At 40.7% G+C, this 72,089-nt stretch overlaps 2 protein-coding genes, 2 long non-coding RNA genes and 2 pseudogenes across 6 annotated transcripts; 5 read left to right on the top strand and 1 right to left on the bottom strand.

Annotated features, from left to right (window-relative positions):
• The first annotated feature begins 5,403 nt into the window (after positions 1 to 5,403).
• On the top strand, positions 5,404 to 7,205 carry LOC104607464 (uncharacterized). 2 transcript variants are annotated; one of them, XR_736965.3, is made up of 3 exons: positions 5,404 to 6,547; positions 6,629 to 6,670; positions 6,941 to 7,205. It is a non-coding gene; the product is annotated as an uncharacterized LOC104607464 (long non-coding RNA). The 2 variants fall into 2 exon arrangements; XR_016075862.1 differs by having other exon boundaries at positions 5,404 to 6,670.
• Positions 7,206 to 10,767: 3,562 nt separating this feature from the next.
• LOC148791325 (uncharacterized) lies at positions 10,768 to 27,344 on the top strand. 2 transcript variants are annotated; one of them, XR_016075864.1, is made up of 3 exons: positions 10,768 to 11,060; positions 14,359 to 14,412; positions 27,084 to 27,344. It is a non-coding gene; the product is annotated as an uncharacterized LOC148791325 (long non-coding RNA). The 2 variants fall into 2 exon arrangements; XR_016075863.1 differs by having other exon boundaries at positions 27,129 to 27,344.
• Positions 27,345 to 40,728: 13,384 nt separating this feature from the next.
• LOC104607604 (auxin-induced protein 15A-like) lies at positions 40,729 to 41,206 on the top strand. The gene has a single exon (XM_010273270.2). The coding sequence runs from the start codon at positions 40,775 to 40,777 to the stop codon at positions 41,060 to 41,062; it is 288 nt and encodes a 95-aa protein (XP_010271572.1). The 5' UTR covers positions 40,729 to 40,774; the 3' UTR covers positions 41,063 to 41,206.
• Positions 41,207 to 45,384: 4,178 nt separating this feature from the next.
• On the top strand, positions 45,385 to 46,549 carry LOC104607605 (small ribosomal subunit protein uS7 pseudogene; annotated as a pseudogene).
• Positions 46,550 to 48,519: 1,970 nt separating this feature from the next.
• LOC148791326 (auxin-responsive protein SAUR21 pseudogene) lies at positions 48,520 to 48,801 on the bottom strand (annotated as a pseudogene).
• A 9,758-nt stretch (positions 48,802 to 58,559) lies between these two features.
• On the top strand, positions 58,560 to 58,871 carry LOC104607466 (auxin-responsive protein SAUR21-like). Its single transcript, XM_010273103.2, has one exon. It carries the CDS (start codon positions 58,560 to 58,562, stop codon positions 58,869 to 58,871), a length of 312 nt encoding a protein of 103 aa, XP_010271405.2.
• Positions 58,872 to 72,089: the final 13,218 nt, after the last annotated feature.

Here is a 72,089-nt window from a genome sequence, read left to right on the forward strand (position 1 = left end):
TTAGTAGAGCAATTATCAACCACCGTTGTCGATAACTTCCTACCAATATTCCAATCCATCATGCAATCCACTAAAATATTAGAAAGTGCTTCCGAAGTGTGTGGACAAAGCACATAAACAAACCTAAAAATGCAGCATTAATTTACTAATAAGAACAAGTCTCAAATATTTGTTTTAAAATCAAATTACTAATAATACAAAAAGAACTTTGACAATGAATTAAGAAAATTAAATTTTAAAGTAACACGTTGAAAACTAAATGCCTCATAATCCGACTTTGCATCTCCCAACTGTCATCAATGAAATGCGCCATGATATCCATAAAGCCTTTCTTTTGGTTACTACTCGCTCACATATCAGTAGTTATTGCAACCCTACTAGGATTTTTCTCCAAAAAGTGCAATGTCTTTTATTTTTCATAGTCATATATCTTCAACATGTCACTTTTGATGGTATTCCGAGAAGGAACCTTAAAAAGAGGTTGAAGGCTAATTGTGCATTTTCTAAATCCACAATGTTCAACCATTGAAAGTGGGTATTCATGTAAAATTATCACGATGGTTAAGTCTTTCCTTAAAGCATCTTGATCAAAATGATAATTACAAACACAATCTTTCCATTAGCCTTTTTATGTTCTTTTATTAGAGCATGTTGCTTTATATCTTCATAACACCTTCTTGGCCAAGTCTTATAGTGGTCATGCAAATGAGTTGTCCCATTTTTACTATTCCCTCTAAGCTTTTTATGACAATAATTACACTCTGCCTTATCCTCTCCATTTACTTTTATCTTTTTGAAATGATTCCAAACAATAGATGTTAATTTCCTTTTTACACCAACATTAGCATCGGGGGCTTGATTAGGTGAGTCTGAATCATCAACCAAAATTTCATTAGAATTTTAAGCGGGAGATTCAACGGGTGACTCACTTGGAGAACCAATTGAAATTGATAAAGCTGGAGTTTGAGAGTGTTCAAGTTCAACCCCAATTGGAGATTGATTGTTACCAATAGGTGTCCCTGATTTAGAACTTTCATCTTGAGTTTCCATATTTTAAAACTAGAGAAAAAATTAATAAGCAAAAAATCTCATCAATTATAAATCTAAAAATAAAAAATAACACCAAACATGAATTAAATAATAAGTATATCTGAATATGATAACCTTCAATTGATGAATATCACTACCAACTAAAAATTAGAATGACATGAGTCTCTATTCCTAGTTGGTAGTTGCTTTTCAATTCAATGATTATTCAAATTATAGAAATAATAAACAATAAAACTAATATTTTGATAAAATAACATATGGTAAGTTGGTAACAACTTAACAGGGATAGGGAGATCTGAAGGGTGATTTGAGTTTGATCCATACTACATTCCAAGCATTCTGCATTGGTTTCATTTGGGTTTCATTTCATTTGGGTTCATCTCATATTGCATTTTAGGTGACAGGCGCTCATCTTCATTCCAGGCATTCTGCATTTTTTTTCTTTTAGCCCTAATTCAAACTACATGCTAATATCTGAACTATATTAGAATTTGTTTTCTACAATATAATGGAAATCAATCAAAGTTGAGAGAAAGAGAGACTGAGAGTCTGAGAGATTAAGACTGAGAGAGTGAGAAAGAGAGAGAGAGAAAGAGAGAGAGAGAGAGAGGACCGTTGCGAGTTGAGGTTGGCGACGAGAAAGAGAGTCTGAGGGCGATGGTGACGGTGGCCGGTGCCGATAGACGAAGGTCGAAGGAAGATTGAAGAACTGAGTTTAAGTTCTATCTTCTTTGAATATCTCTATCCTCTGTCGAGACTCGAGTGGTGGACTGGTAGTCGGCAACAATAGACATCCGACGACGTCCGATGTCCGATGGTGAGTGGGGACAGCGACAGCAGTCGATGAATCAGCGACGAAGACGAAGGAAGAAGAAGACTAGGGTTCACGATTCAAAGTTCTTTGTCTGCCGAAGACTCTAAGTGTTGAGTGTTTGTGTTTTTTAAGTTTTAATCTTTAAAAAAATGAATAACAATATAATATATAATATTATAATATTATAATATAAATATTATATAAATAATATTATATTATATAATTATATATTTATTAATCGAGGTCGGGTCGGGGTGGGGATTGCATTCCCCATCCCCGTCCCCAAACCCAACCAGGGATTCAAGAATAGCCCCATCCCTGACCCCGACCCCGCCAAAGTACCCCCATACCTGACCCGTCGAATAAGGGAGCCCGAATACCCATCGGGGAAGGAGAAAATTGCCACCCCTAGACTATGTATAGAAAGAATCACCCAACCCAACACGGTCAATGTGTGTGAATGGTGAGAACAAACTTATCAGCAATGTTGGATATCATGCATGTTTAGGAAGGATATCAAATGATTTCTTTAATTCCAACTCATGAAGATTTATTGTAAAGCAAAGTAGATGTGTGGTATAAATGGCAAGACATGATGCCCCACTGCTTTAGAGTTAATGCAGGAGTGAACATTCATCTGGTCTTGGTTTGTTCACCTCCCACGATCACAGAAGATACAAAGATTCATATTTACAGAAGCACTGAACATAGACCCTGCTGGTCATGTACATAGTACGTACTGTGCAGCCAACCTTATAAAGATTCTTCCTTGAGCCTGTAAAGTACCGACCAACCAACAGGTTTACGTGATTGTATTAATTATTGAATTCAATAATTTGTGTCAGATAAACTCAAATTTATTTAAAATTATTGAATTTTTTTAATATATAATACCATAATAGTATACTAACAATAAAATCATGCATATATTTCCTATATGATGCCGATATTCATTGTCTTGGCTTCACGTCTAAACCACCACCATGCAAATAAAATCTAATTTATTAATATTTGATTTGTTCTATCTCTCTCTTCCTAGGATGAATACAGGTAGATAGATATAGATTTACTCTCCTGTATCCATTTGTGTCCAGGTTGCAACATTCATGTTTCTCATCTTCCACTTGTCTGAATTAACCTCACCAGGAACGATAAGATTCTCGTCTTTTCATGGTGAACTCTTCCTTTGGGTCAAGGTGCAAAATTGTAAACAAAAGTTAGCTGATCACTGCAGTGGATCTCTATATTCCACTCAATTAAGAGGAAACAATCAGAAGCTAGCTATATTGCCATTACCCTTTAATTTGGTCAGGACACTCATATCTAATTTAAATTTTCAATTATTATAAACTAATTAAGGGGATGTTTGTCAACAAGTGTTGTTTTAATATCTTCCTTTGCATAGGTTGGAATCATTCACAACTATTGTGAAAAAACCTAAAAACACAGATTCAAATGGTACAAGAAAATTAAATAAAATAAAAGATACAGAAAATTAAGAAACAGAACATATATAGATTTACATGTTTTAGCTTATGGTTTATGTCCACGAACAAATGAGGAGCTGAAATCCGCTACGGGAACAATAATGGAGAATACAGAATTATGCACAATTTCTCTCATAGAAAACCCTAATTAAATCTAAAAATACAAATCTCTCAACACATTTCTCAGCCAAAAGATGAATACACCACAAATTATATCTCTTTATATTCGGGTTGAACCCTCAAACTGAATATGGATCAGGTCAGTACCGCCATGGGAGCTTAGAGAAAAGGAACCTCAGGGCAAGGTTTTTAAAACCGAATCGTAGAATGAACTGGTGAGAGGTCAAGTTCCCAGGTCGAACGATCGGCCTGTTCTAACAAAAAAAATAATAAATAATAAAAAGCGGTCAAAATCGTTCGAACGATTCAAACGGTTAACCACTCGAGTCAGCGGTTTGCTGACCAAAATCAATAGTTTTTGGGAAAAATCCAGTTTTGGAGAAAAATGGAACCAGTCATCTAACTGATTCCCGGTTTTCAAGTCCAACCGTCCGGTCTGGTCCGATTTTGAAAACCATGCCTTAGGGTAATTGTAATTCCCCTTCAAAAGAGGCTTCTTTTTTAATTTCTAGAGAAATTGTGATTTCAGCCCTTTAGACCCTGTTTGGCATCGTTCCAGAGAATCAGTTTTAGCGATTCTCGCAACTCCCCGGGATGTCGGATGAGAATGCCATTTGAGTGTGAATTTTCAAATTATTTTCTAGGTAGAAAATCTCAATTCCCGCAAACGTCCTTTTAAAATAACGAACACGTTTGGTCGTTGTACACGTGAAAGTAGGGGTAAATGAGGAAAATGGCATTTAAGTTATGAGATGTCTTCTCACATCACCGAAGAGTGCAACCAAAGCCTCCCCTGCAATCAATCTTTATGACCGGCGATAACAACTCCGATGATTGTTGAAGCAGATCAACAGATTTCTGGCCACGAGATTGTCATTCTATGTGGACCATGCAGATCAACTCCAACGATCGTTCATGTAGATCATCAACACATTTCTGGCCATGAGATATCGTTGTTTTGTGTAGACTACTCATGTAGAACAACTTCAGCTCTCCGACGATATATAACAACTTGAATGACTATTTCGTGCAGACCAAAGCCCAAACCCCATTTCTTCTTGTCGTTCTCTGTGATCGTTGTTTTGTTTCCTCTGCGATTTCCTTATCACGAGATCAACAGAGAGAAAGGGGGTAGGGGGGAGGAAGAGTGAGTGATGGCGGCCGGATTGGATTGGTTTGGTTCCAAATCAATCTTTCTAGGACTCTGTCATCAAGTATTGCTGGTTTGGTCCACCTGAATTGGGTGGAATAAAATCAAGGGAACTTGAATATATATCCACCGATCGTCGGCATCGATCGTTTTTTTAGATCAAGCTTATGATATGAATTATGATATATATTAATTACATTGGACAGTGTATCTGCAGTTGTAGCTCTTTAGCCATGCACACTTTATACTCCCTATCCCTCCCAAGTCCTTTACAAATTAATAAGAGAAAACGAAATAGAAAGAAAGAATTTACACGTTTGATGATATCTAAAAGAGTCAAAATTCATTCAACCCATCAACAGAAGCTTGAGGATGGATTGGATGCTGCACTGCAGATTCTCTCTGCTTGCTAGTTGTGTATTAAAGTAACTACGTACATATTAATATAACCCGATCCAACACTCACAAACAATTCAACTGGGAAGTAAGACCCAGAAAGTAATTTTCGTCGCAGGGAATTGTAAGAGCACCCACTATTGGATGATCAAACCCAAACTCTTCCTCAGCTTTATTCAGCAAGTCCTGGAACAATGGATGGTTCAAGTAAGATATGGGAACCACGAATCTCTTTCTCTGCTTCTCTCCAATAATGTATACAGCAACATGGCCCTTTGGAACTTCTGCCTTCCAAGCAGCACCCCCAGCCGACTGATTTGCAGCAGCAAGAAGAGACTTTTTGATAATCCTTGGTAATTGGATGCCCATGGCGCTGGCGGCTCGCGCGCTGTTAATCAATCGATATGCAGCAAGAAAAAGAAGAACAACAACAACAACAACAATGACAAGAGATTTCTTGAGAGTTTGATAAAACCAGCTAGGGAAGGCAGGCTTTTAATTAGCTCAATGGAGGATGAGATGAAATTTTCAAGACTTGATCAGAGAATTGCAGGAAACCGTTAGCACGTTGATATGTATATATAGAGAGAATTAAACCATCGTGGGGAGGACTTAAGTGATCACATGCTTCTGTCTTCGATTTCACTCAGTTTTGGAGACAAGAGTAGTCAATTTGTATAACCACTTGAAAAACCAATTTGCATTCATTGGACCCACTTAATAAAATTACAGACGGGTGACCCCTTTCAACTTGATTAACGTGATTTGTTCTCTACACGAAACGAAAATAGTACTTTAATTTGTTGGTCAGTGAAATGACTAGTTAACAAAGATTTATGGGAGAATCGAGATCCACCAGGCACCAGTTAATTGTTGGTTCCAACCAACCGATGAGTGTGATTCATTCTCCGGGGCCAAAAGGGAAAAGAAAATGTCGATCGAGTGTCCACTATGAGTAGAACCAGAATGGAAAAAGAAAAAATAATTAATTTAATCGAGCTAAGAGAAAGTTGTTTAGAAATACATCCAAAAGTTGCAACAAGTTGCCTACTTGCGTCTAAAATTTTTTTGATAAATGGTAATCAGACCCTCTCTAAAATAACAAACCATATTCTTACTTCTTCCTACCATCTTGAGAACAAACGACGATTCAGGTCCAAACTCGAAAAGGACCCATTTCTGCTGTTTGCCGCAGCAAATTGTCCCATGTCATATCCAAGGACTAAGTTACTGAGCTGTCCTGTCTAAGTGTCTATCAAAATAAAATTTCATGTGGTTAGTTCGAGCTTCATATGTACTTGTTATGAAGAGACTGTCAACATGAGTTTAAATCTGCGCCTCACAAACGCCCCCACACAATCGGAAGGCGCCAAGTGTCCTTCCACACGATTTCCCCCTTATCTCGTCCCGTTAGCTCCAAATTTCCGCTACTCTCGACTCTTGACCTGGCCTCGTCTCTGTAACCCTGACCCTTGCACTCCTCCATCCAAATTAATGGCGACAACTCTGGCAACGACAAACACATCGGAGGTACTCCCCGTCCCTCTCATCTCATCCCTCTCTAACATCTTTTCCATGTTTTATTTATTTTATTTTCAATACAAAACACAGAAGGGAAAGGAGATCACCGGCGACCACCCAACCATTATACAGGTTCAGTTTTTCCCTACTCATTCTCATCTTTTTTTTTTTTATTGCATCAAAACTTGGATTTTCTAATAAAAATAGAAGTGAATTCTATGTAATAACACCCACATTCAAAATTAAGAATATCCATATTCAATGAACGCCTGATCAAATTTTGTTCTCTTTCTACTATTAAAATACGGTGAATCCTATTTTGTGCAAAAAAAAAGAACACCCATATTCAAGTACCGCGCCAAAATATTGATTTCCACTGATTCAATACTCCGACTTGCATAGATCAATTGACACTTACCTTCATTCGCGATGGAACCAGAGCCTGGCGAGACAACTCTCATTAGGGAACACAAGATCATTCTCCTCCGAAGCAAGCGCTTCCCCGAGGATTACAGCATGCGAATGCGAGATCTTCCCGACATTGGATGGTAGAACCGCCAAGGATTCAACATACCGGAGATAGTTCAATGTCTTTAGCTTCTTGGCCCCGTCCGGCATGGCCATCAAAAATGAAAAGTTCCTCCCTAGAGCAGAAGAAGAAAAGGAGCGATTGATGAATAGAAGGTTGGAGGAGAGAAGTGGAGACTACTGGCAAACGGGGAATACCTCCAATGTGTCTGCCGGAACGGTCTTCGTCGCCGGAATTCTTGCCGTTAGCTTGGATGGAGTGCAGGGGTCAAAGTTAGATAGAGGAGGTCAGGTCAAGAGTCGAGAGTAGCAGGAATTTGGAGCTAACAGCCGTCCCATTAGCTCCACTGCTGAGGGAGGAATCATGCGAGAGGACACTAGGCGCCTTCAGATCGTGTGGGGCGTTCGTGGGGCGCCCAGTTGTGGGGCGCAGATTTGAACTCTGTCAACATTCACTTGATACACATTGACACCTAAGGTCCTAACATCTTTGGTTTAATTTCTAGCACTACTTTGCTTTTGATGAAGGGGACGTATTTGTGTAATTTTAATTTCTAAGTACTACTTTGTATTTTGATGAAGTGGACGTATTTGTGAAATGGTCAGGCTGGCAGGCTAAGTTAGCAAATCAAGGAGGCGTTCTCCGGTAGGAATGTGTTTGTTTCCATTTTTTTTTTTTTGAATTGTCACATCAAAAATAAAAATATGTTATTTAACCCGTTTTTATTTTCAAAAGGAAAAGAAAGTTGGTTTTGTTTCAAAAACTAATAACTATTGTTGAAACCAACAAAATATTGGTTTTTACTTTTAGAATAAAAACAAATTTTTTAATATAAAAATTAGGATAAATTTTTTAAACTACCCTTAAGTTAATTGACTAAGTGTATCTCTACTATGTTTTTGACAATTGACTAATTCTTCTTAGTCATTAATGTGCATCAACGGAAAGAGACAAAAATCCTAGTTTGATAGATTCTATATATTATAAAGAGACGTTCAGCAAAAATATGATGGGTATATATACTCATAAAGGACCAAAACAGTTAGCCTCAGTATGAAAGAAGTATGTAAAACCTTATATTTTGTATATATCTGCACACTGTACATATTTGTATTTATACTCTTTCCACTGGTGAAATCAACAGATTTATGTTACTAGCTGGCAAGACATTTGGCCCTACAGTTTTAGGATACAATGTATGGAAGCGCAACTTGAGAAGTTGAGCTTATACATCGAATAATTTTATTTTTTTATAATATAAGACTACCATGAATAAAGGTCCACACAAGTACCTGAGAAGAAATTTCAACTAGATTTTCTGAACCAGAGATACATTAAGCATTAGGCGTGGAAACCGAATTTCTGATTAATTATTAATTCCAAACTTGACAAGAGAGATCAGAGATCTTACTTAAAAATTCATGTATCTGAATTTAATCAATAAAATGGGTACTGAGTACTGTGACTGTCCATGAAGAATTAATCAATTGTTTCTGCCTTTACAACTCATTAAGGGTCCATGGGCGTGCGGTTCATTGAATTGGACTATATATTGTTTTATGGTCTTCCTTGGAACACTAAATTCCCATGTTAAGATAAAAATTATTAATTAATTGATGGAACTTTTAGGTATTAAAGAGGAGAGACTCGATGTGAGGCCTTTGGTGAGAGACCTTGGCCTCTGTAGATATCTCTTTCTATATATATATTATTACCTTGAGATTATGGTCCGAAAAATGGCTTATTATGGCTTGACAATCCAGATTCAGCACAAGACATGAAATTTTTTGGACCCTTATTAATTTTAGAAAGATATATAAAACATTATTTATGGAGGGCGTTTGTTAATAGTTAAAAAAAAAAAAAAAAAAACTAAAAGTGCTTTTTCATAAAAAAAAAAAAAAAAACATTTAGAAAATAGCCAAATTTTTTGGCTTATTGCTTATTACGTTTTGGAGAAGCCCCTCTCAAAAAAGAAGCCCATTTTACACAACAAAAAGCCTTTAAAACGAAAGCCCATATTACACGACCAAAATGTCTTTTTAAAAAAGAAACTCATTTATATTTTGGAAAAGCCCTTTTTAGAATGTTACACCAAACACTAATGTGCTTATCTAAATAAGAGCTTGTTCAAAAAGTGCTAACTAAAAAACCCTATTTAAAAACAGAAAATACTCCCAAACACCACCTAAATTTGCTGGAGATATGTCAAGGATCAAATGCGATGAAGGATCACATGATTTCACCTTCCAATTCATGAAAGCCTGTGAAATGAAATTTTGTATTGTTTTATTTATTTGCTAGACATTATGGCCTACTAACTTTAGGGCACACTTTATTGAAATACAACTTGAATGAAATATTACGCATACATAATTGAGCAATTATGTGATTGTTGAGATACAACTTGAGCAATTATACAATGAAACCTGCACACTTTATCAAATTATATACATAACTGGTTGGGGCTTACTTTTGATAAACTGGTTGGTGCTCTGTTTAGGATTCTTATGTACTTGGACCCTTTTACTCTGTTAGGCATGGCATTGTATGGCAACGAAGCAGGGTGGGACTGGGTTTTGCATATCCTGTTTTTTATCCTGAACTCAGATACTACCCCATCCCCATCCCCATCTTGTACCTCAGTGGGATTAGAAATCCCAACCCAATTCCCATATTTCCTTTATTTGCCCTAATATAATATATATATATATATATATAATATATATTAAAAATTATAGATAAATAGATGCATAGATGGATAGATAAATAGATAGATAGATATAATGCAGTGCCTATTGCAATATTTTTAAAACCATTCAAGTTCAGTGATTAAAAATTAAGATGGGTATGCCTAAAATGGTTTTTCTTTATCAAGGAAAATCAGAACACGCTTGGTCTGAAATAAGGCTATGGTTTGCATTAATTAAATTTAATCATCAATTGATTAACATTATACAAATTTTATGAACCCAACAACAATTTTCAGTATTGGAACCAAACAGCTGTTTGGTCATGAAAGTTGCGAAGGGAGCTATCTAACCAGGGACTGGATCTAAATAAGCACAATATGGTAAGCACATCCAATGAATAATTAATAAATATTATGACAACTGCGAAAAATGGTTTTTAATTTAAGGGAAAGGTGTCAAAAAATTTTTTAAGTGCTCATACTTAACAACGTTGTGCCTATCGGGACCATTCGAACCATCATCTATCAAAACTTTTAGTTGTTCAACTTTGACAATAATAATTGGTTCATGATTTACCAGACCAACATGACAACATGTGATTTCGGTATATGTAGCCTTTGGCATCTATCAACAACTCATCTGTCTTCTCCAAAGCTGAACACTGGTTTTTGGTGCCAAAGAATGGTCTTGGAGATTGATACCAGATATTTATCCCTTTTCTACCCTGTATTTAACCTTGTTTTTGTGTTTTGATATATATACACGGGCAAGAGAAAATGAAAAGATGAAAAGTGAAAAAGTGATCATCATCAATATTGGAGCCTTGGATATTGGCAGGGGTGTTAATGGACCAGTTTCAAGTTGGATCCCGTTCAATCCGAAGGTATTATGGACGGACCAGATAGTCTAAATAATTGTATGGACTCGGACCTGTCCAAATTTAAGTGGTCCATATATAATGTGGACCAAATTTGGACAAAGCCGTGGTCCGTTTCATTTCGTTTGAAGTTTGAATTTTCTGCAAAAATTTCTTTAAAGACCTAGCACTCCATGCCTCCACCGCTCCCTCTGGCAATTGAATGAAGCTCCGGAGGTGGTATTCTTCAAACTCCGACAGTACTTTCAGTGACATTCTCCTCTCTCCAGTTGTTTTCTCTCGTCTCTCTCTCTCTAGCGAATAGTGTTATCCAGCGGTTCTATTGTTATCCGTCGACCGACGACACTCTCCAATCTCTCCTGTGGTTATCTATCTCGTCTCTCTTTCTCTTTCTATCCAGCGGTAGACTCCTCACTCGTTTAGGTATTTTCTCTCTCCTCTGTCATTCCAAACAGTTTAATTTTTGTATTGTTTTTGGTTTTGGTTTCAACTTTTGTTCCTAAACTGGGGAAAACTTGAATGCTCTACTTACTAATCTCTCAGATGAAGATACAAGAGAAAAGATGAAGATACAAAATCCATACACTTACTTCATGATAGAAGCTATAGATGTATCCAAATCAAGATCTGTTTACTTTCAGAAAAAAAAAAAATCAAGATCTCCATGATGGAATTGATGGAATGCTTTGCTCATCTCTGAAGAAATTTCCTGGATCAACAATTCTTTTCACATGAACCAATCTCTTGAAGTTACTCTTGAAATACTTCTTACATGAAGAAATTTCGTGAGTACTGCCTGAACCTAGTTACTCTTGAAATACTCTTGAAATTTCCTGTGTCTAGTACTAGAAGCATGACGATCTAGAAGTTCCATGGATTTGGCATATTACCAGTTGACCTTGGGAACTAAAATACATTTCTCAACACTAAAATCACATGCCGACTCATTCTCTTTGTGACACTGAACCTACTAATTTTCCAATAACAGCGACTGTAGTTGGATGAATATTTTCAACATTTCACCACAGTTACATCGGACCTCTTAGGTTATGTTTGGTTTAAGGGAAAAAGTAGGAAAAGGAAGGAAAAGGTAGAGAAACCTATACATGTTTTGTGAAGATTTCCCTATCTTTTCCTTCCATTCTCTACTTTTTCCTTCAAACCAAACATAGCCTTAGAAAAATCATTTCATAGGAATTAAAATGAAGTCCTAATAGTTTTCTCTATCTATAAGCTTTATGTAAAACCTTTGTGGCTGCTTTTGGTTCTTCATGAGAAAAGATCACTGACATTCCTGGTGGATTCTTTATCGTTGCTTCATCTATCTAGCTAAATCAAGTAGTGAAAAGCAAGGGACAATAGCAGAAATCTCAGACCTCATTTATGCATTGTTGATAATTCCTTGAACATTTGAGCTGGCCTATTTGGATGGATGACAATATTAGTAGGGAAATATAGCCATTAAATAACCATAGAGGCATTACTCAATATTGTTTAGAGCCTTTTGCATGGAGTTAGAGAACAGCTTCTAGGTACCACACTGGAGAAAGGTGATGATGGCAGACTTGGCCCTCCACTGACATCATGACACATGGCATCGTAGAACAGTTGGATGACATCTCAACATTACCTAGGCAACGACTTGCCTTAGCCAAAATGATGGAGTCCCAGCTGGTGACCTGCCTCCATCGCCGAACTAGCGACCTGCCTTTATCGCCGACCTGGAGACCTGCCTCTGCCACCAACCTGGCAACCTGCCTCTTCCGCCGACCTGGTGACCTACCTCTGCTGCCAACCTGGCGACCTACCTCCACCGCCAACCTAGTGGAAATCTAGCTCACGACCTCGTACATAACTCAGGGCAGCTAGTAGCACCTTGTCCAGGGCCGACCTATGGTACCTCATCAGTACCGGCCAAAGTGACCTCGACGTGAAGAGCGACCTCCCTCGAAGGCTTGCCGACCTGATTGAGGTCCAAGTGGTGACCTGCGAGACGTGCTCGCCGACCACCTCTACATGCATCCCGTCACTCCCAGGTCTCTCGAAAGTCAGTTCTCACACCGAATGTTCCGGAAGAAACCAAGTAAGTTGCAAAAGTCGGCCTACATGCACAACTACCTCTGAGGACTTCAAACCAGTCACGTCTTCCCAGAGATCTTGGACGTGGTGCGTGATGCCCACGCCAAACAATGCCTATATAAAGGCCTTACCTCCAACCTTAGAAGGTATATGGGCAATGTAGCTCTCTAGCTCTCTTACTTTCAGCTCTCTCACAAAATCTCCGCAGGCACTCTAACACTGTTTCCTTGTAGGTTGCACCAGTAAACTATGTAGCTTGCCACCTTCAGCTAGGCGTCAAAACCACCTTCTAACTCGTCACCATTCATCTAGGTGTCAGAGCCACCTTCCATCTTGTCACTATTCAGCTAGGCGTCCGATCCACCTTCCATCTAGAAATCATTCAGCTAGGCATCCAAGCTACATTCCAGACAAAAATTGTTCAGCTAGGCATCCGAGTCACCTGCCAATCAAAAGCTGCCAAAACGCACACCATCAAAAGGCAAGCATAACACTTAAAAGAAGTAAATGACTTCAGACCAATTTGATGTTGAGTTACTAATAATATTAGCCTTTTCCATTTGGATAATTTATGCTTGTCAAGTATGGAAGTGACATGGACAACTCCTCTAAGTGATTACTATTAGTTAAATGTCATACAATCAATACGAGGATATTTGAATCTATCAAATTAAAAAAAAAAAGAGCATTTGAATTATAGTTTTTCAATCTAAGTTGTTGCTAAGGCCCTAGGAACATCAAATATAGCTATTATCACCCCTATAAATAAAATGACATAAAGCAAAAATGAACTTAAATGTAGAGATGGCAATTTGACCCATCCCTATGGGGCTCCACCCCAATCGGGGTGGGTTTTTTGCACTGGTCAGGGTTCTGGGCTGGTTCGAAGAATACCCAAAACTCTAGGGTCAGGGACAAGGCAGGGATGGTATTTTGTCCATCCCAACCCCGACCCGACCATATTATATAGCATAATATATATATGCTAATATATATTATATTATACTATACTATACTATATTATATAATATAAAATAGTTTTAGGTAGACTTCAAAAAAACTAAAAAAAATAAATTAATAAGTATACAAGTAAGAATGATCGGGGTGGGGTGGGGCAAAGTCAGGGATCCCCGTTCCCCGTGGGGTCGGGGATGGAGTTAGGATTTTTAGCCCCATCAGGGTTCGAGGCGGGCACGGGGTGGGGAATTTGAAGTCAAAATCGGGTAAGGGGTAAGTAAAACCAGGCCCTGCCCACCCTATTGCCATTCCTACTAAAATGATAGCAGGTATTATGGTTTGGAGGTGCTCCATTAACTACAAAAGTCCAAAGCCAAAGAAATCTCTAAATTGAATTTACAATCTTATGCATGCTTTTAGTTCTAACACATTGAAAATGAATCATGAAGCTAGAAAAACCAAATGGGTAAAATGAGGAACTAGAACCAAAGAATAATGAAAAGAAATCAAGCCTTAATTAGACTGATTGAGGAAGTATCTAGAAAGAAGCTAACCAAGATACAAAACATGGTTAGATCTTGAAGCAGTTGTTCTCTCTCCTATATGTTTCGGTTTATTTATATGTTTTGTTTCTAATATGTGTTTTTGGTTGTGCATTATTATGTCTTAAAATTGGATCTTGAAGCCACTGCTGCCTCCCCTATATGTGTGGCTTCTACAACTGACACTAATCGAACATGTAAGTTATGGCAAATGGTCTATAATTACCTTATTTGATTTGCAAAATATTTGTATTTATCTAATTTGACTAAGCAAATGATTTATTTCAAGATATTGGAGCATATGTCATGCATTTAATTTGGACATTTTTTCTTCACAGGTATTTTTTTTCTCTAATAATATTTTTTGAAAAATATTTGCTTATAAAATTTGGAATGGACTAGACCTAGTCCATTTATAATGGTTTATATTGGATTGGGTTGGGTTGAACCAATTAGTCTATTGATAGAAGATAAGATTGGGGTTGTCAATGGACCATGTTTGGGTTGGACACAATCTGAATTGAATTAAAACCAATTTGAACAAGTTGGAAAGTCCAATAAGTCAGTAGATTGGATTGGACAAGTCCAATCAGGTCTAGGTTGAACAGTCCAATAAGATAGTGGATTGGATTGGACCAGTCCAATCCAGTCCAAGTTGAATACTCCAATAAGACAATGGATTGGACCCCAATCCATTCCAAGTTGATCAGTCCAATAAGACAGTGGATTGGATTGGACTGGTGCAATCCGGTGGAAGTTGAACAGACCAATCTGATCCACAGTAGATTGGATTGTATGTAGATTTTTCACTTTCAAGTCAAACTTAATTTTATCATTTTAGGCTTCTTGTATACAAGTTTTAAATTCTATTTTTTAAGTACATATATGGTAGAGATAATTAAAGATAGGGTAAAATCACTTTATAGATTTACTTTTTTTTAGTATTATCTATTTTTTTATCAGCTAGTATTATCTATTTTTCATTTTTTAGTAGTAAAGATAGGATAAGTAATGGTCCCTAATAAGAAAGCCTTGTATCAAAATAATTTTTTTATTTTGATTAAACTTTTTGTTTGGGTCCACATGATGATTTTGACTAATGAATAGCATATTTTCAGATTAACATCTTGTTATGGAAGAACTAGTAAACCATCCAAAAGACACTGAGGAGTTCATAATGTGAACCATGTGCATTAACACTGTTTGTGAATGCCCTTTTGGAGGAAAACCTTGTACAGTAGAACTGAAACAATTTCATAATTAATGGATTACTAGTTAACAAATTCCACAAGAGTTCAAACTGAAACAAGTGTTTGTGAAATTGTACAATATTATGTATTAGAAGCAATTTCTTGCTGAACAATTAAGTATATATTTGGCATCGATGCTGTAGTTGTGGCACCGTTTACTGAATCATTGCTGCCAGGTAGGACATTTTCTAGAGCAACAGTAATTTTTTCTCTTTGGTACCATTGCTCCAGGAAATGTTTTCAGCACTGGTACCCATTATCCAATGCCACATCACTGCCCTGTTGGCAGCAAAGTTGTATCTCCAAGAAATGTCAAATTAGGCATTGCTCCAACCCATGGCTTCCCGATTTTCGAGGCATGACTTAGAACACCATTTTTTATGGAAAAACAGTTCCAAACAAATGCTCGTTTCTTGGAGCACTGTTTTTTCCGATGTGGCGCTGATGTGGCACCATTACTCTAGGAAACGGCAACGATGCCAAAGAGCCCCTAAATTATGCAGAATTGATAGCAGATTTTTGAAAATGTGTTACACTACCAAGTCACTTTGTCATTGGTGAAACAAAGAAGATAGTATTAAAAATGAAAGAGAAAGCATTCATGAGAATTCATGACCTTGTAACAGCCCTACCAGTTTTTAATTGTTAGCTGAGCCTTCGTTGATTTATGAAAAAGAATCAGGTATATGTTTATTGGTTTTTAGGGTCGTATAGTCCTATAGACCCCTACTCCATTACTGTTTACCCAAAATAACATGACAGCCCTACCCTTCAATAGTTGCATCTACACCAATTAGAGAGCATTTCTGCCCTTGTAATTTGAATGATGGCCATGGAATGAGTAATTTGAATCTGCATCCTATCCTGCAAGTGATGGTGTGCAATCTGGCTGGTCCTAGCTGTCAATGACCTTGCCTCTGAACGGAGCTACAGGGGGCCTAAAACAGAAAAGATGAGGAAGCTCCGGGGGGAACCCGGTATGAATGCTCCGGAACTCAAGTTAGAATTCTTAGGCAAGATAAAACCAGATGGCGCAAAATTCACGTACCTTGTTCTTGGGGGTAGGGAGCCTTTTATAACCACCTCGTGCACTCACTCCTAAGCGTCTGTCAGGTCGGGTATGAATACCTCTGGGCTCCTGCCAGTTCGGGTGTCATCCCCTCTGTTGGACAGAACCGCCACTGCTCCCTTTTGTCGGAGCCGTCTCTACGACTGGTGATGACGGTGGTAGGTGGTGGTGGCAGGTGACCGTTGAAGTGCGGCTATCAAGCGTCAGATCCCAAGTCAATCAGGTGCGTCACCCTTGGATACGGACCTCCTCGGTGTCAGGTATGGTACGTTTGTTCAGTTCGGGGAGTGTCCCGAACTGCCATGAGGCGGGCCAGTTCGGGTCATTGCCTTGTGTGGCTCGGGGCCTAGGGGAGAGTTCGGGCTCCTCGTAGGGAGTTTAGGCTCCTAGTAGGGAGTTCGGGCTCCTTGTAGGGAGTTCGGGCTCCTTGTTCGGATTGCTGGTGGGGAGTTCGGACTCCTTGTAGGGAGTTCGGACTGCTGGTTTCCTCCCTTTGGTGCTTGTGCCCTGGGTGCGCTGTTGTGCCGAGTTGTTTGCCTTTGCCACGTGTTGAGTGATTATGAGGTCGGGCCAAATCTTCCTTCATCAATTGCCCCCCACTCCTCGTGCTAAGGGTCTTGCCTTGGCGCGGGGAGTTCGCAAGGTGGCAGGTGGATTTGTCCCGTACTTCGAATCTCGGTTGACTGATAGCGCGAGGTGCGTTGTCAGGGTTGGTTTCTTCGAGCGCCCAAAAGACAGAAAATGCGCCGACCTGCCTACAAATGCTGCCAGACGTGACAGCGCGCGCTTTATTTCAAAATCAAAAAAGCGCACCGCTAGGAGACGTGATAGCAGGCGTCCTTTCAAACATTGAAAACGTGTTGCTGCCGCCTTTAATGTGAGGAGACGTGTGCTGGCGTTCTGTCAGTTTCAGAAAGACGTGCGCCGGCACTCTGTCAATTTCAAAAAGACGTGCGCCAATCACGTCTCGGTCTCAGGGGACGTGTGGTCAGCGCGACTGCGGGCCGTCGGATTGGCTTTGATCTGTGTTGTTGCTTTTTGGTCACTGTGTGTATAAATAGAGGGGGACCCCAGTCGCTTTGTCACTTCTGTGCTTTGCCTCTTGAGCTCGCGTCCAAGTTTCAGCTCGCACCCAGGCTTTCAGTTCGCATTCAAGGTTTTCGCTCGTTCAAGTTCCCGTAGTCTTGTTCAAGCTTTTTTCCGGGTGACTACCTTCCTGGAATCCACCTTCTCTCCTCGATGTCTAGCTCGGAATGCTCAGACGGTTCTTCAAGTGGGTCAGATGTAGGTTCTACGAACCGAGTCGCATCCCCTGATAGTCCTAGAGAGCCGGAGGTAGAGCTCGAGGAAGAGTTCGAACCCGTAGGTCGAGTCGCCTCGGGTAGTTTGGCGTCCACCTCTCGTCGGGGTCCAACATTAGACAAGTTTGGCCTCTTGACCATGACGCCTGAGGGGCTCCAATCCCTTATTACCTATTACAATTTGCCTGGGGAGTACACTTATTACATACCTTCAGGTAGCTTTCCTTGGGAACACGGTCCTGATGAGATCGTGATATTCTGGGAGCAGCTCGCTTCGGGGCTGTGGTTGCCTTTCCATCCCCTCCTTGTCGAGGTCTTGAATCACTTTGGCGTTATGGTCGGCCAACTTCACCCGAACTCCATTCGTAATTTGGTGGGGACAATCTCCCTATTTAGCGAACAGGGCTTTCCTTTAGACTTGGAGATCTTCTCTTCCATCTTAATGCTTAAGAAGCAAGCGGGTCTCCTCCCCGGGCATAGGCAGGCGTACTACCTATCTCCTCGCCTAGGTTTTAAGCTTTTACATGATCTTCCTAACAAGGTCCCGGCATGGAAGCAGGACTACTTTGGGGTGCGAAGTGTGCTGGGGTGGCCGTTTCAGACCGAGTGGGGGGTGGCCGCCCCTGACTCTGGTGTTACGCTTGACAAAGAGATGGTGAAGGGCCTCCGGCAATGGGCGCGGCTTGGGCTAAAGTGCCAACAGTATCTGACGGAGGCCAAGCTCATTGCGGCCGGCCTGAGTTCGGGTAGGTTCCTTTCTTGGAGGTTCTATTTTGCTCTGTCCGGCTTAATTCTGATGTCATACTCTTTTTTGCAGGCGTTATGGACTCAGGAAAGACTCGTGGTGGGCACTTGTTTCAAGGCATGAAGAGGAGGAAGCGAGTCGCCAAGCGAACTCGCGCTGAGCTACCCCGGGATGCGGAGCCCGAGGTACCGAACTACCCATCAGGGGATCTGCCTAGGGAGCCCGAGATGGCTCCTCCAATGCAAGAAGCGGAAGGGGGCCCATATGCTGAGACTACTTACACGGGGGCTCCCACCTACTCTGGTGCTCCTGCTTACTCTGGGTCTGCTCATACACGAGTTGGGCCCTCGGGCTCGGGGGCCCCAGGGGAATTCAGGAGTGTGCTGTCGCCGACCTACGCTCTTCAGAAGAGTAAGGAGGCCATTTTCCCCGAGGAGGTCGCGGCGTGGACTGATCTCCCTCTGCACCAGGTGGCCTGTCGTACTGTTACCCATACCATGGTGGTAAGTTAGACTTTTTATCGAGCTCTTTTACTTTTATCCTTCTTGCTGTCGTTCTTTTGATCACTCGTTCTTTTTGGTAGGTGAACTCTTCTATCCACACCTTGGCGGCCCAGGTGGAAAGGAGCTCGAGGCAGGTGCGAGCTGCTGAAGAGGCTCTTCGTGCTGCTGAGACGACTTTCCGAGCTGTTGAGGCGGCTTCCCGAGCTGCTGAGGCGGATTCTCGTGCTGTAGAGGCCAGGCAGGCGAGGTCTCAGAGAGATGTCGAGGCCATGAGAGTCGTAGTGAAGCACATGGCGGATCGAGGCTGGATTTGCAGGATCAGGTTGAATACCTTCAGGAGGACATTAGGGATAGGACGCAGATCTTTTCTCAATGTATTGAAGATGCCAAGAAAAAGGTTGTCGATGAGTACATCGCCTCGCCGAGCTTTGACGACCTAATGGTGGATTCATACCGAAGGGGTTTCAAGCTAAGCTGATGGATGATCCGGAATACGTTCCCCGAGCTCGATATTAGTGTCATATCCACTTCGCGCATAACTCAGGAGATGGCTAATGCTGCTAATGGTGAGCCAGATTCAGAGGGTGAGGCAGGGCCTTCGGGTATCGTTGAAGTTTCTTCTGATAATGAAGAAGTAGCTCCGGGCCTGTAAAATTTTTTTTTTTTTTGAAATGTACTACCTTACTTTTGAAATGGAATGACTTTTCTTTTGGTTAAGTGTTGGTTGTTCTTTTTCCCAAACTGAACGTATTTGCCGAACTGACCATACGTCCGGTCTGTTTCCTACCCGGGTTACCGCACTCGCGCGGCCTGTTTTGGTGGTCTCTGAGATGCCGATGTCCCTATTAGTTCGTTGTCTCCGTTTTGCCTTTGTCTTTCTTTGCTTGCCTGTGCCGAGGTTCCTTCGTTAGCTTGACATCCTAGCCCTTAGGCTTTGGTGGCGATTTTATCCACTTCGCTTGATGGTCTATAGGTAGTATCCCTTAAGTTGACGATGTTCCATGCTCGGGGTACTTGCTTACCCTCTAAGGTTTCGAGCTCGTATGCCCCCCTGAGTGCTTTCTTTACTCTATAGGGTCCTTCCCAATTTGGTCCAAGTTTGCCCACGTCGGGTTCGGGTACCATGATCTTACAGAGAACTAGGTCGCCGACGCAGAAGCTCCTCTTCTTTACTCTGGCGTTGTAGTACCGAGCTACTTTTTGTTGGTAGGCCGATGTTCGGATGTGCGCGAGGTCTCTTACCTCATCCAGTAGGTCGAGGTTGGTGCGTAACTCGTCTCCATTTGCCTGATCGTCATATGCTTCTAGTCGTAGTGTAGGTATTTCGATTTCCGCCGGGATTACCGCTTCGGTGTCGTAGGTGAGGTTAAAGGGGGTCTCTCCCATGGCAGCTTTTTCCATAGTTCGGTGAGCCCACAGAACACTTGGTAGCTCATCCGCCCACAACCCTTTAGCTCGATCTAGTCGTGCTTTCAGTCCGCGGAGGATGGCTCTGTTCATTACTTCTGTCTGATCGTTTGCCTGCGGGTGTGCGACCGATGTGAAGTTCTGACGAATTCCCATATTTTGGCACCATTCTTGGAACTTGATATCCTCGAACTGTTTGCCATTGTCGGAGATCAGTACCCGAGGTAGCTCGAAGCGACATACTATGTTCTTCCAAAAGAAGTTTTGTATGTTTCAGGCTGTGACTGTTGCCAGAGGTTCAGCTTCTATCCACTTTGTGAAGTAATCTACTGCCACCACTAGGAACTTTCTCCCACCTGTTGCTGGTGGGAATGGCCCTAGGAGGTCGATGCCCCATTGTGCAAAGGGCCATGGACTGGTGAGGTACTTGAGGTCGGCAGTAGGCTGATGGTGGATATTGGCATGCTTCTGACACTTGTCGCATCTTCTGACGAGCTCGACGGCTTCTGCCTTCATCGTTGGCCAGTAGTATCCTTGTCGAAGTGCCTTTTGGGCGAGGGCTCTGCCCCCCAGGTGTCCGCCGCACAGACCTTCATGAGTGTCGCGGAGTACGAGCTCGGCTTCGGCAGGTCGCAAGCAACGCAAGTAAGGGAGAGTGTAGGATCGTCGGTACAACCGTTTGTCTATTATGACGTATTTGGCTGCCTGTCACTGCACCCTCTTGGTTGCATTGCGGTCCGCAGGGAGGGTTCCATCTAGCAAGAACAGGAGCGACCTCTTCTACCCCATCGAGAATGTTGTGCCGAGGTAAGTCCTCTATGTACACGGTTCTCATGGCGTTGTGACTCGTGCTAGCTAACCGGGACAGGGCATTGGCCTCAGTGTTCTCTAACCTCGGGATTTTCCTGATGAAGTGTGACTGGAAGTTGAGCAGAGCCTCCTTTACTTTTGCCAAGTATGCAATCATAGTGAGCTCGCGTGCTTCGTATTCGCCCGTAACCTGGTTGACCACGAGCTGGGAATCACTACAGATAACTACGTGTTTTGCTCCTACCTTGCGCGCTAGGTTCAGCCCAGCTATCAGTGCCTCGTATTCCGCCTCATTGTTGGATGCCGCGAACTCAAAGCGTAGTCTGTATTCCAATTTCGTTCCGCTCGGGCCGCGTAGCACTATTCCAGCCCCGCTGCCTTGCTGGTTCGAGGAGCCATCTACGTGAACGATCCAGGGCTCCTCATCCCAGTTCGCGTTTGGCCTGACCAGAAGAGATGCTACACTGGCTGGTACTTCACGAGGTTCAGACTCTATTGGATTGGGAGCTCCGGGCTCGCCCGAACTAGGGATCTCTGGCTCGACCGGCTCAGTGGCTTCGAGGCTAAACATGCACTCGGTGATAAAATCTGCCAAGGTTTGGGCCTTAATAGCAGTTCTTGGCTTGTACTGGAGGTCGTACTCGCTGAGTTCGATGGCCCATTTCGTCAATCGACCGGAAACCTCGGGCTTGAGTAAAACTTGCCTCAGAGGTTTGTTAGTCCGGACGATGACGGTGTGAGCCTGGAAGTACGGGCGGAGTTTCTGAGCTGCTATCACCAGTGCGTATGCTAGCTTTTCTATCTGCGGGTACCTTGACCCTGCTCCCTACAAAATTTTACTAACATAATAGATGGGTCATTGGACCCGGTCTTCTTTTATTAGTACCGAACTGACCACCTCGTCGCTTGCCGAGAGGTACAATTCTAAGACCTCGCCCTCCTCGGGCCGGGATAAGGTTGGCACACTAGCGAGGTAGCTTTTTAGCTCATCGAACGCGAGCTGGCAGTCTCGGGTCCACTCGAACCCTTTGCCTTTGATTGCTTTGAAGAAGGGCAGGCTGCGGTCTGCTGATTTGGACATGAAACGGCTCAGAGCGGCTATGTGACTGTTTAGCCTCTTAACTTCTTTTACTTTCCACGGTGGTCTCATATCTAGGATGGCCTTTATCTTGTCCGGGTTGGCCTCAATACCGCGCTGGTTGACAATGTACCCTAGGAACTTGCCCGAGGTGACACCGAAGACACATTTGTTAAGGTTTAGTTTCATGCTAAATTGACGCAGGATTTGGAAGACAGAATCTAAGTCTTGTATTAATTCCTGTGAAAACTGCGTCTTGACGACCATGTCGTCTACATAACATTCTATTTTCGTGCCAATCAAGGCCTGAAACAGCCTATTTACAAGTCTTTGGAAGGTTGCCCCCGGCATTTTTTAATCTGAAGGGCAAGACCTTGTAGCAGTACAGGCCGAACTCGGTTATGAAGCTGGTTTTTTCCTCATCAGACTGGTCCATCCTGATTTGGTTGTAGCTCGAGTAGGCGTCCGGGAAGCATTGCAACTTATGTCCCGAGGTTGCGTCCATTAGGCAGTCAATTCTGGGGAGGGGGAAGCAATCTTTCGGGCAAGCTCGGTTCAGGTCGGTGTAGTCGACGCACATGCGCCACTTGCCATTTGCCTTTTTCACCAGCACTGGGTTGGCTACCCAGCTCGGGTAGTGGACTTCCCTTATGAAATCTGCTGCGAGGAGCTTTTCAACCTCCTCGTCGACTGACCTCCAGCGCTCTGGGGCTAAGTTGCGTTTCTTCTGTCTAACGGGTCTGACAGTTCGGTTCGTAGTGGTTCCTCGACGGAAGCACCGATCTGTAGTGTGTGAGCTGGGTCTGTAGCCGAAGTCGGGACTGCGACCATTTCTTCTGTGGGTGAAGCTCGTTCCTCGCCTTGCTCTGTAGGCCGCTCCAGTTCAAGGTCGTCGGCCGCCTTGGTTTTTCCCTTCAGGGCAGTAACATAACACTTGCGGGACTCAAGCTGGTCGCCCCGCGCTTCCCCCACACCGAAGTCTATAGGAAACTTCATTGCCAAATAGTATGTGGAGACCACTGCCCGCAGGATATGCGTAATTGGCCGCCCTATTATGGCATTGTATGGGGAAGAGGTCACGACCACCAGGAAATCATGGTTGAGTCTGACCGCACAAGGCCAAGTGCCGACTTCCACAGGTACTGTTATTTTTCCGAGGGGTCTGACTTCCTCTCTGCTGAAACCCACCAGAGGAGTGTTCGCGGGCTTCAGCTCACTCTTCTGTAACTGTAGCTGGTCAAATGCTGACTTGAAGAGGATGTCCACCAAGCTGCCCGAATCCACGAGTACGCGCCTAACCTCGAAGTCGTTGATCCTTAGTTTTATGACAAGCGCGTCATCGTGGGGGTAGTGGACCCCTCGCGCATCGTCTTCCATGAAGAAGATCGACTCTTCAGTCTTTGGTCTCTTTGGGGGGTTCTGTTCCTCTTGGGCTGCTTTGCGAACTGACGTCCGGGCCGCTGCCGAAGTACACCCTGCTACCACCGAACCTCCCACTATTACATGGATGGTTCCCCGAACTGGCCTTTCTTTCGGGGGCTGTCGCTGTAACGGTTCGGCTGATCTGCTGCTAGATTCGGGGGCATCCTTTCCGTGCTCCCCTTGCTGACCTGTCTTATTGTTATTATTATTATCATGTTGTACAAAATTCCTTAAGTATCCGCGACGGATGAGTCCCTCTATCTCGTCCCAGAGATTATTACACTGTTCGGTACTATGACCGTGGTCTCTATGGAAACTACAGTACAAATTTTTATTTCTCTTGTTCGGATTTCCCTTTAGGCGAGGTGGCCACTTTATGTATGGGGCGTCCTTGATCGTCATTAAGATCTTGGTCCGCCTCGTGTTTAATGGCGTGTAATCCGTTCGAACTGCTAAGGGTGCTCGGAACGACTGGATCGGCTTCAGCTCTCGGGCCGGGTTTTTTCTATCAACTGGGTTGGAGGGCTCGCCTTCCCTCCTTCTTTTCTCGTTCCCGCTTTCGGTCCGTTGGTTGATTTCTTCCTCTATTCTCATGAACTTATCCGCGAGCTTGAGGAATTCGGCCACGGTTGCGGGCTGGTTAGCTACCATGTGCCACTTGAACTCTTTGTGCATTACTCCTCTCTTGGCCGCCGCGAGCTGCACCGCGGGGTTTAACCGCGGTATCTGCAAGCACGCTTCATTGAACCCCTTGATGTAGCCCAGGATGGATTCTCCTTCTCTCCGGACTACTCCAAAGATGCTTTCCTCTGTTCTGGGGCACCGCTTGCTGGTAACAAAGTGTGCGGTGAAGACCTGCACGAACTGGGCCCAGCATCTTATCGACCTGGGGGCCAGGTTCCTGTACCAAATGCGGGCTACCCCCCTGAAGGTGGTGGTGAAGGCCACGCACATGCACGATTCACTGGCCCTGGCGAGGTGCATTTGGGACTGGAAAGCATCAACATGGTCGTTGGGGTCGAAGGACCCATCATACTTGTCCAAAGGTGGGAGCTTGAAATCTCTGGGCATGGGGACCGCCAGGAGTTCTGATGCGAGGGGGGAAGGAACTGAGAGAATCGGGGCAGCTTTTACCTCGTCCAAGCTTGTCTCTTCCTTACCTCTAAGCTCGGGCAGGACACGGGTGCAGTTCGGCGACTTCGCTGGCGCCTTCGTTGTTGAGCGGGCCTGGTACTGGCGCTGCTGGCCTCTGTGTTGCCAAGCTCGATGGGCCCGGAATGCTGGTAGTCTACTGCCAGGGTGCTGAATCGGTTCTCCGTGAGCGGGAACTCGGGCCTGGAGCACCGAGGTGCTGACCTTGCGAGCGAGGTTCCTGACCCGCCTGCGAGCTGCGAGGCGGGGGTGATTTTTCTCTCTCTTCGGCCTGGGGACGAGGCATGGCTGTTACGAGGGTTCTGGGGCCGGGAGGCTTTTCCCTGGTGGGGGCGTCCATCCTGTGGAGAGGCCTTAACCGGCTTCGGAACAGGGTGCCGAGGTGGAAGTAGTGGTTGGTTCAGAGGCAGTTGGGGGAACTGCTGTTGATAGTGATACTAGGAGATGTTGTGCAGTACTTGGTGCTGTTGGAGCTGGTGTTGCTGGAATTGTTGCATTTGGGCTTGCATTGCCCGCATGCATTGCATCAGGTCGTCCAACTGGTTTTGGCTGGTTGCCAGGGGCACGGCAATTGGTTCAGTAAAGGTTGTCTCGATAGGGAGAGGAAAGGGGATGCTCATGGCAGGAAAGGGGGATGGTGAACTATCCGACGCACACCACGGGGACTTGAAGTTGTTCCCCGGTGGTGTTTGTCTCCGTGCCACGTCCGGCGTTGCTGGAAGAAGCCATGAGTGTTGGGGTTTTTGGAGAAAAGAGGTTATGAGAGTTTAGAGGGAGGCTTTTAGAAGCGATATCCCACAAACAGCGCCAATTGATGGTGCGCAATCCGGATGGTCCTAGCTGTCAATGACCTTGCCTCTGAATGGAGCTACAGAGGGCCTGGAACAGAGAAGATGAGGAAGCTCCGGGGGGAACCCCGTATGAATGCTCTGAACTCAAGTTAGAATTCTTAGACAAGATAAAACCGGATGGCGCAAAGTTCACGTACCTTGTTCTTGGGGGTAGGGAGCCTTTTATAACCACCTCGTGCACTCACTCCTAAGCGTCTGTCATGTCGGGTATGATTACCTCTGGGCTCCTGCCAGTTCGGGTGTCATCCCCTCTGCTAGACAGAACCGCCACTGCTTCCTTTTGTCGAAGTCATCTCTGCGACTAGCGATGACGGTGGCAGGTGGCGGTGGCAGGTGACCGTTGAAGTGCGGCTGTCAAGCGTCAGATCCCAAGTCAGTCAGGTGCACCGCCCTTGGATAAGGACCTCCTCGGTGTCAGGTATGGTACGTTTGTTCAGTTCGGCGTCCTGGAGGCGAAGTGCTGGAGTGGCGAGCGAGGTGAAATCTTGAGTTCGGATAGGAGAGTGTCCCGAACTGCCATGAGGCGGGCCAGTTCGGGTCATTGCCTTGTGTGGCTCGGGGGCCTAGGGGAGAGTTCGGGCTCCTCGTAGGGAGTTCAGGCTCCTAGTAGGGAGTTCGGGCTCCTTGTTCGGATTGTTGGTGGGGAGTTCGGACTTCTTGTGGGGAGTTCGGACTGCTGATTTCCTCCCTTTGGTGCTTGCGCCCTGGGTGTATTGTTGTGCTGAGTTGTTTGCCTTTGCCACGTGTTGAGTGATTACGAGGTCGGGCTAAATCTTCCTTCATCAGCAAGTATTGCAATAGTGTATTCATCTCCAATCAGGAGTGCAATGGCAAACACTCCTTGTTGAGAATTGTTGAGAAGCTCTTTTAACTACTGTTTTAATGTGTATTAGGAAAAAAGGATCAATGCTTAAACATGCTCTCACCTTTCTGAAATGGTGTGGTTGGACATGAATCGCCCCTGTGACTCTGTGTTTAGCCTACCCTGATTTAAGATAATGTCTGCATAATTTTGGTGGTCATGAGTTGGCATTTGTCCCCGTTGTGCAAGCCAATGGCTCTGCATGCATCCCTGGTGGCCAATGCTCATTGGAATGCCAGAAATAAATCCTGCCATGATCTTTCTGTTCACATGTGACCTCACAAACTTCTTAAAACGAATCAAGAATTCCTAAAAATTCTAATTTTGTTTGATTTATTTTATATCAGTAGTTTTTCTTCTTTTGTTGCATATGATTTCAGTCACTTTGTAATATAAGATCATGTTCTTATTGTGACAGCAAGCAATAGAGGGGATTATTTTATGAGAAACCATTTTGTTGCAGATGGAGATAATTTCAGTCACTTTGCAGCAGATGGAGATAACTTCAGTCACTTTGCAGCAGATGTAATATAAGTCACTTTGTTCACATGTAATATAAGTCATTTTGTTGCAGATGATTTCAGTCACTTTGTAATCCTCTTGATATGAACAATCTCTTTAGGAAATGATTTTTTTTTTGTGTTTGAATGTAGATGGAAATGAAAACCATTTTATTTACTTTCTGAGACATTAGGGAAATAATTTATTCTGTATTATTTTCTATGGAAAACATTTTGTTTCTCTTCATTATTTTAGTTGCAACTAAAGTATTTTCTGGGGAAAACATTTTCTGTGGAAAACATTTAATTTGAGCTGGATTGGGTTCAATCCGATCAATTTGCATTTCAATTGGACTGGACTGGATTGGATTCGGTTTGTATGGGATTTGGTCCAATCCATTTGTAAATGGACCAATGTTGGACTGGACTGGATTGGACCAAATCCAGTCCAATTGACAGACCTAGATGTTGGTATAGGACGACCATCCCTTATATGTTCTATACCATGCAATTAATGCGTAAATTTTGTAGAGATGTAAATCAGGTTGTGTCGCCCGCAACCCAACATGATTGTATGGGTCATGACGGGCTTGGGTTTTCAAGTCTGCTGGTTGGGCCGGCACGGCCCACAACACTGCCTGACCCATAGGCCCTCGAGCGTGGCCCGCCCGAAGAAATAGTCGTTGGAGATCCCACCCCCCCCCCCCCAACGACTAATTTCAACTTTTTAGGGGGGGGAGGGGGTTATTAGAAAACCCCCCCCCCCAACATCTATATGGGGGGTATTTATGTATTTTGGCTTTGGAGGAGATAAAATGACAATAATGCCCCCGACAATTATATAACAGCTAGTTTAGGGGGTATTTAGATAAAGTGAAATGACTATAATGACAAAAATACCCCTCCTATCAACTAAAAAATGGTTAGTTTTTAGGGTACTTTAGAAAATTAAATTATTTTCAATTCCTAAAAATAGCCTTATCCACCACTGATGGAGGGTGATTTGGCCCGACCTCGCAGCACGTGTACACGTGGGCGTGACCTTGCTCAAACAGTGACTCAGCATGACAGCGCAACAAGCGTGAACACAACTCAGAGGGAAAGTCCCACCGAGTACAACTCGGCAACTCGACGGGTAAACTACTCGTCGGGAACCGCCTTACCCGCACTTCGGGACATCCTAACCTTTCTTAAGGCCCGAGCTCCCCCCAATGGACCTCGGGCCACTCCCAGGCAAGAACGCACCGATCCATCTCTAGACACCCCGAGGCATGGACACCTCGGGTCAGCCAGCTCGGCATAACCTGCTACAGGCAGCTCATCACTCAAGAGACAGCCCAGCTTAGGGTGATTCGCGGAAGGGCAATTCGGTATACCACAGGAAAGCTTCTTGTTCGACCGCCGTACCTGACAAATCTGTGGATAGCAGACATGTCCCTCGTCAGATAGCGTCGTGTCTATCACCTTCAGAAAGGTGTCTCGCGCCTAACAGGCACGTACCCTACAACGATGGCCCCGCGCGTGCCACCTCAACCTTGCCTGTAACGGCTGTGGCAGGCTAACAGTGGCGGTTATACCTGCCCTGTCAGAAGTTAGAGGGCCTGAAGCAATGGAATTCGGTTATAAGGGGATCATTCTCAAGGAACAAGGTATCTTCGAATCACTTGCGCAACCTTCACTCTTAGCCTTTCGTTTTCCTTCTCTTCTTGCACACAGTACTGACTTAATCATCAGAGTGTTCCTGCCGGGAAACCCCCCGGGAGTTCTTCCTCTTTCCTCTCGTCTTGGGTACCTCTCAGGAGCCACGCGAGTGCCAGCTAGGAGTGACCGGATCGCGCAACATCATTTGGCGTCATCTGTGGGAATCGCTTCAAAAGGCCTTTCTCCCTAAACTTTCGTAGTTCTTTTCTTCCTTGAAAAAATCCAACACTCATGGCTTCCTCTAGCAACGTCGAATGAAGCACGAAAATGGATAACTCCAAGGAACAACCCCAGGTTCCTACTGTCTGCATCGGACAATTCACCGTCCCCCTCTCGGCGGACGGAATCCCCAGCTTGAATGTGCCTCTCACAGTGGCACCTGTCATCGCCCCACTCCCTGCTACAGTCGGAACGACGTTCACCGAACCTTCGGTCGTGCCCCAGCGGCCAACTCGAAGCAATTGGAGGACTTGATGTAGTGCATGCGGGCCATGCAGGCCCAAATGCAACAGTTCCAACAACTTCAACTCTATCAACAACACGTACTACACCAGGTCTCCCAGTATCAGTATTAGCAGCAATTCCCCCAGCTGCCTCAACCTCAGCTTCAGCAGCCGCAATTCCCACCCCTGGCCAAGGAGAGGCCCCTCAAAACCTCCCAAAAAACCAGGCCTCCCCCCTGCGACAGACGAGAGAGACCGGCTATCCCGGTCTCGCCGTAGGTGGACAGGTCGGGAGGACCCCAGCTCGCCAGGTCTACATCACCTCGGCAGTCGAAGCTTGAAACCCCGCTCTTTGAGAACCGGTTCGAGATCCTGGCAACAGACTCCAAACAGGACCCCTCTGTCCGCAGCCATCACCAGCAGACCGGGCTACTTCCTGCACAAACCATTCCGGACAGCGCAGAGGTGAGCAGCATGAACGCCGAGCCCACCAAGAAGCAGAGACGCCGCTGCCGAGCTCGCCGATCCGTTACCTGCGATTTGCCCGGGCTTGGGGGCAAAGAAGAGGTAAGCTCGGCCAAAGTCAAAGCTCCCCTCCTCTCAGTTCCATCCCCCCTGTCTTCCGAACTTCTGGCAGTCCCAATGCCCAAAGACTTCAATCTCCCCCCTCTTGACAAGTAGGACGGGTCGTTTGACCCAAATGACCACGTAGATGCCTTTCAGTCACTGATGCACCTGGCGAGAGCCAGTGAGTCGTGCATGTGCGTGGCCTTCTCCACTACTTTTAGGGGAGCAGCCCGCACGTGGCACTGGAACTTGGCACCTGGGTCGATAAGAAGTTGGGCGCAGTTCGCACAAACCTTCACGTCCCACTTCGTCACCAACAAATGGTGCCCGCGAACTAAAGAAAGTCTTCTCAACATAGTGCAAAGAGAGGGAGAGTTCACCTGGGGCTATATCAAGCGGTTCAACGATGCTTGTATGCAGATACCGCGCCTAGACCCCATCGTACGCCTTACAGCAGCCAAGAAAGGCGTGACACACAAAGAGTTCAAATGGCACATGGTCGTCAACCAGCCAGCGACCATAACCGAGTTTCTGAAGTTCGCGGACAGGTTCAAAGCCACCGAAGAGGAGATAAACCATAAGGGCGAGGGCGCGCCCGAAATAAGAAAGAGGGAAGGAGAGCACTCCAGTCAAGGGGACAGCCGAAAGAAAAAGGATACGGTTCAGGGGGCAAAGCCGGGTCAATTGTTCCGAGCTCCTGTAGCGGACCGAGCTGATTACACCCCACTGAACGCAAAGCGGGCCAAAATCCTGATGGCGATCAAGGACGCCCCGTACGTGAAATGGCCACCCCGTTTGAGGGGGTATCCCAATGAAAGAAATAAGTCTGTATTGCAGTTTTCACAAAGATCACGGTCACAGTACCGAGAGTTGTAAAAACCTCCATGACGAGATAGAGGAGCTCATCCGTCACGGATATTTGAGAAACTTTGTACAAAATAATAATAATAGTAATAAAACAGGCCAGCAAGGGGAGCACGGTAAGGATGCTCCCGAGTCCAGCAGTAGGCTGGTCGAACAACCGCAGAGGCAGCCTCCAGAGGAGAGGACAGTTCGGGGGACCATCCACATGATAGTGGGAGGATCGATCGTTGCGGGTTGCACTAGCAGCAGCTCGGACGTCAGTTCGTGAGCCCACTCGGGAGGAGCAGAACCCCCAAAGCGGCCGAGGACGAAAGAACCAATTTTCTTCACAGAAGATGATGCGTGAGGGGTCCACTATCCCCACGATGACGCGCTCGTAATAAAGCTAAGAATCAACGATTTCGAGGTCAGGTGCATACTCGTCGATTCAGGCAACTCGGCCGACATCCTCTTCAAAGCTGCATTCGACCAGCTTCAGTTGCCGAGAGGCAACCTAAAGCCTACAAACACTCCTTTGGTGGGTTTCAGCGGAGAAGAAGTCCGACCCCTTGGGAAAATAACAGTACCTGTAGAGGTCGGCACATGGCCTTGTGTGGTCAGATTCAAACACGACTTCCTGGTGGTCGCGACCCCCTCCCCCTACAATGCCATAATAGGTCGACCGATCACCCGTGTCCTGCGGGCGGTGGTCTCCACCTACCATCTGGCTATAAAGTTCCCTACAAACTTCGATGTGGGGGTAGCGCGGGGCGATCAGCTCGAGTCCCGTAAATGCTATGTCGCCGCCCTGAAGGGAAAGGCCAAGGTAGCCGATGACCTCGAACTGGAGCGACCTACGGAGCAAGGCGAAGAACGAGTCGCGCCCACAGAAGAAACCGTTGCAATCCCGACCTCAGCGGCAGACCCAGCTCGGACACTTCAAATCAGTGCTTCCATCCAGGAACCTCTACGATCTGGACGGGTAAGTTTCTTACTTCAAAATTTGGATATTTTTGCATGGTCCGCGGCAGAGATGCCCGGTATAGACCCGACCTTATAACTCATAGCTGAATACTGACCCCGTAATTAGGCCCGTTAGACAGAAGAAACGCAACCTAGCCCCAGAGCGGTGGAAAGCGGTCGACGAGGAGGTCGACAAGCTCCTCGAAGCTGACTTCATAAGAGAAGTCCACTACCCGAGCTGGGTAGCCAACCTCGTCCTGGTAAAGAAGGCCAACGGCAAGTGGCACATGTGCGTCGACTACACCGACCTGAACCAGGCTTGCCCAAAAGACTGCTTCCTGCTCCCCAAAATTGATCGTTTGGTGGACGCGACCTCAAGGCATGAGTTGCTAAGTTTCTTGGATGCCTATTCGGGCTATAACCAAATCAAGATGGACCCGACGGACAAAGAAAAGACTGCCTTCACCACGGAATTCGGTCTGTACTGTTACAAGGTCATGCCCTTCGGGTTGAAAAACGCAGGGGCAACCTTTCAAAGGCTTGTAAATAAATTGTTTTCGTCGATAATCGGCAGAAAAGTAGAATGCTATGTATACGACATGGTCGTCAAAACTCAATTCTCACATGAATTAATGCAAGATTTGCATTGTGTTTTTGAAATTCTGCGTAAGTTTAATATGAGACTGAACCCAAACAAATGTGTATTTGGTGTGACCTCGGGCAAGTTCCTAGGATACATCGTTAACCGGCGCGGCATTGAAGCCAACCCGGATAAGATTAAGGCCATTTTAGATATGAGACCACCCCGAAAGTTGAAGGAGGTTCAGAGGTTGAATGGCCGCATAGCCACCCTGAGCCGCTTCATGTCCAAATCGGCGGACCGCTGTCTGCCGTTCTTCAAGGCAATTAAGAGCAAAGGGTTTGAATGGACCCAAGACTGTCAGCTCGCGCTTGACAAGCTCAAGAAATACCTCGCTAGTGTGTCGATCTTAACCCGGCCCGAGGAGGGCGATGTTTTAGGACTGTACCTCTCGGCAAGCGACGAAGTGGTCAGTTCGGTACTAATAAAAGAGGTAGATCGGGTTCAACGACCCATCTATTATGTCAGTAAGGTATTGTAGGGAGCAGAGACGAGATACCCAGAGATAGAAAAGCTAGCATACGCATTGGTAATTGCAGCTCGGAAGCTCTGCCCGTACGTCCAGGCTCACACTGTTATCGTTCTCACCGACAAACCTCTGAGGCAAGTCTTACTTAAGCCCGAGGTCTCTGGTCGGCTGACGAAGTGGGCCGTTGAGCTCAGCGAGTACGATCTCCAGTACAAGCCGTGAACTGCCATTAAGGCCCAAGCCTTAGCAGATTTTATCGCCGAGTGCACATTCAGTTCCGAAGCCCCCAGGCCAGTTGAGCACGAGGCTCCCAACTCGGGTGAGCTCGAAGCTCCCAGGCCGGTCGAGTCCAAGCCGCGTGAGGTAGCAACCAGTGTGGCATCTCTCCTAGTTCGGCCAAGCCCGAGCTGGGATGAGGAGCCCTGGATCCTTCACTTAGATGGCTCCTCGAACCAGCAGGGCAGCGGAGCCGGAATAGTTCTGCATGACCCAAGTGGCACGAAACTGGAGTGCGCGCTACGCTGCGAGTTCGCGGCATCTAACAATGAAGTGGAGTATGAGGCGTTGATAGCTGGACTAGCTCTAGCCAGAGAAGTAAAAGCCAAGCACATCGTTATCTGCAGCGACTCCCAGCTTGTGGTCAACCAGGCCCTGCTCAACTTCCAATCACACTTTATCAGGCAAATCCCAAGGTTGGACAACGCTGAGGCCGACGCCCTATCCAGATTAGCCAGCGCCAGCGACATCACCATGAGAACCGTGTACATAGAGGACTTGCCTCGGCCTAGAATTCTCGGGGAGGGGGGGCAGAGGAGGTCGCTCTCGTCGTTCAAGCAGAGCCGAGCTGGATTGACCCGCTCGCGAGCTTCTTGTTACACGGGACCCTCCCTGTAGATCGCAATGCAGCCAGAAGGGTACAGCGCCAGGCAGTCAAATACGCCATGATAGACGAACGGCTATACCGGAGATCTTACACGCTCCCCTACCTGCGTTACTTGCGACCCACCGAAGCCGAGCTCGTACTCCGCGACATTCATGAGGGGTTGTGAGGCGGACACTTGGGGAGCAGAGCCCTCGCCCAGAAGGTGCTTCAACAGGGGTATTATTAGCCAACAATGAAAGCAGATTCTATTGAGCTTGTTAGAAAATGCGACAAATGCTAGAGGCATGCCAATATTCACCACCAACCCACTGCCAACCTCAAGTATCTCACCAGCCCGTGGCCCTTTGCACAATGGGGCATCGATCTACTCGGGCCATTCCCGCCAGCAACGGGTGGGAGGAAGTTCTTAATAGTAGCAGTGGACTACTTCACCAAGTGGGTACAAGCTGAACCCCTTGTAACGATCACAGCTCGGAACATCCAAAACTTCTTTTGGAAGAACATCGTGTGCCATTTCGAGTTACCTCGGGTATTGATTTCTGACAACGGCAAGCAGTTCGAAGACATTAAATTCCAAGACTGGTGCCAAGACATGGGAATCCGACAGAATTTTACTTCAGTTGCACACCCTCAAGCAAATGGTCAGGCAGAAGTCACGAACAGAGCCATCCTCCGCGGACTGAAGGCTCGGCTGGACCGAGCTAAAGGGTTGTGGGCAGATGAGCTACCCAGCGTTCTATGGGCATACCGGACCACGGAGAAGACCGCCACAGGAGAAACACCCTTCAATCTCACCTACGGCACTAAAGTAGTGATCTCCCTAGAGATCGAAGTACCTACGCTACGATTAGAAGCATACAATGATCAGACAAACGAAGATGAGCTACGTACCAACCTCGATCTACTCAATGAAGTAAGGGATCTCGCGTACATCAGGACTGCAGCCTACCAGTAGAGAGTAGCTTGGTACTATAACGCCTGGGTCAGGAGGCGGAACCTCCGCGTTGGCAACCTGGTCCTTCATAAAGTTATGGTACCTGAGCCCGACGCTGGCAAGCTCGGGTCCAACTGGGAAGGTCCCTACCGAGTGAAGCGAGTGCTCGGGGAAGGAACTTACGAGCTCGAGACCCTTGAAGGGAAACAAGTACCTCGAGCATTGAATATTGTCAACCTAAGACAATAATATCTGTAAGAATTGAGTAGGCCACGAGCCACTCCCAAAGCCTAAGTCTTGGCCTCCTCGAGAGCACCCTCGAAGAGTGCAGTCTTCTCTCTTATGTCTTCTTGGAGGTACTCCAATTCATGCTCCAGCTTCCCCTTCGCCTCCTTGAGGCCTTGCACCTCGAGCTTCAAGGCATCCCGCTTAGCCTTAAGGTTGTTCACCTCAAGCCCTAAGGCCTCCTGACCGACCTTGAGACCGTTCACCTCATCCCTCAGCTTGCCCTTGTCAAGGGCCAGCTCCCCCTTCTCTGCCATTAACACCTCGATGAAGCTCTTTTGAGCCGAGGCATCACTCTCTAGGCGGTGGACCTGGCAGCGAGCTGCCCTCAACTTGGTATGGGCTGCGCGAGATGACTTCTCAGCCTCCAAAGCACGCCTCAGGTGCCGATCTGATTGAAGAGTCAAGGCGCGAATGGCGGTGTTCACCTGCAAAAGGGAAACCGGTCAAAAGAGAAACCAAAAAAAAAGAAGAAAAAAGAAAAGAAAAGAGAAACTCACCACCATAGTATGAGTGGCAGCTCGGGCACCGAGCTGACCAGGAGTGAGTTCGGCCCACTCGCTGACCAACCCCGAGTATGCAGCCAGCTTGCTCTTCTCCAGGCTGCACTGGGGGTTCAAAACAGTTTGACTCCCCTGGCCCTCCGAGCTGGTCGTGAGTGGAACTCTCAGAGGCTTCAGTGGCCACCTCGGCAGGACAAGCCCCAGCAGTAGCCTCTATAGCACGAGCCTCGACAGCACTCTCAACAACAGGCTCAGTAGGCTTGGCAGCAGGTTCGGTGGGCCTAACAGCAGGCTCTGCTACCACCTCGGGCCCCCGAGGCACCGCCTCTCCTTCCAAATCGATGACAAGCTTCGCTGCCACCTCAGGCCCCGGAGCTGAAGTCTGTGGAGGTTGGGCCTCAGTTGAAGCTCGCGGGGACTCAACGCGTGCCTTTCTTGGCTACACGTTTCTTTCTCTTCATCTGGCGGAAGAGCTTATGGTTGTCTATTCTCTCCGCCTCCATGGGACCTGAAGCAAAACATGACATCAGTAACCCGAAGTAAACATACGAACAGAAAGCCGAAGTGAAGGAAAACCTACCCGGGCTCAAGCTCGCCTGGATGAGCTTCTCCTCAGAAGTGAAGTCTTTATAATCTAACACAAGCTGAGCCAGTGACTGGAGCACCTTCTTGGTCTTCCCGTCTAGGATGACACCGGGGTCTTGAACGGCTATCCTCCAATCAGTGGGGAAGGGCCACCCCGTACTGCTCCGGACTATGAAGTAGTCTCGCTTCCAAGCTGGGACTTTGCTCGGGAGCTTGTGCATGAGTTTAAAACTCGGGCGGGGGGACAGGTAGTAGAATCGCCTATGCCCGAGGAGAGCACCCGAAGCGCTCTTCTTTATAGCCAAAATGGTGCTGAGAATATCTAAATCTAGGGAGAGGGAACGGTCAAAGCAAAGAGAGATGGACCCCACCACATTCCGTATGGAGTTTGGGTGGAGTTGGTCCAGGGTAATGTTGAAGTGTACCAACACCTCAACGATCAAAGGGTGAAGAAGAAGTCGGAGCCCGGCTATCAGTGGCTCCCTGAAATCACGATCTCGTTAGGACCGTGCTCCCATGGGAAGTTGCCGGTGGGAAGGCTATACGAATATTCCTTAGGGAGGCGGAACCTCTGTATGAGGTCCTAAAGCCTCTCCGAGGTCATTATGGAAGGGCCGAACTAGTCTGGCTCCCGACCTCGGTGGGAGGCGGACGCTAGATGACCCGAACTTCGGATGGCTGAGCAGCAGAGGGGCCACCCCGAGCCGAGGTGCCTACCTCGGGCTCGTCGATAAGGCTGTCTACGCTAGACGACATAGCAGACTAGAGGGAAGAAACAAATTGAAAAAGGGAAAGAAGCTCGGGAGGACTCACCAAAAGAAACGCAACCGGACTAGGAGAACAAGATGAACTGGAAGACCCGAGCTAAGAGACCCCCGGCACGAGCTCAAACACTGATGACAAGAACTTTGTGGCGAAAAAAATGGCCAAAGGTCCCCCTATTTATAGCCATAGCTGCGGGTTCCTCGAGGCGAAAGCAGTTTAGCGCGTTTTTGATGTCCGCGAAGTCCAAACCGCGTGAGATCCGCGCGTAATCCAGACGCAACTCGGAACCTTTTTTGATCAAATCGGGTGCTAAACCGGTCCAGCTGGATGGAGCGCACAACAAAGCGGCATGAATACCAATGCCAAATCCACTCGGCGTGTCATGACCTCCCCGCGCTGGGTCATCGCCGCCGGTGCAGGGAGTGGGGGGCAATTGATGGAGGGTGATTTGGCCCGACCTCGCAGCACGGGTACACGTGGGCGTGACCTTGCTCAAACAGTGACTCAGCATGACAGCGCAACGAGCGTGAACACAACTCGGAGGGAAAGTCCCATCGAGTACAGCTCGGCAACTCGGAGAGTAAACTACTCGCCGGGAGCCACCTTACCTGCACCTCCTCCCCGTGGTTAAGGCACTTCGGGACATCCCGAGTTTGGGATGTCCTAACCTCTCTTAAGGCCCGAGCTCCCCCCAGTGGACATCGGGCCACTCCCAGGCAAGAACGTACCGATCCATCTCTGGACACCCCGAGGCATGGACACCTCGGGTCAGCCAGCTCGGCATAACCTGCTACAGGCAACTCGTCACTCAAGTGACAGCCCAGCTCAGGGTGATTCGCGGAAGGGCAGTTCGGTATACCACAGGAAAGCTTCCTACTTGACCGTCGTACCCGACAAATCTGTGGATAGCAGACATGTCCCTCGTCAGATAGCGCCGCGCCTGTCACCTTCAAAATGGTGTCTCGCGCCTGACAGGCACGTACCCTGCAACGACGGCCCCGCGCGTGCCACCTCAGCCTTGCTTGTAACGGCTGTGGCAGGCTGACAGTGGCGGTTATACCTGCCCTGTCAGAAGTCAGAGGGCCTGAAGCAATGGAATTCGATTATAAGGAGATCATTCTCAAGGAACAAGGTATCTTCGAATCACTTGCGCAACCTTCACTCTTAGCCTTCCGTTTTTCTTCTCTTCTTGCACACAGTACTGAATTAATCATCGGAGCGTTCCCACCGAGAAACCCCCCGGGAGTTCTTCCTCTTTCCTCTCGTCTCAGGTACCTCTCAGGAGCCACGCGAGTGCCAGCTAGGAGTGACCGGATCGCGCAACATCATCATTTTCATCACACCATTTCTTATACTCTCTTATACTCTCTCAAATCTCAACCTCTCATACATCTTACATTTATACTCTCATACTCTCTCTGCTCTCCTATTCTCAACTTGATTCAACAAGAAGAAGGCTTACTCGGGTATCTAAAGTTAGCAATTTGGGAGACTTGAAGGCATCAATCGTTGAAATCAAGTTGAGATTCTGAACCAACAATCCGGGTAAGTGCAATTAAATTAATTTTTATTTTTTATAATTAAAAAAATGGTTGGCTCCTCCTCTCACTCTCGACACCAATTCCACAACGTGGTTAATGTCAACAAGGTCAATGTTTAGTCACAATATGATAGTGTTAGTGCTGATATAGATGCTACTGATATTGCTAACGTTCCCACCCCTAGTACTTTACTAGAGGTAGGGGAAGAAAAACAAACACTAGGTTGATTAGCTTGGTTTGGACAATATTTAAAATAGAGGATGTTGAGGGGAAGGGAAAGAGAGTCATTTGTCAAAAATGTATGAGTGACTTTAGCTACAGTAGTAGTGGTGGTACTGGCCACTTGGACAGACATTTGAGATGTCATATGATGAAAGAAGAAGAAGAAGAAGAAGAAAGGAAAGAAACATCACAATCACAAATAGGAAATGAGATTTGTGGTACTTTTAAATATTTCCAAGAAAAAATGAGGCAAGAATTAATAAAATATATTGTGCATATTGAACATCTATTTTTATTAGCTGAAGATACTAAACTTGAAAACTTTTTATGTAGATTTATAAATCCACAATTTTAAAAAAAAAATCTAAAAATACTATTAGAACAAATGCTTTAAAAATTTTTTATTCATATAAACAAAATTTAATTTCTATGCTATCAAAATCTTAATTCTAAAATTGCAATGTCTCCAATTCACCCAAACTCTATGCGGACCTGGCACATTGCTGCAATTTAATGAATCTGTGAGTGCACTTTCTGATTAACTTGGGAGCGCATTTTGTTGCCTCCAGGTTTTTCCGAGTTTCTTTCATTTTTTAGGAAAAGTAAGTTAAGCTTAATAACTACAAGACGGGATCTGCTCCTCACAAATGGCGCCCAAATGTCTACTTATTGCAAGGTAGGATTTGGGTTCGGGTTCCCAAAGATACCTTTGGGAGCCCAAATGTCTCACAACCAAACCGAACTTGATTCCCAACATCTCACTAAACATTCAAACCGAACTTGGGTTCCCAAAACATCTCAACTGAACGTCTTCTTCCTCTCAAACCCAACCTCACATCTTCTCATAACCATTTCAGTCATTGCAACTTTGCAAGTTCAGCCACAAGTTTCAAACATTTTAGCCTTTCAACATCTGAAACCCATCTAATGTTTTTTCTTGAATGAACAGATTTGCTTACATGTTTGCATCAAGGTTTCAGTCTTTTCAAAAGTTGCAGGTTTGGTTGAACAGATTTTTCTAGTTGCAAACTCTTCCAAGCTTCGGATTCTTATAAAGTGAAGTTTCAACAGGTTGCAAACTCTTCCAAATGCGATGATTTTGAAAGAAAAAATATTAAAAAAAAAACAAGTAAAAAGCTTTAACAACAGTGAAAAAATTGATCTGGGTCAACGCGACACCCGTTTTAACGACCGGGTGAAGAAGACGACCAAAACGGACCTAATATAGCCCTTTTTATTGGACCCGTTTCACATAAACGGGTTCACTGTTAACCGTTTTAAAACGGCCAATCAAGACCCGTATGCTACATGATTATGATAATAACTGTGTATTGTACGGTTGTAACAAAATAATAATAATAATAATAATAAATTAATAATAAAAGTATTAATAATAATAGTAATAATAATAATATAAATAATAATAATAAAATAAAATAATATTGAAATAATAAAAGAATAAAGATAATATAACAAAATAATAGTAAAAAAATTATTATAAAATAATAATAAATATAAAATAATAAGAAAATAATAATAATAATAATATAAAATAAATTTTTATTATTTCATTTTTTTATTAACAAAACCTGTACATCACACAGTCCCCGCTATATAATATAAAATTAGAGAAATTAATGGCAAACCAGCCAAACAATTTGGCATCCAAAACTGGGAGCATTGACCGATACCAGCCTCATATATTCATGGAAGTGTCAGATATTTCCACGTGTGTGGGCCGTTAAAGCATCTGGTGTAACCCGCCAATTAATACATGAACATGATTGGACCATTAATTCATGAACAATAATTAATAGTAAAAATGTTTTTATAAAAATACTTTTTTGAAAGTGTTTTTATAAAAAATATTTTTGTAAAAGTATTTTCATAAAAGCATTTTTATAAAATTCAACTAGGAATAACTTCATAAGTGGTATTTTAAAATTTAATTAGAGATAATTTTAGAAGAAAAAAATCAATAAGTTTTTATTATATAAACACTTAAAAAAAACTGAAAATTTAAGCTTAAAAAATAAATCCTTATTTTTAAAATAAACATTTATTTTAAATTTATTTCTCAAATACCAATAAATGCTTAATGACCCAAATAAACACTTATTTTTAAATACTCTCAAATTAGCATGTCCTAAGATTTACGTTTTGCAACAAGAACAAGGCATCCACAATTCTTAATTTCCTTCTTCCAAGAGACCTTTGGAGTTTGGCTGTTTGGGAGTTGTATTATTCTCTTATGGTTCGTAGAAAATGGCGATTCGTTTACCTGGAGTTGTACAGGCTAAGCAAATTCTCCGACGGTCTCTTCCAACCAGAGCAGCCGTGAATGTCCCAAAAGGCCACGCTGCAGTTTATATTGGGGAGACCCAGAAGAAGCGATTCGTGGTTCCAATTTCATACATAAATCATCCTTTGTTCGAAGACTTACTTTCTCACGCAGAGGAAGAGTTTGGGTTTGATCATCCAATGGGTGGTTTGACGATTCCATGCAAGGAAGAAGCCTTCATCGCCTTCACCCGTCGCTTGAATGACTCATGAAAGCTGACGAAAATTATTCGAATTTTATATATGTCTGATCAAAAACCACTTACACATATTGACTTGCCTAATTCTCTTCTTACTGACCCATACATATACTGTTCTCTTCAATTTTGACTAAACAGGGTTGTTCTCAAATCCCAACCTATATATATATATATATATATATATATATATATATATATATTAAAACTGGTCCTTCCATGTCGACATGTCTCTGTTTTGAGATAACCTATTTATTTATTTTCTCATTTTTCTCATTTTTTAATTTTTAATTCCATGTCATTTTTAAACAACCAATATATGCACTTTCGCAATAACCTAAATAATCTTTTCTCCTAAAATTATTCCTAACCTACCTCCCCCACTATCCCCACTATTTCCAAAATTATCACTAATTCCTATTTATCTTCTAAATTATCACTAATTCCAATTTATCTCCAAAATTATCTCTAATTTAGTAGAGAGCTTTTCTCCTAAATTATCTCTAATTCCGATTTATCCTCTCCCATACCTTTTATCTATATCTATTTAAAGAAACTATGGATTAAAAATTTAAGAATTATTTAAATATTCTAACAAAATTATAAAATAACTAAAATATTTATTAAAAACACAAAAAAAAATTATATTTTTATAAAATATATCACAAAATTATTTACTAACAATTTAAATTATGTTTTTCTAGATTATCAATTTAAATGTTTTTTAAATATTTAATATTAGGTAATAGCTTTAAATAAATAAAATATAAATAACACAAAATTAAATACTCTACAGATTAATTAAATATTTAAATAACTAAATATTTATCATAACTAGATTTTAAATAGTTAAAATGATGAAATTATGTAATAAATTTAAAAAAAAAAATTCTTCAAAGTAGAAAAATAATTATAACAAAATATTTAAATGAATAATAATTTAATATATTACAAATTTAATAATGAAATTATGTAATCATAATATAAATTATGATTTTATGGAATATTAAATTAAATAAATAATTAATATTTTAAAATTTAAATACTTTACATATTATTTAAGTATTTAAATAACTAAATAGTTTAAATAATAAAATATTTAACATAACTATATTTTAAATAGTTAAAATAAATAAATTATGTAATAAATTTAAAAAAAATCTAAAAAGTAGAAAAGTAGTTATAACATAATATTGAAATTAATAATAATTTAATAATTTTACATAATACTATAAATAATTAATTTTACTTATATCAAGTAATAATTTGAGAAAATAACTTTCAAAAAAATAATATTTATTAATAATAATTTTAAACTCTTAATCTATATTCATTATATAATTATATATACTAAAATTAATATTTATTTTCTTTTGTGATAAATGTATTTTCAATAAGTATGTATAAATTTATTTTGTTAAGTTATTTAATATAAAACTTTCAATAATTATTGGAGATTACATTACTATTATTGAAATTTTTAAAATTAATTTATTGTACTTATTGTGTTTTTGTTATAAGTTATTGATTAATATTTAGTATAGATTAAACTATTATTTGAGATTATATTATTTATTGACTAAGTTAATATATTTTTAGTACTTATTGTATTTTTATAATTTCTGTAATTAATGAAGTTTTCATTATCAATATATTTTCAATAATTGTGTATTTTTTCTATAAATTTTTAATAATTATGGGAGATTAAACTATTGTTATTTATTAGATATAAGACTTTTAATTTAGCTGAAATTATGAGTGTTCATGATTGGTTCGGTGCAGTCGTAGGCTATTTGGCCAACCAAATTGACCTGGTTAGGTTAGGGAGTTGGTCAGCTGAAGCCGACTAATCTTTTGTGAAAATCGACCCACTCAACTTGTATTGGCTTGGGTTGATTTTTCGGTTTGGTCAGTTTGTTCAAAAGATTTAAACTTAAAAATTTAATTTAATTTTAAAAATTACAGTGTGATTATTAAATAATAAATTTAAAAATTAGATTTATGATATAAAACATTTTGGACTGAGAAATATGGGAAAATTCCCACTTTTCATATTAAAAATTATATTTAAAATATAAAATATTAATATATATATATATATATATGGTTAGGTCGTTCGATTTTGGTCAGTTTACAAATGGCCAAAGTTGAACTGATCCAACATGATCGAATTGGGAAATTTTTTAACCAAAGCTAACCTAGAGTACTAGAAAACCGACCAAATCGGGTCGAGTTAATTGGGTTGGTTGGTTTCATCAGTTTGATAAATAAGCCTAATTGAAATTAATTATTGTTATTTTTGTATTATCAAAATTTTATTAAAAGTAGTATATAAAATATGAATAATTATTAATTATTTAAAAAGTTGAAAATATAAAACAATTGTATACTCTTATGTGTTTCTATTAGGGTCATTTATTAGAACACACTTTTAGGGATGGCAATTTTCCCCATCCCCGACGGGGACCTGACTTCCCCGACCCAATGGGGCTAGGGATGGGGATTGAGGTCCACGCCCCACCCTGACCTCGATTTTATATATATATATATATATATATGTGTGTGTGTGTGTGTGTGTATGTGTGTGTATTAAATGTTATTTATATTAAATATATTATTATATATATATCAAAACATATTTAAAACATTATTTATAATTTAAATTTATTTATTTTAAAAAAAAACTGTTATCTGAAAATATTTTGGGGATTCGGGTCCCCACGAGGAACCCATCCCCATTGGGGTTAATTTCAGAATTGAGGTTGGGGCCTTAGACGCATGATTTCATTAAGGAGTGCTTGTTTTTCCCTTAGTCCCATGATATTTTATTCCAAAAATACCCCTAACAATTTTTTTGTATAAAAAACAAAATTGAACAAATGTAGCCAATAGAGTGTTTGCCCATGTCTTATTAAGGGAAAAATGATATTTTTATTTTTATTTTCTTTTGATTAAATTTATTTAAATGAACATTAAGTCACTGTCATTTTCCACTGTCATCTAATGGAATATTGATTAAGTCCATTGCATATTATAAGTGGTGTTTTAGTAAAATGCTAAGTATAAGGTAGATTTTAATAAATTCATAAATTTATAAGGAGTATTTTAATATATGACCCTTTTTATTATTTAGCTTTCTCTTAATAAATTCCGTATATCTATAAAAATCATAGAGAAAATAACAATCTCGTGATCAAATGAAGTTGATGAACATCAGTGTTCAGAATCAAAACCTTGCATTCCTCAATTTCAATTCCAGCTTTTAGTTGATCTTTCTGATGGTAATGTTGATTAATGGCTATTTTGCCACCAGACCCATATAAGAAGTTATAGGTCAGGAAATCAAATTCGTGCAGATTTCTTGATTTGAGAATTGCCGGATTGCATGGTAGGGCTTACTGTGGAATATTTAGAGGAGACGCACCTCATCTTTGTGGCAATCAACCATCAAAGTAATATTATAATTCTAGTACTACTACGATGCTCCTTCTCTGACAATAATATTAATTTTTCGAAAGTATTATTTCTGTTTAAGTTAATTAGGAAAGAGATTTGACACAGAAGAGTTCTGTCAAAGAAGTACTCCTTTTTCTGTTGCAAATACGTAACCCTCTCTATCCAAGTTGTTGGAGATCCGTTCTCCAATCAGAATTCCAACGCTTCTGCATCTCGTCATCACTTACCTCAAAGCTTTGAACTCTATCCCCAACCAACTCATCTATCACCAACCTGTGCAATTCTGCATCCTGTTGGGACTCACAGGAAAAATAAAAGTTTGATGACGTACAGAAAAAAAAAAGTATGTGCATTCGCATGAGATTCTTTTAGAATTTCAGTTCAAAATTCTTTTAAATAATGTTTCATATATAAACAATCAAAAAATTCTTGAGGTTGTAAATTTTTTTTTCTAAAAAGTCGTGCAATCCACATCTAAAACGGCATGGGCCCGCCTGGGCTCGTTTCATGGGCAATGTTTGAGGGGTTTTAGGTCAGGCAGGCATAGCTAGCCCGTCCAGGCCCGCATATTGGCCCGACCAGCACAACTCACATTACTCCTTGATATCTATCAAGAGGTGACATCACATGTGGACCTAGAAAGGGACAGATTGGGGAAATCATCAAATAGGAAGATCAAAGAGGAAAAGAGGAAAGTCTAGTCTAGGAAGGATGGAATGAAATAGAACTTGATCTGAACAAGGAAATCCTAGTTCTCCTTCAATAAGGGCTCCCACTCTAGCTAGCTATATAAAAGAATTCAACGTAAGATAATTTTCACACAGTTACTCTCAAAGAACCTCTAGTTCTCTGTCTTATCACAAGCATCTGCACTTTGCAGCCATGGCGATCGTCGGTGAATCAGAGGTGAAGCTGTTCAACAGATGGTCCTTGGATAATGTCCAGGTTGGTGACATATCTTTAGTGGATTATATTGGTGTATCTCCCAACAAGATCGCAACCTATGTCCCACACACAGCAGAGAGGTATTCTGTGAAGAGGTTCAAGGAGGCTCAGTGCCCCATTGTGGAGAGGTTGACCAATTCCCTGATGATGCACGGGCGGAACAATGGGAAGAAGCTCAAGGCTGTCTGCATCGTCAAGAAAGCAATGGAAATAATCCATTTGCTCACGGATCAAAACCCTATTCAAGTTATTGTTGATGCTATAATCAACAGTGGGCCAAGAGAAGATGCAACTCGTAACGGTTCTGCTGGTGTTGTGAGGCGTCAAGCTGTTGATATCTCTCATTTGAGGCGTGTTGATCAAATACTATATCTAAGGTTCAAAGTATCGACATGTATCGGCCCGTATCGTTCTGAAACCCTTCTGATATGCCCCTACAGTGGGTGTATCGGGGGTCTGACCAGTTTAGGGGGTGGAGGACTCCCAAACTGCCCCCACCCCCCACCCCCCTAATTGGTTGTGAAAAAAAATAAAAAAAAAAACTAGCAATAAAAAGCAATATAGATTCACCCGATACGCCTCTACCGGCGTATTCGACGTATCGATATTTTGAACCTTGACTATACCTTCTAACAAAGGGTGCCCGAGAGTGTGCTTTCAAGAACATGAAGTCCATAGCTGAATGCTTGGCAGATGAACTTATTAATGCAACTAAGGGTTTATCCAACCAACGTTTTAAAATATGACCCAGAAATGGAACCGTTTTGGGCACCGGTTTCTGGGTCAATGGTCCAACCATCTGGTTCGAATGGACGGCCTGTTTTGATAACAAAATTTTAAAAAATTAAAAAATTAAAAAAACGGTCAAAAACCATTGAACGGGTTGATGGTTCGACCGCCCAGATCAACAGTTTATTGATTTTTTTCAACAGTTTTTTAAAAATTTTAGGTTTTTGGGTAAAACGGAACTGATTGCCTGAACGGTTCCAAGGCCGAACGATCCAACCATCCAGATCAACGGCGGTTCAAAAACATTGCATCCAACAGCTCTGCCATTAAGAAGAAAGATGAGTTTGAACGTATTGCCAAGGCCAACCATTAGAAGAGACGAAGCTCTGTCTGTGGCTGCCATGTTAACGAGCAGAGGACCTGAGGGTTTTCTTTTGTTTGTTTTTCTCTCACATTTCCTTTTAGCTAGCTTTTTCAAAGCTCACCCCTGCCCCAAGTTTGCTGAGTATAGACCTACCATTTTTATTTTAATTTCTTTGTTAGAATGACGTCCTTTCCCTTGGGTTTTTTACTTTTTGGTAGAAATTATTGATTAGTTTTATCCCCTTTTAGTTTGGAAATCACATGTTAGGCCCTGTTTGGTTTGCAGGAAAAGGGGTTTGGAATCGGAATCGAAATCGGAATGGGCTATTCTGATTCCAACTGTTTGGTTGGACGGAATCGGAATCCTATTCCCATTATTGCTAGAATGGCATTTCCCCCATTTGAGGGAATGGCAATTTCCTGCCTCTCCCTTGGGAATGAAATCTCATTCATACTGATTTTAATTTTCAATCCCATTCCTATCTGAACCAAACAGAATATAAAAATAAACCATTCTGATTTCAATTCCAATTTCAACTACGAACCAAAGTGACCCTTAGTGTCTTCAAATCTATAAAGCTTGAAAGGTAACAATGCAATTGTATATATGTTGATTTGATCGCAAGTTTGAAGGAACACGTCAAATCATGTCCGGACTAACAGGGGCCACAATTGGAGAAGCAAATTGCATTGATAAGATCATAAGAGCTATGACTAGTAAACTAAAAGCTACATTATTAGTAGTCGTTTTCTTCCTTATCTGGCATTAGATTCCACGCTCCTTAGTCCTTACTTTCAAAGAGAGTATATATGTGGACATATTTCCATGTGGCCCCCATTGTATCCTAAAACATGACCGGTTGATAAATAAAGGTCCCACCCTTCTCTCTTATTTTTCAAAAGTTGTTGCCTTCACCCACGGTGGTACACGATCGTAGTACTCAAAATGCCTGAATTTTACTTGCACAAGTACCAGTACCATGGTCCATGGGGAATAGATCCATTTCTCTGCAAGTGGGCTGAGGGCCAATTTTGAGTTCGTTCCTCTACGCGACTGAGACCAATTTCCACCGACCCAGTTGGTCTAAGTTACTAAAATACGAGATTGTCTCCAAATATGCCAGTGGCCCAGCTGGCAATATCCACACATTGTATATGTGGTTTGCATTGAAGAACTGGGATCCAGGCCAGCATCTACCCTTTCCACAGTCATCTCCAGCATATTACATATGAAAGGGGAAAAAACGATGAAATTCTTTAATTCCAATCCACATGGCAAAGTAAATCACAATTTATTTATCTTATTGGCAATTTATATTTTTAATTCTTCAATTCCTTATTATATATTTGTTTTAATGTGAATTCTATATATTTTAAAATTTTTTTCTGTGTTTTATTCTTTGCTTATGACTTTTTCTATCTATCTGCGTGCATATATTGTAGTCTATTTCTCAATATAAAGTTGTCATCATACACAAGTTCTTTATTGGAATTAAATAACATGTAAGTGACAGTGGATAAAAAGAGGCAGGCAGGCAGGCAATTTTGTTAAACTTTTATATTGATAATATCTATTTTATCTTTTAGTTTAAAAAGAAAAATCAAAACTTTAAACGAACAAGGCGTAAAAACTATTTAACATGAGAAAATACAGCTATGGTTGTTTGCATAACTTTCATGGAACTTTGATCGATGATATATAGAGCTCTTCATTTTCCTACAAGAATCTGATCGAGTTGCACGGGGATTTTTTTTTTCTTATTCTTTCATTTAACTATCTCAGTTTCTTTACAATAATAAATCGAGAATATATGAAAATGTAAAATATATAGAACTAGAACGAGTGGAATAAATATATATACAGATATGGAGTTTCCCAAAACCGGATTGAACGAATGGGTTTTAAGAATTAATGTTGGCATCCGAATAGAATAAAGTGGGTAGGGTAGCCATGAGCAGCGTGGTGGCGTCGTTGACGAACTACGCACGCAAACGAGAAGTGAGATTGAAGAAGTAGTCCTCGTTGCATGGAATGGTGAGAGCACCCATTGGATGATGAAACCCGAACTCTTCCTCGGCTTTACTCAGCAAGTGTTGGAACAAAGGATGATTCAAATAGGATATTGGAATCACAACGCGCTTCTTCTGCTTCTGGCCCTCTCCAATAATGTATACAGCAATATGTCCCTTTGGAACATCACTCCTCACCTGCTTTTCAGCTGCAAGCAGGATAGATCGTTTGATAATCCTTTTGATTCCCATGGCTAGCTTCTCTATATATCCTTTAGTTTTGATACAACGATCCAAGACCCTAAGAAAAGGAGAGTGATATATGTATGTTATTGTGAGGATTTGACACTTTGCATGTAACGCCTAGGAAACGTACTTATATGCTTATGTATATATATAGAGAGAAATCTAGCTAGAAAGAGAGAGAGAAGAAGAAGAAGAACTGAAAAGAAAATTAATCAGGAGAAATTAATATAATCTCGATCGTGCAAGTGGAATTAGTTGTGGGACATCAGTCATTGGGGGATCACATGCTTTTGTCTACTAATTCATCAAAGTTTTGGGATCAAATGCCCTGCAAGTTGCATTGGAGGTGTAAGAAAACACGTCGTATAAGCGTTGTTTTTCTTCCTGAAGGGTTCTTAATCAGCCCTTTTTGTTGGTCATTAATGAAATGACTCAATGTATCTACAACAACCGCCCCCACGCCAGAAAGGCAAATTAAATAATAGCTGGATAGAGGAATATTTCAGCTGTCATGCAAGGAAAGTATATACATTAATCCACCATTCAGTTAGTGTAAAGCAGTAGATTTGCCACGTATTCTCATTTATTTTATACAGAAGAACACTGGATAGGGTGACTATTGGCAGACCAGGCTGACCAGCCCAGCCTGCTTTAGGACCTAGCCCAGTCTTTTATGCTAGCCCTACATGCTTATATATACACGAGCAAAGCCAGTAAGGCCATTTTGTTTGCCCAGTGACTGATCAGTGAGTCCTGATGGGTTGATCAGCTGCCTCGTTCAAATACAAATACAAATTAATATGCAGAGTGCAAAACCTGAATCAATTTCATCAGCCGAGTTGCGCAAGCCACGAGTCTAAAGCTGATAAGGCCCATGATGATTGGCCCAATTACTATGAGTAGAATATATTCTTAATCACGATAAAAGGGCATTAAGTTGGGACAAATGGCAAGAATTTTGGGGCTGAAATTCTGGTGTCAATCGTGATGTGGTGTACATATTATTGGCATTGGGGGCTCTTTTTGATCAGCATCTCTAAGCAATGAATAAGTAGGTATACTGTGTACGATGTTGCATTCTTTGTTCAAACAAATATCTTGCGGAGTCTTCCATCCGGAGACGTTTAGGTCTCTTTAAGATGGAATTTGTTTTGTGAGTGGAGAGTACTGAAGCCCAACATTTGGAGTCTTTCGTCTGCCACATACAACTATTGGGCCCAGGCCCCTCTGCGACTGCATGCGTGTTTATAGGATTGCCATACAGGGACGGGTTAGTTTAATATTGGGCCAATCAACTCATCAACTGGGCTTATGGGCTTTGGGATGCAAACCATGATTGGCTCTCAAGCCCCAAGCCCCTAACCGTCTATATTTCTCGAATAGTTCAAGCTTAAAACCCATTAAAATGCATTCAAAATAATGGTATATGGCATAATGGCAATATCTATGGTACCGGAAGAACACTTTTAAATTAAATGGATCCAGTCCTTTGATTTTGAAGCCCAAATCGTTCCTCTTAGGACTTCGGGCCCAATTTTACACTGTCTCCGGTTCAGGCTTTGGGCTGGGCCCATTAGAATTTTAACAAAAAGTCAAGCTCTAGCCCGATTTATGAACAGGTCTAATATACTAGTAAGTGTGTACATGCTTTACACGTAACAATTCTAGATGATGATAATTATAATAACAATACACCCAAAATTTTCTATAAACTTTAGTTATTTTTTTATTTGTTATTTTTATATTTTTTTCTGTTTTTTATCATTAATCATATGTAGATTGCAAAACCCAAATATGATTACATAAACACCCCATCCAAATATGTGATAATTAGATCAAATTGTAAAGTTTCAAGTATCATTAACAAGTCTACCTGTTTGGCTAGACTATTCTTTTTGTAGTGTTTTATCTTTTTTGTGTATATTTTTTCTTTTATTCATTTATCAAAAAATGTAAGATTTAAATAGTGGGAATTGAATGAGGTAAAAAGTAATAGTTCAATTTACAATTTAAACAATACAATTAAAAAAGGACTAAATTCAAAAATGAGTATTTCAGTCATTATTATAAAAATCGGACCAAACTGGATGGTCAAACCATTTGGCCCAGAAACTGGTCATGCACCGGTTCTATTTTGATCCTGAACCGCTATTTTATAAAAAAAAAATATTTAAATGGTTAGAGAACTGCTAACCCGGACAATTTTACCATTAAAATGTTCGACCTAGTTAACAATTCCCAAGTTGCTTTCAAACTAATTCCAAATTTTTTATTTATTTTAAAATAGAAATTAGAAAATAAAAAAAAATGAAAAAAGAAACTTTCATATCTTATAATCTTGTTTGATTATTCCCAATGGCCAAAATTAGTTAGGGTTTTTATTTTTTCCATTTTGATTTTGAGTTTTCTCATTTTTGTGATTCTTTTTAAGTTATAACAGTAAAAAAAATTGCAACTCCACTGAAGAAATCGAAAAATCAATGCAAGAGATGGGAGATTAAACACCGATCTTATATTAAAATTTAAGATACACCAATGAAGCAAACGATCTGGGATTTGAGAGAAATTTAGAGAGATGAGAGAGATGTAAGAAGAAGGCAAATCGTGATATAGCGGCGATGAAGATGAACATGGAGATAGTCAACTACAGTGATTCCTTCTTCTTCTTCTTCTTGTCACTTTTCAACTTTAACCAGTTGCCTCCTCAAAGTCTCCCACTCCCCTCTCATAATAATTAATATATATGGTGGACTTTAACCTAATCCTAATTTAACAGTCAAAAGAAAAAGCTACATTATATTTTACATCTTACTGGTATGACCTACTCAAATTGGGCAGTTGAACCGTTGACTAAGAAACTGAAAGCCAAAACGGTTCCACTTCTGAGTCAATTTTTAAAACCTTGATTTTGGTCAAAAGAAAGTTCCACAACCTTATTCATATTTTTAATAATGACATAAATATAGAATTATAGATGTGTTCAATTTTTTTTCTATAATTTTTTTTGTATTTTTGTGTGTAAAAACAATTCTAATATGTCACACTTACTTTTTGTTTAATATGATAAATACAATATATTATACATGTGCTTGAATGTTTTTTTGCAAAATTTATGTATTTTTTCATTTTTGTATGTTTATATTTTGTTAATTTTTAGTATTTATTTTGATAATAAAGGTTAACACATTTAACCCAAAAGTTGAACTATATATTATTAATTTTTATATTTCATTTTTGCCAAGTTCTAAATTATATATTTCATTTTCATTATCAATAAAAATAATTCTTTTTAATTACACTTACCTTTTTAATTTGATTAATAAAAATATCATAAATGTGTCTAATTTTCTACATTTTTTTAAATTTTCTATATTTATTCCTATTTTAAAATTTTTATTACCTAACTATGATTTCATATGTTAATCAATTTGATTCGGATGGTTAAACTACTTAGCCACCACTTGAATATTGAATGGTTTTGTTTTTTAGTCAATTTTAAAATATATGGATTTATATTGTTAAAAATATTAACGTAGGTTTAATTAGTAGCATTTATTAGTGAAAAGTAACTTAAAAATATAGGATTTAATAAGAAAAATGTGATTTAATAACTTAAGTATAAGACTTAATGAGAGATTATTAAATTAAATGAGGTGGAAAGTAATAATTGAAGTTACATTTTCAATTCTTACAATTAGAGATGGATTAGATACACAAATAAGGCTGTTATAGTAACCATAAAGTTGGCATTAAAACTATAATAAAATGATTTTTATACCCTTTTTCAAATAAAGAAATAGAAGGTAATTTTAGTCAAAAAAAAATTATTCACACTATATCTGCACTTTTGTATATATATATCATTTGGATTATTAATGGAACTGACCTTAGGGTCTTAAAGATACATTTTTCTCTAACCAAATTTGATGCCTATATAGCATATTAATCACAATGATTCAATGATTTTATGGTGGGTAAGAAGATTGTATTTATTATATGTTGTTTAGTTTGAGATATCCAAATAGCACAACCATTTTATAGCTTTGACAACTATTTATCCACATTCAATACCCTAAATTCAAATGGTGGAACCCATTAAAGAAGACCAGAAACAAACGTATGTTTTTAAATGATTTTTTTTCAAAATGCATGCATTCGGACAACCGTTAGTGATCGTATAGAAAGTGCCACTAGGGAAGCAATGCGCAAAGATTCTAGAAATATTGCAAATGATTTGAATCATCAAGCACTGATCAAAACAGTTGGCTAAACGACAAAAGCTACAGACAACGAATCGAGCCTACGTTCTGTGCACCCATGGGTGTAGTGGACGCGTGAACTCGCAAATAGGAGAACACGTCAACCATCCCAACGTTAACAATCAAACACGCGTTAATGTGGTTTGATCGGTTCAATCAAACACGAACCGGTCGCGAAAAAGGGGTGTTAAACCTCATTTTTCGATTTTCTTCCTTGATTTTCCCTAAGAGCTCCTTTCACCGAACCCTTCCTCCATCGACGGCGACAATGAGAACCCTTGTTCTTCTCTTCTTCTTTTCCTCTTCTCTTCTTCTCCTCTCCATTCTTCTTCTTTGACAAGTAGCTCCAGTAGTAGGGTTCCTCTTCCATTCTTCTTCTTCTTCTTCTTCTTCTTCTTCTTCTTCTTCTTCTTCTTCTTCTTCTTCTTCTTCTTCCTGATGTGAATGATTAATTCATCAGAAAGGATAGAGTTGTTTTTAGCTTATGTGAATGATTAACATGTCATTTAGCCAAATTTGTGAACTTGTTTTTATTGATAACATGAACATTGTGACTTTTGGATTGTCATAGGGCTCTTTTGGCTTCAAACTTGGCTAAGAAAAGCTAGTATATAATATTCTATTATTCTTAATCTCTTTAAGCCTTCAATAATCAGTACAGAACCATGAATATTTGAATGCTTGATTACCTGATTACTACTATTTAGTAATATTATTGAGCTATACCTGATTAATTCTATCATCTGATATAATTTTCCTCCTCCTTTTAGAATTCTTAGAATGAGTACTCAAGATGAATATTGTAGTAGGCTTTGCAGTGAAGATGAAATTCTTTCATATATTGATTGCCATGTTGCACGTAAGTTGGTGTTTGATGATGGAAATGATGAGGATGCATACAACACAATAGAAGAATCAAGGTTGGGAATGATGTTTGAAAACTTGGATGATGCATATTTTTTTACAATGAATATGCTAGAAGAGGGGGGTTTAACACTCAAATGGTTGAATTGCTTAGCCACCACTTTGATAAATGATTATTTTGTTTTTGAATCAATTTTAAAATATACAGGTTTATATTGTTAAAAACATTGACATAGATCTAATTAATAGCATTTATTAGTGAAAATAACTTAAATATTGGATTTAATAAGAGAAAATGAGAGTTAATACCTTAAGTTATAAGACTTAATGGTAGGGGATTAAATGAGGTGGAAAGTAATAATTGAAATTACATTGTCAACCCTTACAATTAGGCTATGTTTGGTTTGAAGGGAAATGCAGGGAAAGGTAGGGAAACATTTACAAACATTGTATAGGTTTTTCCATCTTTCCCTTTCTTTTCCTACCTTTTTCCTTCAAACCAAACGTAACCTTAGAGATGGATTAAATAGACAAATATGAGCATTTTATAGCCATAATAGCTAACTTTAAAGTTACAGTAAAATGACTTTTATACCCTTTCTTAAACAATGAAATAAAAGGTAATTTTAGTCCAAAAAAACTCACTCTACATCCACACTTTTATATATAATATAAATATAAATATATTAAATATTTTTATTTTATTCAGTGGAACCCATTTACAATTTTATAGTTTTTTGAATTTAACCATACCACATCCGTATTTTCTTTTATTTTATTTATTATTTAACGAATTATAAATGACATTATGGGGCGTTATGATTGACCTTTTCTTTTAATCTAAGGTCTAAATTAGTCTTTTCATTAATTCTAGGGCAAAATTTCCTTTTTCGAATAAAAAAAGTGTTATCGGAGCCGTTAATCTATATAGATTGTTGTACTTCTGGTGCCGCCTATGCTGTTCGATTTATTGTGTGAACTGAAGAGAAAACAGCAGAAAGACATCCACTTTTTTTCATGATTTTTTATAATAAAAAAAAATGAAAAGGAGCGACCCAAGTCAAGCGGCGGTCACCTGAAGCCACTTTCCACGTGGCAAAGAATTATGTGGATTTGAATTGAAGTGTGATTAGGTGGCAAATGAGTGTATGGCATCAGGCTGCAGCAGCGCGCCTAGCTTTAATTAGATAAGAAAGCGTGCTATAGAAGCATGGTTTGGGCAAACGCTTGCATTAAACTTGTCAATCTACTGAGCCCCCGAGCTCAAATCACCATCACGTACGCTCTCTTCGGTATTTGTCAAGCTGACATGCATCACATATTCACATGGAATGGTACAATATTACTACTTGCTGTGGTGCAGGGTAACTTTGAAAAGGCTCTCATCCAACTAATCACCAGGCGACAAACCAATTTGGTGGTAAGTCAAAAGAAGAAATAAAAGCTGATTCATATCTAAGTCCAAAGCATTCCGGAGTCCGGACATAACAATATTCAACCTCTCCCTCTCAAAGCATGAACCTTGACATAGCTTCTTGTCAAGATTAAATTAACAAATGAGATCGATGCTTCCTCAGAATAGTACAAGCCAATGAACTTTGCCAAATTTTCTTGTCGAAGTGAAGATTCTCTGTTCTACAAAGGTTATATATTATAAGTTAGCTGCGTTCGGTGAATAGATAATGCATGAGCAGTCATACATTTGATGATGGATGATCATTCGATCAGTCAGCTCTGCCTAGTTATTTTGCTAGAATGGGTGGTAGAGTATGATGGACTGCAATGAATAAACCCCTCCACAGTCCACGCAACTTGATATTATTGATAGGAGAGTATGATCGGCCAACTCTCTAAGTCTCTTGTCTCTAGCTAGCTGGGGGAATATGTGCCAAGGTTGGCCAGCATTCAACTCCATGTGTCATCCTGTTCCACTTGAGTGATGCTTCTTTTCTCTCTCTCTCTCTCTCTCTCTCTTTTAGTGTCCAATTTGCTGGGATGAATGGTCCAATCTGACTTTCAGCAGCTATCTAAAGATCTAAAGGTGACCTTGCTGTTTACAAATTACAATACATATAGCAGAGACAAATTAAAAGATTCCCAATATCCTTTCTTCCAGAACTTTCATTTTTAACAAGGGAGACGAGGCGTTCGATTATCAAATAAGATGCTGGTTATTGTTTTTAATTTATTCATCCTGCTGATCATAAAATGACAGAAATGTTAATATATATATATATATATCCATTGTTTCTGCTGATCTTTTATTTCTACTTTGTTTAAACAATGATACATTCAAGGTCCAAACACAAAGTTCTTCTTTTCTACATTAATCTTCATCTAGTATCTTTGATTTGATCTTGACCAGTCTTGAATTTTCTCCTTTCTATTCTAATAATTCTTATATGCATGAGTCCGGAACTGATACAAACATTACCTTATGTGCCACCTTTAATTTCCTCATCACTGCTATATATATATATCATGCACTTAAGTGTTAACTGTTGATGGTTTGAATGAAAAGGCTTACACATGCAATTGCAGTGAGTAGAATTAATGTGTTGATCGAGGACACAATGATAATGTTATAATTAAGTAGTAGGCAATGGCAAAAACATGTACGCAGATCCAAACTCTAGCTGTGAATCAGTTAACAGTCTTATATATTATATTAACCCTGTAAATTTATGACCTGAATCCACACGATCGGACATGGGACAATTTTACTTTCTATTACTTATTACCACAGAAATGAAAATTTATGACCTGAATCCACACGATCGGGTCCAAGTTGAACGGTCTCGATCGGGTTGGGAAATTATTAAAATTTGAAGGGGTCGGACTGACCTGCAGGCTGCAGCTGCAGCTGAGGAACAGAATCGTCCCATCCCATGTGGCCATGCATGCAGTGTAAATTCTTTGAATCAGGTAGTCCATTTGCACCCGTACACATAATACATCTACTTGGACTGACAGCTGATATATAGGAGAATCCATCAGAAATGATGACAAATATATTAATTCCTCCATATGTACATTACCATTCATATATATGTAAGGGGCTGGCCGGGGTGCATGCAGGTATTAACTTCTCTCTAATTAAGAAAAAGTAATCCAAGGATGGATAATTTTCAAATTGATGCAAGTATTAACTTCTCTCTAATTAATGCTCTATCAATTCATCCATGTGGTGAAATATTGTTGTTTTGAATTGGTAGTGACGATCGAAGATAAGAAAATTATCATAATGTTATCAATAACTATCTAATAATCATGCTGGCTAGCTATATATATAGGCGAGAGTGGAGAGATTCATTTGGTGGTTGGTCACATCCAACCTAGCTCTATCTATGGCCACTGAGGGGAGCGCGCAGTCACGCTACGGACTACTCTACCCCTATCTGTTGAGCGATATGGCCATATTGTACTGCTGTTGTTATGTGTTTAGTGTGTGCGCAACTAAACACCAAAATCGAGACCATGCCACTGTAACCATTTGGACCACTCTGCGGTACATAGACAAGATTATTACCCGTTCATGTGATCTTGCTGCTCTCCTCCTCCTCTCATCAACTGTTCTTCATGCATCGTCTACGCTTAATTATTATCTTCAGATACTTAATTTGTTGCATGGGATTTATCAGTCTTGTTCCTGCTGGAGTTACCCTAATTACAACTCCAGGAGTCCAGGAATGCCAATTCTCGATCCAGCCCACAACCCGGCCGCTCTTTATTTTTTCTGGCTCATCATCAGGGTAATTAAGATTAGGGATTAATTATATTGCACCTTAATTCTGAAACCTAAACCAATTCCTGCAGGGTCAGTTTTGGCTTAATTCCATTCTGATGATATGATTAGCTGAAGTTGAAGTTCATTTGGGCATGAATCTCGATCGTATTTCTTCCCCAAGTTTAATTCGATTGTACGTAAAATTATGTGTAGATGTAGGGGGCCAGTCTGAGACATGCATGGGCATGGCAACATCATCAAAGTGGAAAACTGGAAATATAATAATTCTCTGTTTCCTAGTGCACTGGCCATTTGCAGTCCGGTTACTACACAGCTGGTACAACGCAAAGGACAGGTTGGTGGGTTAGTTGGGTCATATCCCTCTGCGCTCTGCCTAAGAACAATGAATCTCAACATCTTTTCCGTCCTTGAAGAGGCCTTGATTGATGTCAACAATTTTAACCTCGAATTACAGTTGCCCAATTCCTGTTCTCAAATCTGTGAGCGGCCGGTTCTATAGCGTCCAAGATGCCCGCCCACAACCCAGTCCTATTAATTTGTTCTGTTCTGATCACCCAAGTGGTTGCGGTCGTCTCCATCGTCATCGACCAAACCTGAAATCCAAACTCAACACCACGTGGTCAAGAGACCCACATTATTGTCTCCTGTCAACACACCCCATTTGAAAGGATCGATTCCCCTCGTACCATTTCCTCTTCCTCCTCCTATATATGTGTGTGTTCACACACTCACCTCTGAGCTACTGGGATCATCGATCGAATTGAAGATCAATCAATCTCTTGTGAGTTTGCCTAGCTTGTTTGACCAAATTAAAGCTTGAGATTATCCGTTTCTGTCATCAGTTCCTCTATCTTAAGTATATATTTATATACTTGGGGTTACGGAGATCGATGATGGGTATTCATTTTCCTGGGATGGTTCATGCTAAGCAGCTCCTTCAAAGCTTGAGTAGGAGCCAATTTGAGGAGGCCATTGCATCCGACGTCCCGAAAGGCCACTTTGTTGTTTATGTTGGGGAGGACGAAAAGAAGCGATTCGTAGTCCCCATATCCTACTTGAAGCATCCTTCCTTCCAATACCTTCTTAGTCTGGCCGAGGAAAAGTTTGGGTTTGATCATCAACTGGGTGGCCTTACAATTCCATGCAAAGAAGTAGACTTCATCCGTCTCACATCTCATTTGAATAGATCACGGCAAAAGGTGTGAGCCTTAATTTTGTTGAATGGATTGGGGCCGGGGAGCCGAGAGTAGTCTCAAATAAGCATTCATCATTGAATGGGATTCATCTAATTGGTTAATTTAGCTCTACTTGGCTCTAAATTCATCGTTTTCTACTTCTATATTTGGACCCGTTAATTCCTTTCTACATAATCTGAATTCATTCTTTTTTTTTTTTAATTTTTGGTTATGTTGGAGCAGACAATAACGTGGTGCAAATTAAACAAACTTTTAATTCGATGTGGGTCAGTAAAGTTTCTAACCACATAATATGTAAATCAATCCTCGCTTTTTGTGCAAAGCCAAGATCAAAACACACACTAACCTAGCTAGCTAGTATGTATCATCGGTAATAAATTTTTAGTCAACTTGAATTTACTTATCAACAAATTAAAAGCAGTTTTGTAGATGGAAATTACGAGACTAACATTTTTACTTTTTACTCATAATCACTTGATATCATTAGAAAAATTACTTATCTGTTGTGAGACACTAGTCTAGCAGCACGAGCACGTTTGCTGTTAGTGTTTACATTCACCAACATTTTAGATGGATATATATTGGAAAATTAAAGCAATGGCCACCGCGCGGTTTGTTTCCATACAAGAAGTAGGGGGACAATAGGTGTAAGTAACTAAGGCTGATTTGATCGATGCCCATCTAATGAACTGATGAGAGTAAAAGATCGATCGAGTTGGTGTGAGCATGGACTAGTCTTTACTATTCCTTCCACGATAATGTCTGTTTGGCATCATTCCAGAAAGGGTGTCACATCAGTGCCATGTCAGAAAACAGGGATTTGTTTGGAATCATTTTTATATAAAAAACGGTATGTATCAAAGTCATGCCCTTAAAATCAGGAAGGTATAGTTTTGGAGCAATGTCAAATTTGGTGCCTCCTGGAGCTACAGTTTGTTGTTGCTAGGGGCAGTGGTGTGGTACTAGATAATAGGTACCAATGCTGAAAATGTTTCCTGCAGCATTGATACCAAACAAAAAAGTTGTTGTTTCTTTAGGAAATGTCTTACGTAACAGCAATGACTCCAAATAAAGACACCATTTTCTTAGAAAATAGTACTCCAACCCACACATTAACAGCATTGATGCCAAACATATATATAATGTCTGGTCCTGATTGAATTTGGTATTCAATATATATATATATATATATATATCATGATAATTAGATGGGAATGAATTAAAGCCATGAAAATACCACTTCATCACCATTCCAACATTTGAGAGGACTCTGCTGCTGCCAATTTTCCTTGTATATTTTTAATAAAAACTAGAACACCTCATCTGTTATGAATGGAGGCTTCTGGTGTTGTGTAATATACCCCTAGAAGATATTCCTTATCGACCTATATATATATATATAGTCATGCCAGATTGGATCTTATTGGATGATATAGAAAGAGTACATAGTGTGCCCTATTAGCTTAATTATCGGCTTCACTACAAATATCGAGCTCTCTCTCACGGTCACAGGAAACAAAATATTTTCTTATAACTTTGATATAATCAATCCAATTAGCTATACATGAAAACAAATCATATAAAAGCTACAGCAATTAAATCCCGATTTAAAGGAGAGTACAACAAATTTATATATATATATATATATATATATATATATATATATATATATATATATATATATAATGTAAATTAATTAACCTATACGTGCATATGGTTTTCGAAATTCTGTTGATTTGGACAGTTGGACTGTTTGGCCCGAGAACCGTCCAGGTATCCGGTTCCATTTTACCCCAAACCCGGTCTTTAGTCAAATACCGTTAATTTGGTCAACGATTTATTGACTTGGGCGGTCAAACCATTGACCTATTCAACTTGTTCAATGGTTCTTGGCCGTTTTTTCATTTTAATTATTATTTTAAATTTTTTATTTTTTTTTTGTCATAACGGGCCATTCATTCAAACTGAATGGTCGAACCATCGACCCAAAAACCGGTGGCCAAAATGGTTCGGGTTCCAGGTCATTTTTTAAAACATTGTACATGCATGTACGTATAAAAATTCTAGGTTGTGTTTGATTTTCAGTGCAAATCTTAGTCAGGTGCCAAAAAATTTCTATTCGATTTAATTTATGAATGGCAACAGGTAGGATACCCATGAAAATTTCTATTCATTTGTCATAATTTACTCAATAACAGCATAACTAACCTTATTTAGCACACCACCTATAACATTAATTAGTTTCATTAATTATCTTCATCTCATAATTAATTCAATTAATTTCACTTAAGTATATTTAAAACCAGTATTGTATAAAATTGAGATATTATACGAATTTGAACATAGGTTATTTATTTGAAACATAAATATTTTAGCCACTAGGCCACTTCAAACTAGCATTTGAAATAGTGTGCTATGCTAGTGCTATAGTCTTTTTAACTTCAAAAATAAAAGAGATCATATAAGGTTACAGGAACATTAAAAATTTTAGAGAGAATAGCGATAGGCCAATAGCAGCTCCTCTATTATTTTTTAAAACACCTCTGAAAGCAACAAAACAGAAGACATCCTACGGTTAAATTGAATTAGTTAACATCAAAGATTCTAAAAAAAAGGTATATTAACTTCAGCTCCAATGGAATGAAATGGTGAGGTTTGTCCTTAAAGCTCCATTTGGAAGGAGTACAAATACAAACATGTACTGTACAAATAAATACAAAATAATATAAAATACAAGGTTTTGCACTTTACATATTTGTATTTGTACTCTTTGCAAATGGAGCCTGAAGGCTTAATTTGGAAAGTGTGTGAGTTTGGAAGGAGTAGAAATACAAATATATAGAGTACAAAACTTTGTATTTTGTATCTATTTGTACTCTTTCCAAATTGAGCCTAATGTGATTTAACTTTGTCATAATTGGACACTATTTTTAAAGGAAAGATTTTCCAATAGAGAATAAATACTTATTTAGGGATTTCACCTAACGGTTTAAGTTTTTAAGTTGAACTATTCCTTGAGATGGCATCATAGCCTATTTGACAAAGTAGTTTAGTATTCAATCTTGTCACCCCTATTATAATTAATTAAATTTTAAGCACAAGGTATGGGTGGGCTTGTGCTTATCCATGCTTCAAACCCAATGGAGTTTTGCATGAGAGGGCATGTTAGAGAATAAACACCCATTCAAGGACACCTAACGGTTCCTTGAGAGAAACTTCTCTAACCCCATGCCAATTCATCCAGTTGTGGTTTAGCATTTACTGCATAAATAAAATATGGGTTGTACCAAAAGAGTCAGTGGCCAATCTAAGGCCATGATTGGGAGTGTTTATTGGAATAAGCACTTGTTTGCATTTGGCACCCAACTTTTTCAAGTGTTTGTTTTTTTTTTTTAAATAAGCACTTATTTTATATTGGGTGTTTCATAGTCTTTTTCACTAATAAGCATTTGTGACTATTTTGTCCTTCATTTTTTTCAAATTTTCAAAATACCCTTTGAAAGCACTTTTATTAAATTACTTTTATAAAAACACTTTTATGAAAGTATTTTTATAAAAGCACTTACTTTTACAAAAGTATTTCTGTAAAAGTGCTTTTTTAAAAGTGATTTCATAAAAGTGCTTTTGTAAAAATGCTTTCGTAAAAGTACTTTCATAAAAGTGCTTTCATAAAAATACTTTCATAAAAGTACTTTTATAAAAGTGGTTTCATAAAAGTACTTTTATAAAAGTGTTTTCGTAAAAGTGATTTCATAAAAGTACTTTTATAAAATTCAACTAGGATAATATTGGAAGAAAAAAATTGATAGTACTAAAAATTGAAAGTACTTTCATAAAAGTACTAAAAATTTGGGCTTAAAATATAAGCCCTTATTTTTAAAAGCACTTGTTTCGGGCTTATTTCTCAAATACCAACAAGTGCTTAATGGCCCAAATAAGCACTTATTTTTAAGCACTCCCAAACACGGCCTAAAACCCCATAAATTTTAATTTTGATGAATATATCACCTTAACTTAAATGAATTGGCATGATATCATTGGACCAATAGAAGAGGAGTCAGAGCCACCTTTTTACTACGAACTAGGGCAAGAAATGTTTCAAACTATTTGGAATTTGCAAAAAGAAAGTAGTAAAAAAAAATGATGAACTCCTACAAGGAATTGACAGGCAATTGGACGTAACATTAAGTAGTTTCATATGAGTTTGGGTATATCTAGTCAGTTTCATTAAGTAACTAAATGTTGGCATATTTTAAAAAATATTAAGAGAGAAAAGTTGTATTGGAATTGACTTAGCGGCTGTTTGGCATCGTTGTCTTTTCCTGGAGCAATGGCACCACATCAGCGTCACATAGGAAAAAACGGTGCTCCGGGAAACAATCATCTATTTGTAACAATTTTTCCATAGAAGACGTGCTCCAAGCCATGCCTTGGAAATCAGGAAGGCATGGTTTGGAGCAACGCCAAATTTGGTATTTCCTGAAGCTGCAGCTTGTTATTGCCAACAGGCCAGTGATGTGGCATTGGATAATGGGTAGAAATGCAGAAAATGTTTCCTGGAGCATTGGTACCAAATAGAAAAAGTTATTGTTACTCCAAGAAACATCTTACTTTGCAGCAATAATTCCAAAGAAAAAAGGTAAAAAACGGTGCTTCCAACCCACACATTAGCTGCAACTTCAACTTCGATGCCAAACATATACATAATCAACACTTCAGAGAGGTGAATCTTACTTGGATATATTGGAATTGTATATCAGGGGTGAGAATGGGACAAAAACGCATTTGCTATTTGGCCCCACTCTCATTTCCACTTTCTAGGGGCAATATTGGAATTGTATATCAGGGTGTTCGACCATTGTACTTGCCACACTTTGATGAACTAGGTACGATTTTATGGTAGTTAAATATTAGGAAAACGAAAAATATAGAAGATAAAAAGGGAAAGTAAAATCAGGTTTTTTGACAACAGTTGTTACTATCCTCGTTTTTATATATGGTATAAAAAATATTTACAAGGGTTTGTAAAATATCCACCACCCGGTCAACAAATTAAAACAAGATGGATCAGTTTGAAAGGCATTTTCTTTCACCTCTCATTGCAAGGCCACCCATTAGATGATTAAACCCAAACTCTTGTCGGACCCTTGGAAGAGAAAAAAGGCTATAGGCTAGCTTTCTAAAGAATAATTGGAGGTTTATGAAAACCTGGTTAATTCGTATTATACGTACAGAGATAGCATGCAGGAAGCTCATCAGTACATGGTGGCATGATAATCCGGTGGAGTGTCGAATGTGAGGTGGCAACTGACTGACGATAGGAAGCTAAGGTTCACATGGACATGATTTTGCCTCCCAAACTCAATATATAGTTAGGATCTCCAACTAATATACTACTATATATATGGAATCCATGCGAAATGCTAGTCATCCTCTCTTTGTTAGATAGGAAGTGGATATCGGAATCAGAGATAGGAAGAGGATATCAGAATCAGATATATATATATATACTCTTGTCTATTGCTCTACAATTCTACATGCATGTGTCCATGAAACGTGCTAAAAAAATGGGCTGCTGGCTCGATCTTTAATAGTTAATATGTTTGGGGTCCAGGGGAGATATTTGTGACAACTGATGGATATCGATAAAACGAACTTATTAAGATTCATGAACTTTCTGGTCTTGGCGTGCATCAATTCAAGGCACAGGCACAGCACTAGTCTTCTCTTGTATGTAAGGAGATGGAGTGATATGATATCAGTACAGCCCACATGCTGTTTTTCCTCCACATAATTTGCTCTTACTCACCGTACATTTCTGGAGATCAAGGCTTCTTCCAGAGCCCAGAGGCAGGGAAACATATTAAGATTCAATGTTCTTATATATATATATATATATATATATATATATATATAGAGCGAGGGCCAAGAGGGAGGCGTAGCCCCAATCCCCGTGTGATTTAATTATGAACATACATAATATTTGTCGTTTTAAACTCTTTGGCCCACATACGGCCGTACGTCTTCTACTCTTCTCTCTTTAAATATAATAATATATATTCCCGTACAGCTAGACCTACACGTACCTACTCTAACCTGCTAATTCAGTACGTATAACTAGACTAAATTAATGTTAATTAATTACGCCAACAGATTTAATAAATTTCCTGCATGCATGCTACACCCAATTCACAAGAGAATAGCGAATTATTAACGGAAAAGTACGGATAGATCTGATGCAAATTTCTGATTCTCACCCTAAAGCTATAAACATTTAAAAGACTCATAGCCGCTCGTGAATTGGCCCTAGAATTATCGATCATAGACAAATTTGTTGAGGCCCGGGTATAGATCTCAAGAGAATAAGATCGTACCTAGCTAGTTGCATTTCACGTAGATTTAAATTTGTTGAGGAGCGGCCGGGTATGGGTATTTGAAAGCAAGCATGCTAGTGAGCAGTTAACCACGGTTAAAAGGTTGTTAAGACATGTGGGTATGTAGTAGGGTGAGCTTGTTCATATTAACTAATTACTTGTTTAAGGGGGGGGATGATTCTGCCTACAATTCTTCATCTCAGGGTTCTCTATTAATGCTTAATTTTGGTGAGAGAGAAGGGTATGACAGTATGAGAATTGAAAATGTTGTCTAAATATGCTACATGCGAGTACTTCTAACTTGCTCCTTTGGTTTTATAATATCAAGGTATTGACAATTTAACAGGATCATTAGTATTTTCAATGTGCCTAGAAATTGGTTATTGGTTACAGTACAAATTTCATTTGCGCTGGTGTATATATGCATGTAAGTGTTACAGGGCCAGTGTAAATTTTACATGAAAAGTAAAATGAAGTAACCTCGAAGGAGAATGGATGCAGGAGTATTATCTAGGAATAAGGTATTTTAGAGAATAAAAACCTATTCACTAGCCACACCAAAAAATTTAAATTGTTAGGTTGTGTTTCAGAATAAAAAGCTATTCAAGGATTCACCTGAAAGCTTAACCTGTAACATGAGGTCCTGGATAGGTTTTTATTCTCTGATAACTAATAAGGTAAGATGCAAGATGACGCACTCTTTACTTTATATAAGAGTAAAGAATTGAGGTAGGAGGATGGTGGTGCAAATTTTGCATTTTTAAATGCACAATTTGCACAACCAGTGATACAAAAGAGACCAAAAGTACAAATTTGGCATCAGATAATAGGAATGAAAATTACAATTACAAATAAATGAAAGCTAATTGAACTAGCTATGGATGACAATTTTGTGAAAATTTTCAGGCTATTCTGTTTCTCCACGGAATCGTTCAACAAGAGAAGTGACCAACTCTAGATTTTTCAAACATTTAGGTCGGTGAATTTCAGCCCATGAGCTTGCTGAACAACTTGGGTTTAAGCAGGTTTGCATTAATGAAGGGGACTCCAACCCTTCTCAACAACCAACTTCTTCTGTCATAATGCAGATTCATGCTTGACAGAAACCAATTAGTTGCTACCATGGTTTTCAAGACCAAACCGGACCGGATGGTCGGACCAAAAAAACCAGTAACCGGTCAGCCCCCGGGTCTGGTTATACTAAAAACTAGGAATTTCTAAAAAAACATTGAAAAAGTCAGAAAACCATTGACTCGGGCAATCGGACCGCTAAACCGTTCGACCAAGGCAACGGTTCGCGGGTTACACTTTTTATTTTTAATGTTTTAAATAAAAAATAAATAAAACAAAAAATAAAATGCCTTCAATATCCCCAACCCAGAACCGAACTTTAGTCCCTTTAGGGTTGGAACCCATTTTCGTTCTAACCCTTCCCTCCTCTCAACCCTCACACCCAACCGACCACCTGCAGCGGTCAGCACCTCCGGCGTCCGACGGCGACACACACCGACCAATGGTGATTAACAGCAACCGGCGACAGTGGGTTTACAGTAGTAAGAGTTGCGGTGGCTAGCACTTGCAGGCTCTAGTAATAACAGTTGCGACGGCCAACACTTGCAGCGGCAGGCGGGGAGAAGCACTTGTAGCGGACGACAGTAACACTACCATTGGGCATTGGCAATTCTACAAGTTGGAGCAGCACTTGCAGCGGCAACTTGCCTGCAGTCAAGCCTGAGCCCACTGTCACACCACCATTACCGACACTCAGCAATGAAACCTTGAATTGCCTGATTTCTAGAAGATTTGGAGATTGATTGTGAGTGTTTTGACACCTAGGAGCAGTTCTAAAGAAATTGAAGAAAAAATAGAGTTTTGAAGTTTTTGCTTGGTTGAAGCTTAGGGAGTAGCATTTGGCACGGTGCTTAGGTACAAATTAATGTAATTTTTTTTATCAATTAGGTAAAATTAATGTATATTGAAGTCTTTTAGATATCAATCTTGGTTGCATAGCAATCTAACATTCTAGAGTGAATGCTCCAATTTCTCCCCTTTTATTTTGGTGCCAGGGGAATCTATCCCTGTGAATCTTGATTTTAGGTCAAGGATTTTTGCATTTTAGGATTTAACATTCTAGAGTTTTTTCTGTATTTTTTACAATTTTCTATTTTTTTATTTTTTTTTGTATTTTATTTTTATATTTTCTATGCTTTTGTATTGTATTATTTTTTATTTAGATAGTTTTATTTTTTGTATTTTTTCTCTTTTTATTTAATTTTATGCTATATTTTATTATTTATAAATATTTTTTATTTTTAATTTATTTATGATGTCACGGGTTGAACTGCTCGACCCAAACGGTTGAACTACTTAACTGGAAACTGGTCCCCTGAGTGGTTCTGTTTCTGGTTCATTTTTAAAAACCATGGTTGCTACGTACTCGCAAGTTCGGATATTCCCGATGCACAACTGAAACGTGCTATGAGGCCAGTGTGAGGTGTATTCTATAAGGAGTAGATCCGAACTCCATACTTTGATTTATTCACCAATTATAATTTATAAATTAGCCTATGTCCTTGGGATGGTCATTTTTTTCTGAGTATTCTTTTATCTTAATTTGGGGTCTTGCACAAAGATGGACATTTGGGGTTGTGCTATCCCCAAATATAAATGGGCCTGGACTAGGCTTGGCTTAGAACCTAAAATGGCATTTGTTTAACATACAAATGTAATTGAATAGGCATTTTTGGATGTTATGGAGCTACACAATGGGGATACCCCATCCCCTAACCCCCATACCTATAACCCCTAACTAGGGTTGGCAATCTTCACCCCAACCCATTTGACCCACCCACCTTGGAACCCACCCATTCTAGTGGTGGGTCAATATGGGTCAAATGACCCATTGGGATCAAGGGAAAAGGGTTAGAGTGGGGTTGGTTTGAGAGTTACGTATCAACCATGTCTGGATAAGATTTTCCTATGAAAGCTTAACAAAACTCTGCACCTACTGTGGCTTAGTAGGTCACTCATGGAAGAAGTGCAAGTTAGTTACCAAATCCACACCGCTGCTAGATCTTCTGAAGGAACTAGCGGAGAGGAAACTTGACGCCCCAGGAGAGTGGCTACGGGCGGAGCACAAGCCGGAGAAACCTCTCAGCTACCCAGTATACAAGAAGACCCCAGAGTCCTCAACCTCCTATAAACAACTCCAAGTTGTTAGGAATGATCAAAGTTCAGAGGAGGATTCTAAAGATGAGCTTCTAGAAAAACGACAACGCATGATCGATGGATCTTTACCGACGGGAAGAATCTCCAACAAAGGCAAGGAACATTTGCCAAAGGCTAGCTCCAGCGAGTCATCAAAGCGGAAGCGGTCTGAGTCGAGCTATAGTGTAACTCAGAAAAAAGCTAAAAATGATATAATTTCTCTCGAGATGGAAGCCCAATCAATCAAGTCAGCAAAGGTCCAGGACCAACACGTGCAAATCTATTCAACTGCTACAAGTGGATTTGGTATAATTAATTCAACCACAGGAGTTAAAAGGAGAGACAGACCTTTTTTATATGAATCAACCCTAAAAGACCACCTGGGCTCACAGTCCTTGTCAGATAATTCATTTAAAGGGAATAAGGTCTTTTCGGCTTCTGAGGCTCCAATTAGCTCCTTAAGAACCTCGGAGCAAACTGTTGATTTTTTTAAAAGTTAGATGTCTACAGTGAAAAATACTCTCCCTACTACTTCGGGTGGTCAGTCTCACCATGATTCTAGCTCAACCGGTCATGTACCAGTAACCCCGAAGCACTCCATTATGCAAAAGCAAAACTCGGATTATCTTCTAAAGGATTTAGACTCTCTCTCTCCAAGCTTGAGGACTCCTCTTGGATTGAATGATGGGATGGTCTCTCAATAGAGCAGCAGCAGCAGGTTGCCTCAACAACAGCATTTGTATTTCAAATATTTAGTTTCCTTTATTCCTTGTTATTCAATATTTTTAGCTTAATATATTTGCATTTCACTACTTCGGACTACTTGTCACTACCAACATGAAAATCTTTGCTTGGAATGTGCGGGGGGGGGGGGGGGGGGGGGGAAGTAAGGAGTTACGTAGAACTATTAAAAGATTGTGTAAATCTCTAAACCCGGATATACTCTTTCTCTCTAAAACAAAAATGAATGATGAAGAAGCTTCAAAGTACTCTAAAACTCTTGGCTACTACAATTACAAATCCGTAGGTTCTACTAGTTTAAGTGGTGGCCTTCTTTGTGCTTGGAAAGATAATCTTGATATCTTAGTCACTGATGACACACAAAGATACATAGAGTTTTCTGTGCAAGCTAGTCCCTTGACTGCTAGCTAGTCTATTCTCTTCCTCTATGGAAGTCCAAGTTGTGGTGATAGGCTCTATGGGAGAGTATCATCAACTCAAAATCCTATCTCTGAGGTGCACCTTGGATCCTCCTCGGTGACATCAATGATTTGGTTCACCTTGATGATTATGAGGGCCCCAGTCGTCGAGCTCGCCTATCTCAACATCTCAAAAACCTAATTGACTTCTTTGCTCTCTCGGATCTTGGGTATTCAGGACACTACTACACTTGGTTGAACAAACAAACAGGTCAAAGGGGAGTTCGTGAAAGACTCGATCGAGGGATGGCAAGCTTGGAATGGCTAAACTGGTATCCCAACGTCAAACTATCTATCCTTCCAGCTGTTAACTCAAATCATTCTGCAATCTTGGTTAATACTAACCCTGAACCCACTGTGGGGAAACAATAATTTCACTTCCTACCCATGTGGGTTCATCACAAAGACTATGATAATATTGTCTTTGACAACTGGAATACTCCAATTCTTGGTTCCCCAGCCTTCTCCATTGCAAGCAGGCTGAAATCCTTGAAAAAACCAGCTCCAGTCTTGGACTAGAAACACTTTTGGCAACATCAACAAAACAATTCCTGAAACAGAAGAGAAAATTCTCTCAGTTCAATCTGGACCATTTGGCAACTGTGATCTGTCCAGTTTAGCTGACCTGGAAGCCCAATATAATAAATGGCTCCTCATAGAAGAGCAACTTTGGAGACTAAAATCCAGGGAATTATGGCTCTCAGAAGGTGACAAGAATACAAAATTCTTTCACCATCAAATTAATTTCAAAAGGAGATGGCTCTCAACTGATTGGCTAAAAGACAACCAGGGTAATTGGATCACTTGTGTTGTTAACATAGCAAACCTTCTTAAAAGTCAATTCCTAAGCAGCTCAAACCTTGAGGAATCTTTTGACCCTACACTCCTGGATGATTTGCAATTTAATAAAATCTCACCTGAAGAGAGACAAAGCCTTCTCATTCCTCCTCAAAAAGAAGAGGTCAAGCTAGCTCTCTTCTAGATGCACTCTCACAAAGCGCCTAGTCCGGATGGCTTCACTGCTTTCTTCTTCCAACACTACTGGGACCTAGTAGGTGATGACATCACTTCTATGATTCAAGGCTTCTTTCACAACAAGAGACTCCTCAAGCAATTAAATCATACTAACTTTATTTTTGTTCCAAAAAGGAGAGATGCGGAGAAAGCTGAGCATTTCAAGCCTATTAGCTTAAGTAATGTACTCTATAAAATCCTAGCTAAAGTTTTGGCCAACAAACTAAAACCACTCCTCCCTACTCTAATCCAGCAAAATCAAGTTGCCTTCATCAAGGGCAAAAACATCATAGACAATATTATCCTTGCAAAAGAAATAATCCATAAACTAAGGACCCAAAAAGGGAAAGGGAAAGGGAAATGGGATGCTCTCAAAATTGATATGGCCAAAGCTTTCAATAGGATGGGTTGGAGATTTCTTATTGAATCCATGAAGAGAATGGGCTTTCCTAATAGTTGGTGTGATCTAATATGGCAGTGCATCTCTAACTCTTCCTTTTCTGTAAAGCTCAATGGCTCTTCTTATGATTTTTTCACCACTAAAAGAGGTTTGAGGTAAGGTGATCCTTTCTCGCCCTACCTCTTCATTATTGGTATGCAAACTCTCTCAGCTTTGTTGTAAAGAGAGGAAAACTCTACAAGACTTCAAGGAATCAATCTTGCAAAGGATGCAGATCCAATCACTCATCTCTTATTTGCTGATGACTACTTCATCTTTTGTAAGGCAGATCCAGAGTTTTTCCTCAACATCAAATCCACCCTCAGATGTTTGAAGAAATCCCATGCCAGCATATCAACTTTGCTAAGTCAGGAGTCATGTTTAGCAAGAACATTCATAGAATTCACCAAAAATTACTGAGCAGATCCCTGGGAATGAAAATCATCAACTACAGTACCAGATACTTAGGGACCTAGTTAGTAGATGGAGAAGGTGGTAAGATGAGCACACACAAGCACCTTGTAGAGAACGTGTCAAACAGGATGGACCTATGGCAAGCGAAAACTCTCTCTCAAGTTGGGTGCACCACTCTTATCAAAGCAGTTACATAAAGTATCCCTCTATATACTATGTAAACAAACTTTCTACCAGCTAGTCTCTACAAGAGGTTGGATAGGCTTCAAAAGAATTTCTGGTGACATGGCAAAATGAGCAAGGTAAATGGCTGCAATTTAAAATGGAGTATTATTTGCTCTCCCAAAGTCATTGGTGGTTTAGGGTTAAGAAGATTCTCTCTTATGAACAAAGCTCTCCTTCTGAAGTCTGTATGGAGGCTCCTTAATCACAGTGACGGTCTCTACGCTCAGCAAATAGAAGCTAAGTATGTCAAGGGTAATTTCTTTGACTTGAAAGCTAAGGCTTCGGACTCATGGTGGTGGAAATGTATCATCAAAATAAAAAATGAGATGAAGTCTAACTTCTTCTAGAAACTAGG

The sequence above is a fragment of the Nelumbo nucifera genome, chromosome 5, assembly GCF_055504915.1.
Source record: "Nelumbo nucifera cultivar China Antique chromosome 5, China Antique-T2T, whole genome shotgun sequence".
Classification (NCBI taxonomy): domain Eukaryota; kingdom Viridiplantae; phylum Streptophyta; class Magnoliopsida; order Proteales; family Nelumbonaceae; genus Nelumbo; species Nelumbo nucifera.

What these genes read in the sequence shown, in the direction of transcription:
- LOC104607604 (XM_010273270.2), top strand. Translation starts at nt 40,775, where the DNA reads ATGGCGATTCGTTTACCTGGAGTTGTACAGGCTAAGCAAATTCTCCGA.
- LOC104607466 (XM_010273103.2), top strand. Translation starts at nt 58,560, where the DNA reads ATGGGTATTCATTTTCCTGGGATGGTTCATGCTAAGCAGCTCCTTCAA.